This window comes from Salvia miltiorrhiza, chromosome 6 (assembly GCF_028751815.1).
Source record: "Salvia miltiorrhiza cultivar Shanhuang (shh) chromosome 6, IMPLAD_Smil_shh, whole genome shotgun sequence".
In the NCBI taxonomy this organism is placed as follows: domain Eukaryota; kingdom Viridiplantae; phylum Streptophyta; class Magnoliopsida; order Lamiales; family Lamiaceae; genus Salvia; species Salvia miltiorrhiza.
Window position 1 is genome coordinate 16855814 of NC_080392.1, and position 72089 is coordinate 16927902.

General features: G+C 37.6%; 3 protein-coding genes across 3 annotated transcripts; 2 read left to right on the forward strand and 1 right to left on the reverse strand.

Moving 5' to 3' along the window:
• Positions 1 to 19871: 19871 nt before the first annotated feature.
• LOC130990227 (tubulin beta-5 chain-like) lies at positions 19872 to 22990 on the reverse strand. The gene is made up of 4 exons (XM_057914457.1): positions 22725 to 22990; positions 21637 to 22034; positions 21251 to 21520; positions 19872 to 20805 (listed from the first exon to the last, which is right to left on the reverse strand). The coding sequence occupies exons 2-4, from the start codon at positions 22028 to 22030 to the stop codon at positions 20129 to 20131; spliced, it is 1341 nt and encodes a 446-aa protein (XP_057770440.1). The 5' UTR covers positions 22031 to 22034; positions 22725 to 22990; the 3' UTR covers positions 19872 to 20128.
• Positions 22991 to 43433: 20443 nt separating this feature from the next.
• On the forward strand, positions 43434 to 45967 carry LOC130990228 (G2/mitotic-specific cyclin S13-7-like). Its single transcript, XM_057914458.1, has 9 exons — positions 43434 to 43594; positions 43895 to 44045; positions 44152 to 44209; positions 44294 to 44536; positions 44627 to 44725; positions 44895 to 45143; positions 45226 to 45384; positions 45465 to 45643; positions 45715 to 45967. Exons 1-9 carry the CDS (start codon positions 43558 to 43560, stop codon positions 45851 to 45853), a joined length of 1314 nt encoding a protein of 437 aa, XP_057770441.1. The 5' UTR covers positions 43434 to 43557; the 3' UTR covers positions 45854 to 45967.
• Positions 45968 to 58569: 12602 nt separating this feature from the next.
• LOC130990580 (protein ALP1-like) lies at positions 58570 to 60143 on the forward strand. Its single transcript, XM_057914800.1, has 2 exons — positions 58570 to 59837; positions 60122 to 60143. The coding sequence occupies exons 1-2, from the start codon at positions 58570 to 58572 to the stop codon at positions 60141 to 60143; spliced, it is 1290 nt and encodes a 429-aa protein (XP_057770783.1).
• Positions 60144 to 72089: the final 11946 nt, after the last annotated feature.

A 72089-nucleotide genomic window follows, 5' to 3' on the forward strand; every position in this document is an offset into this window, starting at 1 on the left:
TTGAGTTTTTCTTTAAGACAAAGAAGTTCCAGCCCTCAACTTCTGCCTCCTCCCAGGCTTTCTTCACCACATCTTGGAATTCATGGTGGGAGATCCACGCATTAATGAACCTAAACGGTTTTGGGCCCCAATCTTTGGCAATAGTGTTGAGCAGGATTGGGCAATGGTCCGAGATTGTTCTTTGGAGGCCTATTCCCGTTGTTGACGGCCAACATCTAATCCACTCTTCATTCACCAAGAATCGGTCCAGTTTTCTTTTGCTCCCTCCATTAGCTTGATACCAAGTATACTTCCTCCCGTGCGTAGCAATATCAACCAAATCGTTTCCCCGAATGAATCCATCGAAAGTTCTTGCTTCCGCTACACCATAGCTTCCGCCACAACCCACCCTCTCTCCCTGCTCTCTGATTGCATTAAAGTCACCCGCAATACAGAGGCAAACCTCCTTAGATTGGTCTGCCACTGTACCTATGACTCCCCAAAGCCTCGCTTTCTCTCCACTGTCGATAGGTGCATAAATGTTGACAAAACAGCACTCCAAGTTTCCTTGTTTCCATTTCCCATTTACAACCACAGCTCCTTGGATATCCCAACAGCTCGACGCAACAAACACCTCCTTATTCCACATTGTGATAATTCCCCCGATCTTCCCTCGGCATTTCGAACCGTAAAATCTGCATTATCTTTACCCCACCAGCTGTATCCCACATTTGCAGAAAAAGACTCAAGTTTTGATTCTTGGATAAAGCATAAGTCAACCTTTTCTTTTCTAATGATGTCCCCGACATCTCGCTGCTTTGCAATACTCCCCAGCCCTCTCACATTATAGGATAAAAGGATCATAAATTACCTTCCCGTTCGACTCTAAGCTTCTGGCCTTCCTTCGATTGCCCACTTTTGTTTCGGAGTAAACTCGCCATCTCCGCATCCGTAAGAGTGCTTGAGAGGCCCATCTCTTTGCCGAAATTCCACATTTTCACACCATCATCCTCCCCTTCCTCCGGTAACACCTGTAGTTGTCCAGAGGGATTCCCTCTTGAATCTTCGAAAGAAGCCCTCTGCTCATCCACCCCTTCTCCGATCTGTGCGATGAAACTGCTCCAGCTTTCCTTAGCTCTCTTTTTGGCCATAGCCTTTGTCACTTTTTTGTTCCTTCTGGGTGAATTTGTGGTCTTGACTGTCCTTCCTTTGTCAACTACTCTCCTTTTCATCTGAACTACGGTTTCAATTGGGGAATTATGGATGGGAGAGTACTCTGTAGCCTCCCCTAACGTGTTTTGACCAAGGGAAATGGAGCAATTCGAGTCTTGGGCCTTATCTTCTGAGAGTTGAATGGGTTCTCCAGAAATAATAGGCCCAAGTTGGGCATCCCCACCGGTTGGGTTTAAAAGAGGTTGTGGGCTTGGCCCAAATTATGATGGCCCCGAGCATTGATCCGCGAGAGTGTGAAAAGGGCTAGTAATCCAGCAGTCAGGCCCCCCTTCAGTTTGACAACCACTATGGGCGTGATTTTTTGGTATCAGTGTCGCCGCTAAATCCTCCTTGTAAACTGTAAGGGCACCCCCGGAACTATGATTAGGTTCTTGGGGTTCGACACAGCCGTCTTGGGCATCTAAAACGTCATCATAGAGACTCTCACTGTTCCATTGTAGTTCGACCTGTGCCTCCGCCGGAGCCTCTGAGGAATCGTCCCACGTCCACTCTGAATTTGAAGAATCATCATCGTCGATCATCTCTCCCTGAGAGAACAGAGAAAACGGATTCTGAATCTCTTCAATTCGAACTTGGAAGGATGCTCCATCAATCCGGCACTGTAAGACTCTATTGATGGAGTTAAGTCCGGTGGAGATTTGCACATAAGCTTCGTCGAGTTTTCTCCGTAGCCTTGTGTTTTCATCAATCTTCAGGACCAACCTAATATCCATTTACATTTTATTTAAATTTCATATTTATTCTTTATAACTTAATATAAATTAATTTGATAGTTATTTTTATTATTATAAAAAAATATTTTATAAAATTGCATAACTAAATTAGTAATAAAAAAATTATTTAAAATAAAATTAGAACAAAACAAATTATATTTCTAAATCTTTTGAATTGACGAAAGTATATAAATGAAAAGGATAATTATAAGAAAATGAATGAGTAATATTAATACATTTGGATAAATAAAAAAAAGAAAAACAACGAAAAGGAACTGAAATGATATTGGTTGAAAATATTAAAAATAGGTCAAAAGTAGAATGAAATAATAGAAAGAATTAATAGAAAGAAAAAATTAAATAAAGAGAGAGAAATTCTACCAATTTCAGAGGAGGTGACATCACCTCTCCTCTCTTCTCAAACCACCTACCCACCATATACACCTCCATTGGTTATTCATGAGGATGCATCTCCAATACCTCCCTTTATTGGAGATGCTCTAAGAGTGATACTCCGTCTGTCTTATAACAAGTGTCCTAGTTTTTTAGAGGGAAGTTTAGGTGTGTATGATTAAAGAATAAAAAAAATAAAAAGTGGTGGAGTCCACTTTTATTTTGTGAGAGAAATAGAATTAAAGTGAAGATGATTAAAAGATAAAAAGGTAAAAAGTAATAGAGCCCACTTTCTTATTTTAGAAAAATGTCACTTGTTATGGGACAACTCAAAAAGAAAAGTATGCCACTTATTATGGGACATGGGAAGGTTTTTTTTTTTTTTTTGGGGGAGGGGGGGGATTAGGGGGTGGCGGAAAGTTGAACCCTTTATTCATGCAATATCCTCATAAATAATAAGGGGCGTGCATTCAGTTTGGACCGACACAAATCGGATCAACCCGCCATAATCAAGAATTGAGGAAGTTTTAAAACCCGAATTGACTCGGACTGAATTGACTACGAAAATCGATCCAAAATTGACCAAAATCGATGCTCGATTTTGTTCGATTTCAAATAGAATCGACCAGATCTAGACAGATGAAATCAGTGTCTAAAAATGGCCTATTTTAACCTTTTTCACCTGTTTAACAACAATAGTAATCAATGCATTCAAATACCCAAATACTCCATTTGTCCCACCAGAAGTGGTCTGTATTTCATTTTGGACCGTCCTACTATAAGTGGCATGTTTCCATAAATGGAAAAATTTAACCCTTAAAAAAATGTAGACCCTACCACTTCTAACCGATTTACATCTTCTCCTTAATTTTCGTGTTGAAAAGTTTTGAGCCACTTATAATGTGACGGAGAGAGTAATATTTATCATGCCAAATCTCCTTGAGTACAAATTCACCAAAACATAGTACTTAATCACAAATTCTTGAAAAACATTCAAATTAAAATATCCATAGACAAACTCCAAAAAAATTTAGACAAAAACCATAAAAACAAGATTTTAAAGTCTTCAATTCATCCTGCCAAAGTAATATCCATCATTTAAGTTGATGCTTCACTGCTCTTCTCTTGAGACACACTACCTTCACTCTTGTCATTGATGGAAAGATTCTTCATATAGCTACATTAATCAAACATTTCAAATTAATAAATAATCATACAAGCAACATATATGTATGTATATATATATTAAGAAGATTTAAAAAAGCTTTAAAAATTGACCTTCTTCATGCTTCATTATGTGTTCTATATCATCTTCATTGGTGATTGCATCTTTTGACCTCCTCGGCCAATTATGAGTATATATGAGTGAATAATTTTAGGAGTTAAAGAACTACGTAAAGCATTTAACACTTGCAGATTCTTAGACCAGGGTAGAAATGGGGACAACCATTACATCACGCGCGAGATGGCAAAGCACTGAAAACCTATGTTGGTTAAGTTTCCACCATATCAAAACGTCAAAGGTTTCATCTTTCGATGATACAACCATCTCGTTACAATAAACATCCAATTCATATATTGCAGAGATTGTTCCACTTTGAACTTTCTGCCTCTTGAAACGCTCAACCATCGCACGTTTCTTCAAACCTTGAGATGGTTCCTTTTTCTTTGATTGTTGAGATTGTGTGACAGCTAAGCTTGTCAATTGGTTCGGGTTTAGTTACCCGAAACCGAATTTGGCATAATTTCATTACACATTCCCGAACCAAATTGAGGGTTCGATTACCCAATAACCGACTCAGTTAATCAATTCGGTTATTTGGATATTCGAAAACCCATTTATAAAATTAAACGCACAAAAGTTGCTACTTGCTAATTAGATTCAAAGAAAATTAAGCTAAAAAGTGCGCTGCTTGATTGGCCTTCTTATGAACATGAAAATTTGGAGATAAAGCACACTTTAATTTTCTACATTCAATTCTATATTCTGATACATTTGGAGATAAAACACACTTGATCGTGAGTCAACATTTGAGCATCAAATCCTTTAAATGCTGATGGGAATCTGGGATATGAAAGGGATTGGAGCGCCCACAGGTCATGGGAAGAGACTTGTGTAAACCAATCACCGTGCTTAATTACCAAACCTTTCAACATTGTCGGGTGTGGGTGTTCGAACTTATAAGCTTATAAGTTTCTATAAAAATAACAATTGGCAGCGGTGGCGACGACTGGTGGTGTGGCTAGTGGACGTGCTAGAAGGCAACGACTGAGGGCGGCTTGGCACGCTGGAGCTGCTGTTATGGTGCGGCGGAAGACGGCAGATGATGCTGCGGGTGGCAGCACCGGAGAAAAGAGAGATGAGTGATGAGTACGCTGCAGGCGTTGCCGCGTGAGTGTCATTTGTGATTTGAATGTGAGTTTAGTTTTAGGGTTTTTTAATTTTATTTTATTTTTATTTAATTTACTGATTTAGATTAGAAATACTAAAATAAATAAATAATATTATAATTAAAATATATACTCCTTATGTCCCATAAGAAAGTATCACAATTTTCATTTTCATCCGTCCCATAAGAAAGTATCACTTTTATTTTGGGGCACGGCCTCACTTTCTCTTTTTAACCATAATCACTCATTTCTACATAACTTCACAATCAATTCAACCACAACCACTCATTCCCACTCAACACATTATCTACCAACTTTTTCTTAAAACTTGTGTCATCCCATATATGATACTCACTTACAGGACGGAGGGAGTACATTATATTATAAATTTAATAAAAAATTGATTATTCCATTAACCCGATTCAGTTATCGTGTTAACCAATAACTGAAATTTTCAAAATTTACTAACCGAAACTGAATCAATAACCAAAAAATAGGTTATCGGGTAACCAAATTTGAATAATTCGGTTCGGTTATTGAGTTAACCAATATCCGATATCCATTTAGACAGCCCTAGTGGCAGCTGTGTTGGAAGACTGGTGTATTTCTTTGTAAGCGTCATACAACTCGTGCAAGCTTTGCATAACACTTTTGACAACCATCTTTCCAACTTCTGCACCCCACTCTTGAACAAACACATACTCAAGGAATTCATACTTATATATAGGGTCATCAACAACACTCAGGAATATGGAGTGGTTCATTTTATTTGCATCTCCTCAATACTTGTCAAACTTTGCCCTCATTTTTGTCCCCATTTGAACTTACATCTTCATCCTCACTTCACATCCAATCATTCAATATCATACTAACATAAGTAATCTCATGCAAGAATTCATTACAAGTAACATAAAAAAAACCCCAAAATTCTAACTGTTAATTCAAAAAAATAGCAAGAAGCATACTCATCATCTTTCCATTATCCCAATGGAACGCCATCATCATGCCCAAGATCAATGCATGCCAAATGCATCAAACGCTTTCTCAAACTTGCAAGCTACACTCAACATCAAAATAGTCTAGTTTCACCGAGTAAGTACATCTAAGCATAATCAACTCTTAATTTCGATGTTCTTTCCTAACAATCCCTAAATTTAACCAACATTGTTGGAAAATGCCTAGTATTTTTAACTGCACCTCTAATCTTCTTAACTGAAGAGCCTATCTTTTTCAACCCATCACTAACCATCAATGCAATTATATGAGGAACACAACGCATGTGAAGGAATTTTTCCTTAGCTAGACAATAGCCCCTATAAGTTAACCGTGTTTTCAAAAAAAGTCAAGCAAGTACCATTGGAAGAAGCATTATCAACGGTCACAACAAATACCCTAGCAAACCCCCACGCACGTAAGCAAGTATCAAGCTGTATACCGAAATCCTCACCCATATGCCTTTTATTTGTCAAAAAATTGATTATTCTCTTGTTCAACTTCCAATCTTTATCAATATCATGAATAGAGATACACATATAATTCAACTGTTATAAAGAAGTCTAAGTGTATGTAGTAATGCAAACACTTTGACCATTTACTACAGACACTTTGACCACTTTCAACAAAAAAAATGTCGAAGTTTAACCTTTTCATCTAGATACATTTGATAGCAATCTCTTGATATTGTCCATCTTGAGATGAGTCTAAACTTAGGCTGCAAAGTCTTAACAAACTCCATAAAACCATCTCCATCAACCACCCTAAAAGAAAATTTATCCTTAATTATCATCCCAGCTGACTAATTATCAATTAATTATGTTTAGAACACAACTCTAAAAAGTAATGTAAAATTGTAATTGTGCATTCCCCTATCCTCATATACCACTGTGCACTCGCTCGGGACCAAGAATTGGTATCAGAGCAGAGGTTTGACGAAGCTATTATTTCGATTTTGTGCAAATAAATTTACATTCTCCTTGCCCTAGACAGACGTAGTGAGTGATAAGATATGGCCGATCCCACAGAGAGTTGGTGTAGTTGCGTCTCGATGTGATGAACCAAAAGGATAAAATATGGTGGTCGACACCTCGTCCTGATCACGAAAGGCTTTTCCTAAGCCTTAAGGGGCTAAACTAAACTTGACTCTGAACTGGAAATGAACTAAGATAAACTGAAAATACTAACAAGATAAAATCAGTAATAAAAGACAATCTGGGCAGGTTGTCGAATCCATGGATACTCACTCTATCACTCATTAGTCAATATATTTACTACAATGTGTGTCTACTTTTTCACATGTTACGTGCAGTTCCATTATATGATAAAATCTATCTTTATGTGTGTTTAAAGGTAAGAGACACTTTATACCAGAAAACCATCTTGATTAACCACGCACGAGGACACCTCAGTACATGCAATTAAATCAAAAAGTACCGAGCCCTAGATAGACCCAGTATTGACAAAGGCATACCATAGTCTACTTCAACCTCCCGTACCCGCGAATACTCTCAAGACGCAAAGTGATCATCCACACCCTATAACCTTGATTTGTCGGTGATCTAGTTCTACTTAATTAATTAACAGCATATTAACTAATCAAGTTGAATTCAATACTTTGGAATCTTGTCCAACACTTCGGGAACACACATGTAGTTATTTAAGTACACATTTCAACCTCATGATTTATAAGTTCATATCCATTATATCTTTGTCTAGCCCAGACTTGAGAACTTAGTCAGACATAAAGTAAATAACCAAAATGATTGATCAATAAAATATTAGCAATAAAATACCGCAACTAACACGGAGTAATCATAGTATAAATAGAAATCGAGTATCGTATTCACAAGGACTGATAAGCGAAAATACTCTCAGTAATCCCAATAATTCTCAGTGATTGGGGATTAAACATTTCCACCATGCTGGAAATTTTATCTTTCAATCCCCTTATGTAGCTCTGCACAAAATATTCCTCTTTCAAACTCCTATCTTCTCCAGCCATAAAAGCCTTTAACGGCTTTAACTCCTAAAATTTCAATGTATATGAAGCTACATCTGCACTCAGTTTCAACTGATTAAATTGGGCTACAATGTTTTTCCCACTCTCATTCGACAACCTATCCACCACCAATCTTCTAAACTGTTCCCAAGAAATTTCACCCATTCTTTCTACATACTCCAAATACCACAAAACGGCTCCATCCATATACATTGTCGCCGTGAATATCTTTTCCGATTCACTCATTGGATTAACAGCAAAATACTTATTACACTTCCTAATCCATTGCAATGGTGATCTTCTGAAAATTTAGGAAATTCTAATATAGGCATATGAGATTGAAAATTTCCAGAATTTTGAGAGTTACCTCGATTGCGTTTTGCCTGCTCTGGAATTGAATTGACTGCACTCTCATGGTGTTCCTCATCTGTTTATTTACCTTGGAATTCCTTGCGTAGCAGCTCGAATTGGCTCGCCATCAACGCCATCATCGATGCTAGATCGCCCTTCATCGATGTAATGTCTCCCTTCATAGCCCTGATCTGACCTTCTAGGCTATAAATACGGCTGTCCATTCTTAAACCGTTGTGCGGCATACGTGGATGAATCAATGGCTCTTAATACCAAATGTAATACTAGAACACTCATATTTTTCCATCAATCATAGATCCGAACTCAAGCTTGACGTAATCACGAAGAATTTAGTGAAGAACTTTACTGAACGCCTCACAATTGGGTGCTCGTGTGCAGATGAAACGAGACGACTGAAAGAAATGATTAGAAGAATTGTATTGTTAATTTGAGATATGATTTTTCATGCCTGTTACAATTGAATCTTTGGTACTCATACTATGCCAGCTCAATAATCGTTACTATCTAACAATTTTACTAACAAATCAACGCCACATGTCCTATCCTATTCCTCCACCTGTAGTGCATACAGTATATATGTTGTGGCTATCATGACAAGGTCAAGAAAATGACATATATATAGGCACAGGGGATAAATACATTATAAAACTTAAAAAATGCTGATAAAATTTAAAAATTGGCAAAATCCCGTAAATCCCGTCCTCTACTATTCACAATTGTGCATGAAGAGCACTTACGCATCGTACTCAAAACCCTGCACAATGAGAAATGGTTTACCAAATTCAACAAGTGTGAATTTTGGTTAAAGGAAGTTATGTTTCTCGGTCACATAGTGTCGATTGAAGGAATTAAAGTAGACCCTGCCAAGGTCGAAGCAGTCAAGGAATGGAAGGCACCATCAAATGTCAATAAGATCAGAAGTTTTCTCGGTCTAGCAGGTTACAACAAAAGGTTCATCGAAAGATTCTCGAAATTGGCTAGGCCAATGACTCGGGTTTTAAGATAAGGGACTAAGTATGTTTGGTTCGAAGCTTTTAAACAAAGTTTTAAGTAGCTCAAGACTAAGCTGACTACTGCACCAGTGTTAGCAATACCAGGGGAGAATGAAGAATTTGAGGTGTACACTGATGCCTCGAAACTAGGATTGGGTTGCGTGTTGATGCAAAATCAGAAAGTGATAGCATACGCGTCTCGCCAATTGAAGCCCCATGAGCTGAACTACCCAACTCATGATTTTAGAACTAGCAGCCGTTGTGCACGCGCTGAAGATTTGGAGACACTACCTCTATGGAGTTAAGTGTGAGATCTTTACAGATCATAAGAGTTTGAAGTACTTCTACGAGCAAAAGGATTTGAACATGAGACAACGAAGATGGCTCGAATTAGTAAAGGATTACGATTGCACCATTAGTTACCATCCAGGAAAAGCGAACGTAGTAGCTGATGCTCGGAGTCGAAAGACGAAGGCTAAGCTAGAATATTTCATCACTCAGCAGAAGGAACTGATTCGTGACTTCGCCTCACTCAGTTTAGAGATTATTCATCCTCCGAACGCAGTATCGGGTTGTGTAACTGCGCTGACAGCTAAACCTGATACGAGAGAAAGAAATGTGCAAGCACAAAGAGAAGATTGATTCTTGGAGAAGATGCGTCTTGCTGCAAGAACGAGTGAAACGAAAGGATTCACAGAAGCAAATAATAATGCGCTTATGGTTGGTAAAAGATTGTGTGTGCCGCACAATGAAGAGTTAAAGAACAAGATTATGAGCGAGGCTCATGATACTCCATACATTGCACATCCAGGCAGTACAAAGATGCACCAGAATTTGAATTCTGGTGAACAAGAATGAAAAGAGATATAGCGTCATAGTAGACCGATTGTCAAAGTCAGCGCACTTTCTACCAATTCAAATGACTTCTGGATTGGGGAAACTTGCAAATTTAGATGTCAAGGAGATAGTACGCCTTCACGGTGTACCTGTATCTATCGCGACAGATCGTGACACCAGATTCACATCGCGTCTCTGGAAATGATTTACAAGAAGCAATGAGCACTCAGCTGAACTTCAGCATAGCGTGCCACCCTCAGACTGACGGACAGTCAGAAAGAACGATTCAGATTCTAGAAGATATGTTGCGAACGATTATCGCAGACAAATGTGGAAGTTGGGAGGATTTGTTACCTCTTATAGAATTTGCTTATAACAACAGTTATCAAGAAACAATTGGAATGACTCCATATGAGGCTTTGTACGGCCGAAAATGTCGATCACCACTTTACTGGGATGAAGTGGGTGAAAGAAAGCTGTTAGGTCCTGAACTGGTCCAACAGATGGTTGAAAAAGTCGACCACATCAAGCAAAGAATCAAAAAAGCTCAAGATAGACAAAAGTCTTACGCCGATAAACGCCGATCGGAGTTAGAATTTAATGTTGGGGATCGAATTTTTCCTCAAAGTCTCTCCCTCAAAGGGAGTTATACGTTTTGAAAAGAGGGGCAAGTTACGACCCCGTTATATAGGACCTTTTGAGATCCTAGATAAGTTAGGCCTTTGTAGCCTATAAGTTGGCTCTGCCACCAAGCATTGTGGATGTATACAATACGTATTGCATCTCGCAATTAAGAAAGTATGTGTTTAATCCAAAGCATTTGATTAAGCCAGATAAAGTAGTCCTAGCCAGGACCAAAGTTATGAAGAGAAATCAGTCCAGTTACTTGATCGCAAGGTTCAAGTTTTACGAGACAATAATTTTGTTCTCGTCATGAAGTGGAACCATCACAGGATGGAAAAGGCCACAAAAGAGATGAATGAAACGAACGACTAGTATCCCGAGCTAGATTATCAAGGTATGCAATTCCGAGGATGGAATTTTTTTTATAAGGAGGGGGGGATGTAATACCCCGTTTTCCTCGAGCTAAGTTTAGAATAATTTTTGAACTTAGATTTAAGATGATTCACGCCGGATTGAGAAAAAGAATTTATTTTAATTCCAACAAAAATGATTTACCCATCTTGATTCCTAGATATTTTCTCCATCTCCACCGCCTCACTATTCCCCCTCTTCAAATACACCTCCGCTGCACTCTCCCTCTCATTCACGCAATTCTCTCTCTCTTTCCAACCGAAGAGAACTTCAAGAACAGCAGCCAACGATTCACCCAGAAATTCAAGCCAAGGTTTCACCTTTAACTTTTGCTTCTTCACTTCACTTTTCGATCTTTAAACCCAAAAATTCATGTTCATGTTTTTGTGTGTTTATATGTATTTTGCTGCATAAGTTTTGAAAGAATAGATAAAGGTAGAGTCTTGTTTTCATGCTTGCATACTTTGGGTGTTTGTGTTAAGAAATGGAAGAAAGGTAGAATTTTGTGGACTTGGCTGTGTGGGTAAATCTGTCGTGAGGTGTTCAGAGGTTGGGGGTGAAGAGCAGAGCAGAGTAACGAGAATGCAGAGCTGAAAATCGAGATCTAAAAGTCAGAGCTGACCACCAGAGCTGACCGTCAGAGCTGACCACCAGAGCTGACCGTTAGAGCTGACCGTCAGAGCTGACCACCAGAGTTGAAGCCAGAGCTGGGAAAGCCAGGGCTGGAAAGGTCAGAGCTGGAATGACAGAGCAGAGCTGAAAGGCAGAGCTGAATGCCAGAGCTCAATGCCAGAGCTGAAATGCCAGAGCTGAAAGGCAGAGCTGAATACCAGAGCTGAAATGCCTGAGCTGAAAGGCAGAGCTGAATGCCAGAGCTGAAATGTCAGAGCTCGGAGGCCAGAGCTGAAATGTCAGAGCTCGGAGGCCAGAGCTGGAAGCCAGAGCTCGGAGGCCAGAGCTGGAAAGCCAGAGCTCGGAGGCCAGAGCTGGAATCCAGAGCTGGGAAGCCAGAGCTGGGAGCTAGAGCTGGGATAGCTAGAGCTGGTTAACGTAACAGAGCAGAACGAACTAGAATTTTATGTTTTTTTTTTTAAACACTTCTTATATGCTTAAGTATGAAATGAGCCATGCATTGCATCATGTTTTAATTGGTTTTATTTATAATTCCAATTACAAAAGAAGGATGAGTAAGAATATTGTTGGTGTTCTTAACTCAAGAGAAATGTTTTCAATTATTTATTCTATAAATTTTGAAAACCCGGCTAAGTGAATCATAGAATATTAAGTACTTTACTGTGACTTAAGATTAGATTCAAGGAGACCTATTAAGAATAGATTTCGTGTAGGCTTTGAACGTCAGGAGGATTAGCACTGTTATTCCGATTCAGAGATAAGGTTAAACGACAGGCTTTGCCTATACAGGTGGGCTTACTTTCCAAATGTATAAAGTATGATTGAGTTATTAAGCTCTAAATGTTTCAAGTAAATGCAAATTATTTATTCAATGAAATGAAAATTGTTTATCCAATAAAATATTTATGTGCACTCTGCTCTGTTTAAGGCTCGCCACAACGAATCAATTGAGGCTCTCTTATGGCCTAACACGTTATTTGAGAATTGTGTACACTCGTTAGCTGACTCGGTAGGTTGATCTCCATCGGGCACTAACTAAGAGGCGTTATAAGGGTGCTTGCTGGATGTGTTCCGAAGCATGTAATGTAAGGGCCTGTCTGGGTAGCGTCCCGAGGTCAAAAGTAAACTTGTCTGGGTTACGCCCTCAGTTCAAGTAAATGGGAGAAACGGATCCGTCGGTGGCTAAAAGGTCCGGGATCACAGCGAGTAACAGAAAGGGAGTGTGACATGTGCGCACAAATGAAAGAAATGTTTTAACATGCTTAGAAGTTCTTTCACTTTAAAACCTTCTAAGTCATGTCAAGTATGATTGGATAAACTGTCTTTATGAAAATATGAAATGTTTCAGAAAATGCATGCCCACTAAGTACATTAGTACTTAGCCCAAAACTACTTTCAAATGTTTTCAGGTTGGCTGATCGGTGCTGACGGGACGGAGCTGAGGCTAGGGTTAAATTCCTATGTTAGACTTCCGCTGTAGCAATTACTCATATCAGTCTTTTGTTTTTCCCAACTTAAGATCTTCATGTTGAATTCCAAATGATATACCTGACCGAGCTTAGACTCGTCACTACTAAATTTATGCTAATGAATGTCGGTTGTCAGAAGCATGAAACAAAACTTGTGATCCATAGGGGCATAGCCCGACTTTCTATCCTATTTCGGGTTTTAACAAGGTTTTTCTCTTGTTTATTTCTATGAATTATTCACACCTCGATTATATTTATTCCTTCAAGAATTGGGGTGTGACATTATACGATAAAGGGGAGTGAGCAGTTTTCAAATGAGTGGGCGGCGGTTATGAAGATCATGGGTGAAAACTATCGAACGAAGTTATCTCCACTTGGGCAGCTGGAGTTCCACAAAGACCATGACCAGTGGGATACTTATAAATACCAGAAAAGACCTCTTACACAAGGTTATGCATTTAGAGATTCAAAAGCTTATTACAAACTCAAGAGCTCCTACATGTGCTAGCAACTTCGTCTTCTGACAGAGGTGATGTGAGTTCAGAACAGACTGTGGAACCTGTGAAGTAGGGAAAACAATTAGAGTAGGTAGTGTCATTTTATTATTCTAAGAGTAATCAAGTTTAGATAGAGAATGTCTTAGGCAGATTCTTGACTGTAAAGTTGTTCTCATCTTGTTTAGTTGATTAATCTAGATTTAGATTAATTATAGATATTTATTCAACATTGGATAGATTTGAGATCTATAAGGGTTGAATATAGAAGTAGTCTATGTTGTAATGGGTTATATTTTTCATTATAGTGATTTATCATCGTTAAGGCAACCGCAAATTTATCATGTTTGATAAATCTGCATAAAGTATTTCAGGTGTTACTTTATATTCCGTTGTTATTAGTAACATACTTATCGACACATGAAACTTTAACTTATTTTATAAGTTTGTCTTTTATACAATCTGTATCTTTGTCAAGAACACATGTCTGTAGTAAATTTAGGCACTAAATTTCTTTCATGATATGTTCAAAAGAGACATCATTTTTAATAATAAATTCGACGTGCCCATTCAACTCTCCACGCGTCTCCAACATCAATTACTTGAAAGTGTTAAATAAGGGGTGAGCATAGAAAGTATACTCATTGTGAGATATCCTGCAATAATTGTCCAAGTTAATAAAATGGTAATGCATATGTTCTGTTGTAACATTCATAACTGAAATTCGTATGGTGGTATAATAAGGACCTTTCCATCCTGGACCCCATTGAGCGGGCCCTTGGCAAATATGGTTGCACCTTTAGCTTTAATATGTAATCGCATTGTGGCCTACCAAGAACTATGACGTTCTAGACCTATTGAGCGGCCTCTAGTGATACATATAATTCATAGCCTCAAATCACATTGTGGCATACCAAGGACTATGATGTCCTGGACCCATTGAACGGTCAAACAAAGATATATAATTCATGAGGCATATGGTAAACACGTAACATTAGAATGGATAATAAATAACCACGACATGTTGTTAGAGTCGATGTTGACTTCGACAATGTTGGGTTGAATGCTGATAACATTATGTTGTCAACATTTCTAGGAACCAGCCAACATTTTGAACTTTGTAGTGGGCAATTTGTTCCTATTTTTCACGACTCATGATCTTTTCAACCAACATTCACGGCTGGTCGACTGACAGTTTTTGAAGGTGCATTGCAGCAGTTGTATGAAGCTTATGGAAGTGGGAAGTGGTGCAAACTGACCAAGACATGGCAACCTATAAAATCTACAAGATGGTCCTCTCATTCGTATGTTTTGAAAATGCATTTTCACCAACCTAACATTCACCCATAACCAACTCATCAGTTATCCTGCTGCAAACGTGACATCAATTCTTCAAGTCGTGCTTTGACGGATGAGGCTTAGGCAACCAATCTGTAAAGTTTCACTCTGTATTGACGGGAGGTCAAGGTTAAGGGTTGAAGTTGAAAGACATTGGATATGAGCAGGTTGTTTATTTTTCCGATGAACATTAGGTTTTTCGGCAGTTAGTTTTCTGTGTTGAGTCAATATTCTAGGTTCACTTAATAGATAGGTGTATTAATCTGAGGTAATCAATCTATAAAGGTTGATCACCAAGAGATCTTATAATGTACTACGTAATGTTGATGATCATAGTGGATTTGGCCATGAGGCATTCACAGGTTGAAATTATTTAACCTTTGAAAAGGTATCATGTGTGTAATTTAATTTCTGTTGTATTTAGCTTGAATGTTATCAACATTCCTGCTAACATTACTCTTACGAATTTCTCAATATTAATTTAGGGCATAAAACTCTTAAAAATTACTTGTGGTAATTTGATGCATTAAACTCTTTAACATGTATTTAAATAAATCTAAAACTTGAAACTTGAATTTGAACGCTAACTTAAATAATTTAGATTAAAAGTTACGTCATAATTGTGTCGCACCTAATCAAATAAAATTCAAATAGTAAAATACTTACTCCGTCCCAATATTTATGCTTCTTTCTTTTAATTGGGCACGAATATTTAGGAGAGTTAAAGTAGATGTAAAAGTAGTAGGCCCCACATTATTAGTGTATTATTTTTTTGATGTTATTATTAGTGTATTATTTAATGTTATTTATTCCTTAATTAACTTGAGTAATAAAATGCCTTTTTAAAATAACAAACTTAAGTTGGAAAAAATTTCGAGACATTTGGGTGGCAGATTTAACAAATTATTTAGTCATTTCCCTGATTTTTTTTAGGCGGCAGATTTGATAACAGTATAAATTGCATCAAAAAAACTAAAAGTGGCAGAACACAATTTAGTTAAAAAAAAAAAGACGGCAAAATATTTTCATTGCATTCCCAAAATTCAAAATTCCCACTGAATTCGTACAAACTAATCTATAAGAGGGAGCCATTGTTTGCTCAACATTCAGACACTAAAACACCAAAAAAAAAAAAACTTGTCCACTGAAGAAAGGTCTTCCATCCTTCAATTCTTGTTGGTTGAAAGCAAAAATGGAAAGCCACCAAGAGGCAAAATGAAAGCTGTCGAGGAAAAGTTCAATGTTTCTCGGCGGACTATTTCTCGTCTTTGGGCAGAGGCAAAGCAACAACAAAGTCAAGGTCAGTGTATAAGCTCCACAAGTAAGAAGATATGTAGACCAAGGAGAAGAAGAGTGCAAATAGACCTAGAGCTAATTGCAAGCTTAGAGTTAACAAATAGATCAACAATAAGAAGACTAGCAAGTGGCAAATCAAGGGTTGATCAATGCACATACCATACCAGTACTATAAAACTTGATCTTACAGCCCCAAATAAGCTGCTAAGGTTGAGGTTTTGCTTAGAGGCAATAGAGTATGACAGGCTGCTACAGATATTGAGGTTCAAGAGCATGCAAAACACTATACACATTGATGAAAATGGTTCCATATAACCAAAAGTTCTCACAGGTTCTATTTAACTCCAACAGAGGCTGAACCACATAGAACTTGCAAGAGCAAGAAGTTCATAAGAAAGGTCATGTTTATGTGCGCAGTGTGCCGGCCATTGTTTACTCAAGATGGCAGTGTGCTATTTGATGGGAAGATATGCATCTTCCGATTTACAGAGATGGTGCCAGCACAGAGATCAAGTAAAAACAGAGTGGCTGAGACTCTAGAGCATAAGCCAATAGAAAGCATCACAAAGTAAGTGATTAAAGAGTGCCTCATCAGTAAGGTATGGATAGGGCATGATTTACGTATGAATTGTAATGCTAGAATGATAGGAGTTGAAGTAGTGAATGTTTTAGATTAATCTAGATCAATTTATTGCACTGAAAAAAGGTTTTCATGCATGTATCAATGATTGTGGGAAATTGTACATGCCATTAAGGCCCAGTGGCCCTCATTTTCAAGTAAAGATGTGTACATTCAACAAGATAATGCAAGACCACACATCAACAATGGTGACTTGGAGTTTAGAGAGGCTGCATCAAGTGATGGTTTTAATATCAACATTGTGCATCAATCTCCAAACTCACCCGACACCAATATCAATGACCTTGGGTGGTTTAGGCCCATTCAAAGCCTACAAACTGAAATGGCATGTTATAATGTTGATTCTTTAGTAAATGCAGTGGTCTCGTCATATGAAGAACTATCTCCTATAACCTCGAATTTTGTTTTTTTAAGCTTACAAGGTTGCATGCTAGAGACTATAAAGGTGAAGGGGCGGAATTGCTACAAACTACCCCATATGAAGAAAGGCTTGTTGCTTAGATAAGAGATGTTGCCATTCTGTTTGGAAGTTCCCCAAGAACTTGTCAAAGAATGCGTAGCATATTTAAGAGAAAAAAGTGAAGTGGAAGGGTATTCATCAAGCAACAATGGATGGCATTAAGTCACTTCTCAATGCCTTAATGTTGCTTGACTAAAGCCAATGATGAGAGGATTTTTTTTTTCTTTCGAAAATGCCTACATCAAGAGATACAATGGCTCATAGTTTTTGTTTTTGAAAATATACACAGAAAATGAATGGCACTTTAGATGATTTTAATGATTAAATTATGTATTTCAATTGCCCTCATGACTAGCCACCAACACTACAACTTGAGTAGTTGGCAACTAAACAAGTTGCAAAAGTGCAGGCTACAACTATCACCACAAAGAAATAGAGCACACAACATCCATCACACCAAATACAAAGCACACAACAGCATCAACCCAAATTCAGAGCACACAACAAGCTACATCACCACAAATACAGAGCACCAACAACCATCACCACTATGTAAACATCACACAACAGTCTAATGCACACATAAACACATATCACAACAGCACACTTTCATACCCACACATCTCATATAAAAAACAAATCATATGGCCTTCACACTATAGGTATGAGTAAGATTTTATCATTTTAGTACCCATTTGACCAATTAGCCCTAGTACTCTCGCATGCAACCACTTACCACAAAGAAACCATACACATAATACTGATTAAATAAATAAGCAAGGCAAACATGGAAGATCTCACCCAAAACATCGCAGGAAGAAGTATGGCGAGTAGTCGAAGGTGGGCTTTGGATGCAGTGCTCCACCACTCGTTCGAGTTCCCTTCCGATTCCTCCAATTTCGCCTCCAATTCGGTAGTTTTCGCCACGGATCTAGGGTTTTCCTCGCTCAAAAAATCGTTTCCCCATGATTCATAACAGAGAAGGTCAAATCTCTCTCGATTTCAGAGGATTTAGTAAAACACGGAGGTAAAGGGGGATTTTCTTATATTTTCATCCTTGCGGGGCAAGGGCGGCAGTAGACCGGAGGTTGAAACGGAGGGGTCGGACTCCGATCTGCCACGTACTCTCTGTGCTCTTCAATCTCCGATGCGCCGAGCCCGTACTCCTCGGGAGACGCCGGCATCGTCTCTGACATGGAGAAAGGGAAGTACACCGGTGGCGAATCACCGAAGAAGGAGAGAGAATCTTCGGTAATGGAAACGACCTCGTCGCTCAGATACTCCTTCCAACTGAAGGAAGGTTTCATCACGGCAGAGTCAAGAATGGAGAAAGACAGTGGGAATTAGGGTTTTCCCCTTTAGGAGGGCGGCGCATATGAGAGAGAACAGACCAGAGAGAGAGAGTGACAGAATCGGGTGAGAGAGTAATAGACTTTAGAGTTTGTTGTTAGGTTTAAAAGGGAAAAAGTAATACACTTAATTACAGAATCGGGTGAGAGAGTAGTAGACATAATTAGAGATTACTAATTGTACCCTAATTATAACTAAAAACGGAAAGGAGCCAAATTACATGAGATTGCTCAAAAAGAAATATGAACCATGAATATTGGAACAGAGGGAGGGAGTATAAGGGTCTAATTAAACTTTAGCAATAATTTAAATCTTTGAAATTTATTCTTAAGACCATTAGAATTCTTGATCTAATTAATAAAGTAAATTAAATAATGTCTTTTCTTATAAAAATTTAACTCAATATTAGAGCCTGTTATCTTAAATTAATATGTTCATCATAAAGTATAAGCAAGCCCATTAGATGTGTTAATATAAGGTCCAAATTTAAGCCTAAATTAATTAAAATTAAATTAATAGGCAGAAGCCCAATAGGAAAATTTAAATCAAGCTCAAGCCTCTTATTTAATTGCTAAGCCCATGATTAAAGGCTTAAGCCCACATGCCTCGCTGAATTAATGTCGATAATATAAGTGGTTCTGGGTTTAAATTCCTTCGTTTTCAGGCATCCATGAGCCTTAAACGATTTCTTCGTGTCCAAAAGAGCTTTCTGTGGTCATGGCAGGTCACCCGAATCATCTTAATTGGAGCTTTCTTTCGATTTTAATTTTAAAATTCAAATAATTCACTTCAGTTCCAACTTCTTAAAAATACATATATATACAAATTCATTTGGCTCAATTTTAACAAAAAAACCAAATCGAAAACCAAATGTTTGCCCCTAATGAAACAATAGCTAAAAATTGGGATAATTCATAATTATATATCAAATATTGGGATAAAAATGATTAGATCTCTAAAGAACTATGTAGATTCCATCATTAACCCTATATTTTATTTTAATTGACATTGGGTTTTAAAGAGAAAAGATTGGATTAAAAGCCCAACCATAATAGCTAGCCATGTTTGGGGGAATATTTTTTAAAGTATATACGAAACTTCTGTATCCCCTTCGAACACACACACGCATGAAGGAGATGCATGCGACAAGATGGATAGAGTATTATTGCTGAAATCACATGTAATTATGCAAATTCAAGCAGTCGTTTTCAGCCATACGCAGAAATCGCACAATGGAGAAGATAATAGCTCTAGTAATCAAACATACAACACAATGATATTTAACTCCACAATGGTAATAACAAACTCTCCCCAGACTTTTTCATATGGCTAATACTAAGGCATTGGGATGAAGAAAACCAGCTAGTTTTCAGACCTCTCTCACAGCAGAAACACAGACCAACAGAAAAACCGAGATATATAAGTATTTCCAAATACATACGTAACGAAACAAAGGAAACACGTACGAGGTAGGTAGGGGGGAGTCGAGTGGGGTGGGTCCGCTTTCTTCACATGTCATCCTCGGCCTCTTCATCCTGCTCATATTCATCTTCATCGTCTGCCGTGGCATCCTGGTACTGCTGGTACTCGGAGACGAGGTCATTCATGTTGCTCTCAGCCTCGGTGAACTCCATCTCGTCCATGCCTTCACCGGTGTACCAATGCAAGAAAGCCTTCCTCCTGAACATGGCCGTAAACTGCTCGCTCACCCTTCTGAACATCTCTTGAATGGAGGTCGAGTTCCCAATGAAGGTTGATGCCATCGAAAGACCTCTTGGAGGAATGTCACACACACTAGACTTGACGTTGTTGGGGATCCACTCCACGAAGTAGGAAGAGTTCTTGTTCTGGACATTGATCATCTGCTCATCAACTTCCTTGGTGCTCATCTTGCCCCTGAACATAGCTGAGGCAGTGAGGTAACGTCCATGGCGCGGGTCAGCAGCGCACATCATGTTCTTGGAATCCCACATTTGTTGGGTGAGCTCTGGCACAGTCAGAGCACGGTATTGCTGAGAGCCACGAGATGTCAGTGGAGCAAACCCCACCATAAAAAAGTGCAGACGGGGGAACGGGATGAGGTTAACAGCAAGCTTTCGCAGATCAGAGTTGAGTTGACCGGGGAATCGAAGGCAGCAAGTGACTCCACTCATTGTTGCAGAAATCAAGTGGTTTAGATCACCAACTGAATAAAGAAGTGAAAATATGTAAGCAAGTGCATACAAACTTTTGAGTAGTAAAATACCAGACAACTTAAAGATAAAACACCATTAACAAACTTTCATCAATTTATAGCAAGGAATAGAAAGGTAAAATGCATGTTACTATTTGAAAAAGACAAGAAGCAGTTTTTTCCCACATCATTTACTATTTAAAAGAATATAGCATTTCATTAAAATCAACCCAACAACAAAAAACCAAGAATACATGAATTACAATCACAACTTTTCCTATAACAAGGAAGCAAATAGGTACTGCCACGAAGTTTCAGGAATCCTTTCAGATATAAATGCATTCTGAAAACAACTGTATTTATGATAAAAATGATTAGAGTGCAGACGTGCAGGAATAAAGACATATAGGCAACACTAAATTAAGCAAATGCATGAAGTATAATGAACTATACTCACAGCTCGGAGTGGTAAGTTTGAGGGTCCTAAAGCAAATATCATATAAAGCTTCATTGTCGAGGACCATGCATTCATCAGCATTCTCAACAAGTTGGTGCACTGAGAGGGTGGCATTGTAAGGCTCAACCACTGTATCCGAGACCTTCGGGGAAGGGAACACGGAAAATGTAAGCATCATCCTATCAGGGTATTCTTCCCTGATCTTCGAGATCAGCAGGGTGCCCATGCCAGAACCAGTTCCTCCACCAAGTGAGTGGCACACCTGGAAACCTAAGGAAACGAAGCAGAGAAATCCAAGCAATAGTCAGAACATATCAAAATGACAATCAAGAAAGTAAAATCAACTCTTATACAGAGCACGGATTAATTATATCTGTGCAGGTTACCTTGAAGGCAATCACAATTCTCAGCCTCCTTTCTCACTACGTCTAGAACAGAGTCAATCAGCTCAGCTCCCTCGGTGTAGTGCCCTTTGGCCCAATTGTTTCCAGCACCAGATTGACCAAACACGAAATTGTCGGGCCTGAAGATCTGACCATATGGTCCAGTACGGACACTATCCATGGTTCCTGGCTCAAGATCCATAAGCACTGCTCTAGGCACAAACCTGCCACATGATGCCTCATTGTAGTACACATTGACACGCTCCAGTTGCAAATCGGAAGTACCAGCATATCGTCCAGTTGGATCTATGCCATGCTCTTCACAAACAACCTCCCAAAACTTGGAACCAATCTGGTTCCCGCACTGGCCTCCCTGAACATGAAGGATTTCTCTCATTTTCCTGTAATTTCAAAAGAAAATGTATGAAGTTGAGGATTTATCATGAATAGTTATTAGAAAATGACGAAGCTAAATCACTAATAATTTATCACCAGAGTCATCTGTATCAGCCGAATCAACCAAATGTATTCACGAATAAGAAACAGAACAATCAATAAAATCAAATTCAAAAAATTTTACTTCGGAAATATTTCACCACATTGTCTAACTAAATGGCTGAACTAAATCTTCATTTGTCTAGATCTCATAGCAGATCGAAAAAGCCAACGACAGCGAGTACATTCACAGCTACAAATCTTACAGATCTCAGTCAGATCTGCAGGTTTGCAATAGAAACTTTTCGAACTTATAAGATCCTGCTTCAACTGAAGGCGATCCCCCGCTATATCATTCTAGAATTCATCGACAGTCTTCAGATTTATAAAAAAAAAATAGAGTAAATACATACAAATCTCTTAATCTGACACGCAATTAGCTCATTCAATGAACACGATCTACCAGCATTTAAAAAAAAAAAAAAAAAAAAAAAGAGCAACAACAACAGGAGAAATCGAGACCTCAATTGCACGAAGTTTGAAACCAAAATCTATAAATGCAAGCCAAAAACAGCGCACCAAAAAAAAGAAAATTAAATTCATGCAAATGCAGCACAGATCTGAACTCCAGTAACACAAAATCGAAAGAAAATCACCTGTAAGTTGGCGAGAGGAACCAGGAAAATCAACAGGTGATCGAGTAAGAAGTATCTCTACTCGATCGAAGATAGAGTGAGAGTGGAGTGAGAGAGAGCGTGTGAGGAAATTGTCAGACCTAAAGAGTGATTTTATATCAGTGGACACAGTCATCGACGGCTCTCATCATTTCCCTCCTATTTCTAATGAGCTATTTGATCTATGTAATGGACGGCTGAGATGGGATCGGCCGATTAAGAAAGTGAAGTTTCGATTTCTCCATTATAAAATGGGAATCTATTTACACCTTTTTATTTTTTTAATGAGAAAAAAGATCCATTTTTTACTCTAACTAGTAGTATAACTTAGCATCCGAAGCACGTTAGTGATTCATGATAATAGTATTTCTTTTTTAGTAGACTAATAGTAAGTTGGAGATTTAAGAAAGAAAAATGAAAACATAATTATATGATAAAAAGTCCTAGAAAGTGATAAATATGGTTTAGAATGAGTACTTTAGCAAATTTGATGTTTTGTTGAAACTTATACTTTGTTGTGCTTTTCTGAAAATGTGCAGAAAAATTAAAATCATTTTGGAATGAAAGGATTGCATATATTGATGAAGGGTATGATACGAAGACGTAGGAAAAATACGGAGCAATTCGATGTATGTACAACAGAGAAGAGACAAAATGAGTGAAGCGCACATGAGGCAGTGGGTGAGTCAGCGCCTGCTATGTTAACTGCTATCGAGGATGGTTGTTTTCGTCTTTGTGCGTAGTGGGTGAGTCAAAGGTCGTTGGTCGGACTGCTGGCGACGCCTTTATTTCACCAAAACATATTTTTTATTTTTTTATTTTGTTCTAATTCACTCTTTGAGCCCCTCTCACCTAATTTATTATCCAACACTTATTTATGAGTGTTTTTATTATCTCTCGAAAACCTTGGCCTCCATTTTCACATTTCACTCTTCCATTTGCCTCATCCATCTAACATTTCCATCTCATCCACCATTTGAAGAAGAAGTAATCAAGGAAGTAAGGAAGTAAGATTGGAGGCCAAAGTTTATAGGATTTGTCCCCTACAGTCTTGTATCTTGGTGAAACAAGGAATCAACACCTAAACTAGACAACAGTAAACGACGCGGATTATACCTAGTTTGATCGATCGGAGAAAAACAAAGACGTAATTGGAATGCTAGAACACAAGAGAAAACTGTTGATGTATTGAGAATTAGAGATAACGTAGGTTACAAAGCACGAGCTCATGGCTTATTTATAGATTACATAGGAGGGCAAAATAGTAAAATCAGCGTCCGAGCATGCGCCTTGCGTGGTCGAGGGTATGATAGTAAAATCGCCTTTACGCGGGAGATTTCCCTGCGTCTTGGTGATCCCGCTGGTGAAAACCATTCCTTTGGCGAGAGCGGCCCCTCTGACAAAGGCGATTCTTCTGGGGAATGTGATTCCTCTGGCGAGAACGATTCCTCTGGCAAGTGTGATTCCTCTGGCGAGTGTGATTCCTCTGGTGAGGATGATTCCTCTGACGAAAGTTATCTCGCTGCTCCCCGTGATTCCACTAGTAGAGACATTCCTCGGTTCCGCATATATTACTCCTCATCAGCTACTTCCCCCTAGTCTGGTTGAACCGGGTATTCTTCGTGTTCAACCAGCGAAGTATTGTTGAAGCCAGTGCTGTGCTATTTTCCTTGATCCCTGCAAATCATGAAGACCTAAAAGTTCTAGTATTGTAAGAAAGCAAAGATAAACAGTTTCCCCTTGACTTTGGAATTGTGATTCCAAGTTGGATTTCCTTCTCGTGAAATGGCGTGTTTATCACTTTAATCAAAGTGCTGAAATGTTTCTTTGGAATTTTTGCTACTCCCCCCTCTGGTCTGACTAGTTCGCTCTGGAACGGTGCAACTAGTCAGGTGCAACTAGTCAGAGGATTCGCCCGCGTGGATGACGTCATCAGCATTAAATGCCCGCCTTTGATACAGTGTTTTTTCCGTATCCCGAGGTTACTTTTTCAGCCTTCGCGTCCTTTCGCCTCCCCGTAGAAATCCTCGACCGTCGATTGCTTTTTTAGGGCCACGTGTCATTCATCCCGTATAATGACAGCTACCCGCGTACGTTACTTAGTCAGTTTTGAATTTTTATCCCTTCATCTTCTTCCTTCTGTTTCCGCACTTGCTCGTTTTTTCTCTCAATTTCGGTAATTTCCCTCTTACTGTTTCGGCGGTTTTTCTGCGACCCCACCGTTCGAGTCCCTTCCGTCGACCTTAAAGAACTCCTGACTTTAGGTAAATCGCGTGCTCCCTTTCCTGGTATCTGTAATTAGTTGTAGCGTAGTTGTGTAATTGTTGGTGCTCTGATTGAGCGTGTTAGAAACCCTAGGCTTAAAAATTCCGGCAATGGCTTCCACTTCCGTTCCCCAACCCTCGCGGTCGCCTTCTCCCTCTCCCCGAGGTTCTTCGTCTTCCTCCCCCCAGCCCCAGGATCTTGTAAACCTTCCTTCCCCCTCCGCCTCACATGATTCTCAGGCTACCCCAAGTCCCTCCAAGCCTACAAAGAGGACTAAGAGAACACCCCAATCCCCTAAGCCTATTCCCGAATCTCGCCTTGGTGTCGCGGCGATGGAAAAGATGAGGGACAAATGTCGTCGTCCCGAAGACCTAAAATTCATACCCTTCTCCAAAGCCTCGTCGCCCCCAGAAAAACTTCGTGATCATAAAACAGTGGCCATTTGGAAGGCCCAGATAGATGCTGGCCTAAGGCTTTCTCCCCATGCTCTCCTGGTTGCAGTCTGCAACCATTACCGCATTCCCTTTTATCAAGTCACCCCCTCCGCCATCCGAAGGTTATATTCCTTCCACATTCTATGCCGAGCCCACGGTGTTGGGGACACCGCCAAATTATTCTTTCAGACCCAGTCTCTTCGCATGCAGGGCAGCCCTCTGTATAGCTTTGCTGGTCTTAAGAAATATCCCACCACCTTCCTTTCTTCCTTAAATTCTTTTGACAAAGATTTTTTATTTCATTACTGTTATGTGCGCACCCTTGTTGGTTCCTGGCGCGATCATGGCGCTCTGGAGCTGGAATGGCATAGCCCGTGGACCACCTATAAACCAGCCTCTCCAGATGCCCCTTCCGCATTTGACCTGGGGGTCATAACCCATCTTAACGCCGTGAACAGCGCCCAGACCTTAGACTGTAGGTACCTTGCCGAAAATAATTCGGCTTTGGCAGCTAATGGTCTATTTCCCTTGTATCTAAAGACATCAATAGGTAAAAATATGTGTTAGAAAATATATTGACTTTTGTTACCCTGATTCTAACAGCGTAGAATTTTTTATTTGCAGACATGGCTTGGAGGGCCAAGTGCGGGCTTGATCTGGCTGCCGCTGCTTCTCTCACTCGCAGCGGGGGACGTGGGTCGGGAGGCTCTGACTCCCGTATAGGCCCTATAGAGCAACTAGCTGGGCCCGAGACGGACACCTCTCATCCGGTGTCAGATATCCCTGAAATGGCCGCCCCCCCTCAGGGCTTTCGCCCTGGTAAGGGGAAGAATATGAACGTCTTGCTTTCGCTCAGCCCGAAAGCTCTGGAGGTTGATGTCGGCGGCTTTACTCACAGGCGCAGACGTTCCGGAGCCGGTGAGGGATCCGGTGCTGGTGGAGAGGATGTCCCTATTGTGGACATTACTGATGAAGTCCCCTCTCCCGACTCAGCCCGAGACATCGCCACTCCCGAGTTCACGAAGAAGAGGAAGAGGAGCCTGATCTCCTTGGGCGAAAAAGAGAAACAGGAGGGCCTGAAGAAGGCCAGCAAGACTGTGGGTCCAGCAAGGAAGTCTGCTGGTGGTGCGGGGGCTCTCTCCTCTGCTGCCCAAAAGGGCAAAGGCAAAGTTTCAGTCCCTCCCGCCGAGGAGTCGGAGGTGGCTGTTCCTGGTCCGATTGCACGCCTATCGGGGCAGGAGTTTGTTGAAGCCCTATCTTCCCGTGTTCACCCGAAGGACAAGGAGGTGGCACGGAAATTGAAACAAGAGGTTCTGACCAGCCATCTGGGCCAGTTGGCTCTTCAGGTACACTGCACTTTGTATTTTTATTTAAAGATTAAATTACTAACCTCTTGATTTGTCTGGCGAAACCCATTTCTCTGGCGAAAATTATTTCTTTGCTCTGACATTACCCATTTTATTTCTTTGCAGATGGAATCCCGACTTTGGGCGGCCATCCAGTGCATTCATAATTATGATGCATTGGAGAAGAAGAGAGAAAAGGAGCAGGAAGAGGTGGCCAAGCGGGACGACGATGTTGCCAGCGTAGTGGAGCGTCTCAGCAAAGCTGAGGCGGAGGCTGCGGCTTCTCTGGCTCGCGTCGCTGAGCTAGAAGTGGAAAAGGCGTCCCTGGTCTCTGAGCTGGCCAGGGCTAAAAAGGAGGGTTATGACAACCTTACCCGATTCCGGGAGACGTACCAGCGGGAGCATAAGGACACTTGCCGCCAGTGGAAAAAGGCGTGTGAAGATGCCCAGGTGCGGGGTTATGCATTGGGGGCCAGGGACCAACGCCTAGAATTCTTTGTCTCTCCCAAGGGCCAGCGGTTCCTGGATTTCATGTTGGAGGGCACTCTGGCAGCTTTCCAGAAGCATCCCGACTACCTGGAGAGGTTTGCACCCATTTTCGCCCACATTATACGAGAGATATCCACGAAAGCGGCGGAGATGGTAGGAGCGTCAGAGGAACAGATCGCGACTCTGAACATGAGGGCCTTGATGGATCATATCAAGGACGAGGACCTCAACAGGATATTGGGGATTGATGCTAAGGCCCCAGCAAAGCCCGCGTGGTGGTACCCGGTCTTGAATAAAGCCATCCCCCAATTCGCCTTTGGGGTTTATCCTGGTTCGGCGTTTTCCTCCCCGAAGTACCAGCCCTCCTTTTGCGCAACTCTGGCCAAATTTGTGGAAAAACTGAGAAGTGGATCTGGTGCTGGCCCTCACAGCCTTGCTCAGTTCCGCATGGAGCCCCCGCTGCCCTCTGGCTTGAAGACCTCCGCCTTCGAGGACACTGCCTCCTCAGCAGACGCCGTGGGACAACTTTATGCCTTGTACCAAAACAAGGATGCGTATATTTTTGAGGCAATAAAGTTGTTGAACATGGAGCAACGTCTGCCCCCGGTGCAATTCTCCGAGACATTGCCGGTGCTTGAAGTAGGTGGTTCCTCTGGTGGAGCTTCCACCGCTCCCAAGTCCTCTGCTATCTCTGCCCTTGTCCCGGATCCCTCTGCTACTGCTGCCTCCAAGCCCCCTGATACTGCTCCAGACTCCTCCGTTCCTCCTCCCTGATGGCCCTAATCTCCCTTTTTGACTTGATGGATATTTTTGTAACTTTTTGATTTTGTAAAAACTTAGTACCCATCTGTGGCTTTTGATGTATAGTCCGCTTCTTTGGCATTTGTAAATGAAATTTCTTCACCGCTTGTTTCGCCTTTAGATTTCTGTGTTGGTCCTGCTTTCTTTCGTGCTTTATGTTATTTTTGTTGCTTGTTGATGTTGAGCTTGCCTTCCCGGATCTCCAACTATGATGTATGTTTTTGTAAAGTAGGGTATGATCTCTGTTCTTGTTGAAGTCTTTGTGATTCTTCTGCTGGGAACGTCCTTGGTTTGGCCCGTGATGCTTGCTCCAAGCGTTTTTCTGATCTTCCTCTCTAGGATTCCTCTGACTCCTGTTTTGGGGATTTCGTTGACTCCTCTGGCAAGGATTTTGCTGAATCCTCTGGCGAGGATTTCGTTGACTCCTCTGGCGAGGATTTCGCTGACTCCTCTGGCGAGGATTTCGCTGCTGCTTCCCATCCAAGCATTCCTTTGCTGCTTCCCATCCAAGCTTGAACACTCTGCGCGGAGCATGGAGGGCCCGGACGGCGCAACCAACTTTCGCAGCTTACGATAAGATAGTAACCCTCTGCGCGGAGCATGGAAGACCCGGGGGGTGCAACCAACTTTTGCGGCTTACGATTAAATAGTAACCCTCTGCGCAGAGTTTGGATCATCCGGGAGATGCATCCGACTTTCGCGGCTTACGATTGAATAGTAACCCTCTGCGCGGAGTTTGGATCATCCGGGGGATGCATCCGACTTTCGCGGCTTACGATTGAATGGTAACCCTCTGCGCGGAGTTTAGATCATCCGGGGGATGCATCCGACTTTCGCGGCTTACGATTGAATAGTAACCCTCTGCGCGGAGTTTGGATCATCCGGGGGATGCATCCGACTTTCGCGGCTTACGATTGAATGGTAACCCTCTGCGCGGAGTTTGGATCATCCGGGGGATGCATCCGACTTTTGCGGCTTACGATTGAATCGTAACCCTCTGCGCGGAGTTTGGATCATCCGGGGGATGCATCCGACTTTTGCGGCTTACGATTGAATAGTAACCCTCTGGGCGGAGTTTGGATCATCCGGGGGATGCATCCGACTTTCGCGGCTTACGATTGAATAGTAACCCTCTGCGCGGAGTTTGGATCATCCGGGGCATGCATCCGACTTTCGCGGCTTACGATTGAATAGTAACCCTCTGCGCGGAGTTTGGATCATCCGGGGGATGCATCCGACTTTCGCGGCTTACGATTGAATGGTAACCCTCTGCGCGGAGTTTGGATCATCCGGGGGATGCATCCAACTTTCGCGGCTTACGATTGAATAGTAACCCTCTGCGCGGAGTTGGTGAAATAAGGTATTAATCAACATATCATCGGTGCAAAACCCGTAAATCAACAGCAAAAACTCAACACAACCAAAAACAGAGTACTATCCCACCATCCACCGGTATAAACATCAGATCTGTAAGGAAAACCCCAGTTCTACGAAGAAACCCTTCGTTCGCATACAATTAAACCGATCAATCGGTAAATAAACACAAATCCTCCCAATTCACGATTTACGACTTTCACCACCTTTCCCCATGCACCCGAAAATCATAAATAAACACAGATCGCAGAAGCTTAAAGGCAAATTGATGCAGGTAGAAGCGTGAAATATATTTGATATTGATAAATATACGAACTCCGTTGATAACCATTGTATACCGGAATACGTACAATAAGGGTTAATCCGTTGATTCACTCATGAATACCGGAAGAACACCGCGAGAAGGGAACAATCCCACCCTCTACATTTTAACTCTCAATTGGACTCTCCTAAAACATAAATAAAACTCCTATTTATAATAAAACCCTAAACATCTAAAAGGAAACAAACTAACTTGACCAACAAGACAAATCAATAATTAAAGATATAATATATGATATGATTCTATCTTCATCATTCTCTCCATCCTTGAAACGATTCGTCCTCGAATCGGAAACGTCCTTGATGATGTTCTGCATCACAAATCAACCCGAAAAACGTGATAATCGACTCGAATTCATTTGGGTGACCGAATTATCGGCCCGATCAGTGCCTGCGCACGTAAATCTGAACATAATTTCGGATCTGCATGCGCCGGCGAACGGAGACTCACATCCTAGCTCAGTTACTTTCCCACAGACAGCGCCAGTTGGTGAAACAAGGAATCAACACCTAAACTAGACAACAGTAAACGACGCGGATTATACCTAGTTTGATCGATCGGAGAAGAACAAAGACGTAATTGGAATGCTAGAACACAAGAGAAAACTGTTGCTGTATTGAGAATTAGAGATAACGTAGGTTACAAAGCACGAGCTCATGGCTTATTTGTAGATTACATAGGAGGGCAAAATAGTAAAATCAGCGTCCGAGCATGCGCCTTGCGTGGTCGAGGGTATGATAGTAAAATCGCCTTTACGCGGGAGATTTCCCTGCGTCTTGGTGATCCCGCTGGTGAAAACCATTCCTCTGGCGAGAGCGGCCCCTCTGACAAAGGCGATTCTTCTGGGGAATGTGATTCCTCTGGCGAGTGTGATTCCTCTGGCGAGAACGATTCCTCTGGCAAGTGTGATTCCTCTGGCGAGTGTGATTCCTCTGGTGAGGATGATTCCTCTGGTGAGGATGATTCCTCTGACAAAAGCTATCTCGCTGCTCCCCGTGATTCCACTAGTAGAGACATTCCTCTGTTCCGCATATATTACTCCTCATCATATCTCTAATTAATTATTTAGGTATTTTATTTTAAGTGGACTTAATTTGAAAATGGCCACTTTGTAATAGTAAAAATAAAAATTATCCACTAAGATAATATATATATATATATATATATATATATATATATATATATATAGGGGAGGGCTACAGTGAAAACACTTCTTAAAATATAAATATAAACGTTTTTTAATGTACGAATTTTATCCAACATGGTTACGAATTGTGAAAAATAAATTTTTGCTACCTTTGGGATTCGAACCCAGGACCACGAATTCATCCAAAAGAGTTACGAATCAACCGTAGATTTTGATGATCTAAGGGCTGAAAATTGTTTATATTTTATATTTTAAGAAGTGTTTTTATTTTAGCCCTCCCCTATATATATATATATATATATATATATATATATAAACTTAAAAATTGGTCACACTTACCATTTTACCCTTTACATAAAAAACTAAAAAATTATCCACTAACTTTTTAGTTGTGAATTTGGGTTTTTTATGAATTATCCATACTTACCATTTGAACTCGAATTCACAGCCAAGACTATTTTTAGTTGTGAATTCTAACCTTAAAAACTCGAATTCACAACTAGCACTTATTTTAGTTATGAATCCAAACTTTAAAACTCGAATTCACAGCCAACACTAGCTATTTAGCTGTGAATTCTAGTTTAAAAGTTTGAGTTCACAACTAGAAATAGTGCTAGTCGTGAATTCGAGTTTTAAAGCTAGAATTCACAACTATAAATAGTGTTAATCGTGAATTTGAGTTTTAAAACTTGAATTCTCAACTAGAAATAGTGTTGATTGTGAATTCAAGGTTTAAAATTCGAATTCACAACCAACACTACGTGAATTCAAATTTTAAAACTTGAATTCACAACTGAATAGCTAGTGTTGGTTGTGAATTCGAGTTTTAAAGCTTGAATTCATAAATAAAAATAATGTTTATTGTGAATTCAAACTTTGTTGTGAATTCAAGCTTTAAAACTCGAATTCACAACTCAAACTTACATCAATATCCGTGGCTTCATAATTTGATATTTCCTTGCCAAAAAATTACAAAAGAAAAAAACAAAAACTTACAAATCTACAAAAACATAAAAAATGACAACAAAATCTACAAATTTACACAAACGCACAAATCTACTCATTTCCCCAATCTTTATACACTATAAAATTCATGAAATTAAAATACAAATTAATTCAAAATATTTACAAGCTTCAAAACTTTCGCGAAATCAACTCTCACCATCAATTTCCTCTCAAAATCTCCAAATCAAGGTTTACAATTGGAACAGTGGTGTGTGGTATGATATGAGTTGCTTAGAACTTGATTCTGTTTTATGTAGTCGTGATCGCCCAATCTATGTCAATAGGGCTTCACATTGGATGGCTCGACTTGAATTTGCATGATGTGTTTGATATCTCTCTTGAGAATTTTAGGACTATAATGTTGTCAGCTCTTCGTGAGAGCGATAATGAGTTGAGAAGTCGTGATCAGGCCGAGAAGAAGACGGTGGAGAGAGAGAGGTCATTTTTCAGTTTTTTATGTTAGGGGTAAATTTGTATTTTTGCACAAAAAATGATCAATTTTTAAGTTTTTTTATGTGAGTGAACAATTTTTATTTTTACAATAGCAAAGTGACCATTTTCATGTATTGACTCTTTTGTTTGTCATGAGAATGATTGGCTAAATTCATTTGTTCTAGGGATTAGACTTGATGAGTTTGTAATGGATTGGAGTTTATTTTAATATAACTCTTGTTTGAAAGTCAATCACTCAAATTTGAGTGGTTGGTCATCATTTGAGCATTTTTATTGTGTTGATTTGAACTTGGGAGTGAAGATTATTCACTACAATAGGAGCTCAAGGCACGTCATCTCAATAAATTGAGAGGTTGAGAGTTTGGGTGAGGTTGTTTGGTGCTTTTTCGAGTTATAAGTTAGCAATTGGTCGGGGACGACAATAATGACTGTAATATATTGTTTTAGTCATTCGGGAGATGGTTAAGGCTAGTTTCAAGATCACCCTAGATGGCTAAGTTCATTCAAAAGTTAGTTAATTTAGATTAAAGTCCAATTATTGTTCATTGATGTCTAGTCTTTAAAATAGTTTTCACTTCTTTAATTTCCAATTTCACCTTTGCTTTTATTTGATTTTATTGAAGTTTATTGTCTAGGTAGTTGTCAATTAAACAACTATCTAAGTAGTTATTAGTTGAACAATTACTCATTGTTTGTGCCTGTGCTCTCAAGGTTTTTTCAAACTTCTTTTTTTTCAATAAAATTTCCATTTCAGCAGTTGAACAATCACTATTTATAAATTATAATGATTAATCTAGATACATTTAGTACAACAAATTAATCAGTAGTAATTATAAATTTAAATCACTAATCCTCATGGGGTACGACCTTACTCACCATTAATACAATTACATTGTGCACTTGCGACCTAGTGAAAATAGAAAGTGAACATAAACTGCACCACATGATTCATTTTAGGCATTTGAACGTGTAATAAAAAGGTATTGAGGTTAAAACACACTAATTTTGGTTGATTTTTTGTTTTGCATGCCAATTGGTATAAAAATATATGAATTTAACAATTATTATCGATCACGATTGAGATTTTCGCAAAAAATAATACTCGTTTTAATTGGAGCAGTGTCTCATCGAAATCAATTCAAGTAATTTATGTCACCTAGTTGTCACATTGACTTTAATTTGGACAAAAATTTCAATCATTATAAAGCTACAATTGTTTAGTTCGTGTATTTTCGTACGAAAGTTTAAATTAGTGTGCACAACCAAAATTCGAGCGAAATTGGTGTATTTTATTGCCAATGACCCTATAATGAAAAGAATTATTTTTTTATTAAATATAATTACATAACATTTGTATGAAATTAAGTCACTAGCTGATCATTCATATTACTCACTATTTAAAAAAAATATACATTAATTTATCAATAAAATTTTGACGTATTCTTATATGATAAAACATGTTTAAAAGTGCATTAGCAAATGTTCTTCAAGTGTTTAAAAGTGATTTTACTTTTCCTAGTTTATAGGGTGTATTAGGAATAGATGGCATTCATATACTAAATCATCAAGTTATGTATTATGTATAGTATTAGAGGGTATTTGACTGAGTTTATAAGCTATTTAAAACAGTTTATAAGTTTTTAGAGCATCTCCAGCGCGTGATCTGGAGAGCCGGCACGGGCCGATTTTGGAGACGCACCGCGGGCTGGAGAGCCGCGGCGGTGCGTACTCAGTGTTGTGGGGAGAACTGGGTGTTTGGGCGAAAATGGAGTGTGCGTCTGTGGGACGCGCGAATTTAAAAAACAAAAGAATTGAAAATCTTTTTCTTCCCTCAAAGAATAGGAGTTGCAGGCGGTGGGTGGGAGAAGAAAAGAGGGGAAGAAAGAGGAAAATGGGAAGAAAGTTGGGGAGAAAATGGGCGGGGGGAGTGGTGGGGGTTAAAAGTAGGATTTTTTTTTTTGTTCTTTATTTTAATTTTTTATTTTTTAAATTTTAAAATTCTAATTTTTTTTAATTTTTTACCTAATTTTTAATTATTGTAATATTTTTAATTTAAAGTTCCTATATTTTATTTTAATTAATGTAATATTAAAAATAGAATTTTAAAATAGAAGTGTAGAAATGAGATTAAATGTAAATGGGAATTTAAGAACCTCCTATAGAACTTTTGCACTGGAGATGGGAGGTGCTAAGGTGGGGACCACCTTATAGAGCCCCTTTATAGCACATCCATCTGGAGATGCTCTTAGGAGCTTATATGCTTCTTCAAAGTGTTTGACAAAATAAGCTGCTAAACAGTTTATAAACCTTACAAATAAGCTCCAAGAGCTTATAAGTTATCCAAAATACAAGTTCCATTATTCCAATTTATTTTTTCATAATATTATGTACAACAATCATTTTACAAATATTATTCAATTATAATTTGTTATTTTATAAACTCTTAAGAAAAAATATTACTATAAATTATTTGAGCTTATAAGCTCTTTAAAATTAATTTAGCCAAACACGCTTTTAGAGTCAGCTGGCCTGACCCTGTCAGAGGCGACTACAATGCCTTGTGACCAACTGGCATGCCAGAGGCATACTACCACCTCCCACATTTGCCGCACTGCGTGGAGCCGAATTTCTCCTAACTTGAGCCTACATTCTGCTTGTAACTTGACCGTGCCCAGAAAAGTGCCGGCCGAAATAAAGTGCTGGGTTTGCCCAAGTAGTATTGGTATCGGGCCAAATGCTTCGGGAACACACATGCACAACTGCTTTGCCCAGATACAACCTCACAATTTCTCATGCTCATAACTTAACTCGATATGCCCAAACCAGGAAGGAAAAATTAACTAGGCATAATAAAGTAAATAAAGGCAAAGGAAATAACATAAAATAACATACTTGGATTTATCATTGAAGCTCAATACAAAAAGCATCTCTGCCCAAAACCAACCTTGGGCAGAGCAAATAAAAACAAGACAAAAATAACAAACTAAACTAAGCCATGGCCGAAGCCATGGCTACCAAAACTGCTCTAATGGCTACATAGTGATAAAGTAAAGTGAACAAAATGATAAAGATGATTTAAAGTTGCAGCTCTTGAAAATTCGTGTTCTGGGCGTAGGGGTGTACATCCTTATATAGAGAATTCAGTGGGCCTTTGGGCCACGTCCATGTAGATTAGGGCTTCTGGGCGGAACAGCTAGGGTTTCTAGGCACGGCGGCTAGGGCGCAACCAAGTTGCTAAGATTTCTTTCCATAAATGCTTAGCACAATTAGATATGCATCCCATAACTATGGCAAGTAAAGCAGGTCAGATCCTCCTATATATGGAAAATGGATATCCGCCTTCTTCTTTCCTTATGTTGATGGGTGCGCGCTGTGCCCTTGTACGCCAGATTGTGCCCCAAAGTCAGCATCATATTTCTGCTTAGTTTTTGCTCGACCTCCAACTTGCGGCTTTGCCCCTTGAACACCAGTTTTTTCCGCTTTGCCCTGGAATGCCAGATTTTACTCCTGTCTCGCTGTTGTGCCTTTGAACGCAACTGGATCTGGCATGGTACTTGGTCTGGGCACAGGAGTACAACTATTGTGCCTATGAATGATCTCAAATCTTTGCCCCTTTTGCGGAATGCAATCTGCTTTGCCCAAGATCCTGTCCACCTGTCCTTATGCCTAAAATGTGTCCTCCCAAACACAAAAGACACAAAACAAACAAGAAGAATAGTCGATTTAGACCTAAACGACACACAAAAAAAGCACGAAAAATGGGCTCGTCAGAAGGCCACTCATTCTATACCAGTTCATACAAGAAGATATACAAGTAATGAAGAGCAGAACTATCAATCTGTATTGTTCCAACATACACTTCGACATCTAGCTTAACTTATCTTGAAAGGGAGACTCGTGAGTCTAGAACTAGTTGATAGGTTTTATATGTTCGTGATACATATATTAACTTTAGTATAATCTAGTTGTTGCTAACATAAACGATAGGATTATAAGAGATTTTTTTCTTGTTGAATCTACTTCATAAGAGGAATTATATTAAGTAGATCGCGTACTTCATTGTAAAATGAATTTTTATAATAGATTCACAACTATATTCATAGAGGAACTTCTAATGCTTTCTTCTTCGCCTCGAAAACCTTTCTCGATGTTGTGTTGTCGGGCAGATGTGAGGGAGGAGAATGAGATGTTGTTTACAATTTATTCAATGAAAATGAAAATTACTACTACAATAACCTTATTTTCCCTTTACATGGATAAATTAAAATTATTTTTATTGGAACATTTTTTTTCTTATTTTCTACTTACATTTTTAAAAAATTTAATCATTAACCCTTCTTTTAATAACAACCGACAAGTGATAATTAAATTATTTAATTTGTATATATGGATGTAGATACAGCTTATAAGGTATCATATCCAAAATTACCAATAGAACTTTATATTAATTGGATATCGAATTCAGATTAAAACCGACAAGTGATAATTAGATTATTTAATTTGTATGGATGTAGATACAGCTTATAAGGTATCATATCCAAAATTACCAATAGAACTTTATATTAATTGGATATTGAATTCAAATCTCAACACAATTTCCCATGTCCACAATTTAAAAAGCAATAAATGGTTCATACAAGCAATCACCACTCAACCTTCGATTCACGTAGTCTAATTCAATATGACAGTTACAAATCGAACAACACAAATAATTTAAAATAATTATTATTATGATAAAAAAAAAGTAATAATCGATATGAAGAAAAATAATATTTATCAAAAGATAATTTTTTTTACGATAATTGTTATTTTTACTCACGAGAATGTTGGAAATATGGTTTTTAGACCATTTCAGAAATTAATTATTTAATTAAATATTTATTATTTAATTGAAATAATTATTGGATGTTAATCTACGTCTCGAGTAGATGAACGTGGTATACTTGAAGTCTCCAAACCGATTTCCGGTGAGTGAGATATTGTATATCAAAGTTTGGATGTTGAGAAGGGAAATAACACTTGTGAAGTGCTATTGTCCCACATTGGAAAACAAGGGAATAATACTCTTGTATAAGAATAGCAATGCTCATGGAGCTAATAACTTATGGGCTTGGATGAAGGCCTTGGCCTCGCGCGCACACACACACGCGCGCCGCCGACGATCGATCGGACGGACGAAGACGTTCAGCCCAACTAAAGCCCATCCGTTCAGCCCGCCCATAGCATTGTTGCTTTACAGAAAAATCTGCATACTCCACTACTCTCTAAAATCATTCTTGTGCTCAGTTCTCGATCCCATTACGTTCGCCGAAGCTCGCCGGATTGTGGTGCTACATCCAACGAGACGTCGTCGTTTTACCTTTGGGGAAGATTCGCCAACACCGTGAGCACTACCGGGGCGATAATCTTCTTGCGGGAAGAGTTCCATCTCGACTCAACGCTTTCTCGCGTGTGTTTTATTTCCATTGTAATTTCATTCTAGTTTCCTTGTTACTTCTAATTTGTTCATTTTCTTAGTTCAGTTTTCTAGCTTCGATTGTTTTAGTTTGAGTTGTAAAAGTTCTCTCGATCGTGTACCCCGTTGTAACACAGAATTTGTACTTTTAATTTAGAAATAATATATGCGCATGGCCATTTTGAAGAAAGAAACACAATATTTGGCCACTAATTGCAAAAACACAAAATCTAGCCATTTTTTTATGTTTTATTACTGCTTTGCCCTTAATTAGGGCGGACCAGATTCGGATCGGATTCGGGTTTGCGCGCGGGTTAGACACACATGACACTATTAGTGCCATATACTCAGTGCTGCACGAATGGTACTTATGGCCATATTAGTGTCATTAGTGTCATATACATGTGTGCTTAAGGTTTAAATTATCATTTAGGGTTTAGATTCTCCATTTAGGGTGTTACATGGTACTTATGGCCATATTAGTGTCATATACTCTCTTATGTAGTGTTGCATGAATGGTACTTATGGCAATATTAGTGCCATTAGTGCAATATACTTAGATTTTTTTTATTTTTTTTTGCCAACCTAACTCACGCGCAAACCCGAATCCGACCCGAATCCAGTCTGTCCCAATTAAGGGCAAAACAGTCTTAACACGTAATAAATGACCAAATTTTGTGTTTTTTCAATTAGTGGCCAAATATTGTATTTCATTCTTCAAAATGACTATTTCAAAAGCGCTTTCTTTAATTTATTTGGTTAAGTAGTTGTTGACGTAAAAAAGAGTAATCATTAAAATAAAGAAAATTAATGTTTCAAAATAGATATCATAATACTAACAAAAAAACTAATCAAATAATTATTATCGTATAAAAGAGTAATAATTGATATGAAGAAGATTAATGTTGTCACACCCCAATTCTTGAAATAATAACTATAATCTGGGGTACGACTAATCATTAAAATGAACAAGGGACAAACCTTGTGAAATTCGAATTGAAGGGATAACAATTGGGCATCACCCCTTTAGATGAAGAAAGACAAGTATCCAATTGATACAAATCAATCAACAAACATGACAAACGTCTGGATCACAAGTTTAGTTTCATGCTTCAGATAACCAACATTCCTTAATCAAAATACTTGAGAGTCAAAAGTCTAGGCTCAACATAAGATATCGTTTAGAGTCATAACATAAAGGTCTTAAGTCAAGAGAACGAAAGACTGATAAAGGCTAGTACTACAGCGGAAGTCAAAACACGGAGTTGAACCCTAGCCTCAGCTCTCCCCGTCAACACCAGCCATCAACCTGAAAAATATTTAAAAATATTTGGGCTAAGTACTAATGTGCTTAGTGGGCTGCAACTTTTAAAACATTTCACAATTCGTAAGAGCAGTTTATCCAATTATTCATGACATAACTTAGAAGGTTTTAAAGTAAAGAACTTCTAAGCATGTTAAAACATTTCATTTTATTAGCGCGCTGTTGTCACACTCTGTTCTGTTACCCGCTGTGATCCCGGACCTTTTAGCCACCGACGGATCCCTCATTCCCATGATACTTGCCCTGAGGATGTAACTCAGACAAGTTGAATTGACCTCGGGACGCTAACCAGGCAGGCCTTACATGATACATGCTCCGGAACACATCCAGCCGAGCACCCTTATAACGCCTCTCGCATGAATTAGTGCCCGATGGAGATCAACCCACCGAAACAACTAACAAGTGTACACAATTCTCAAATAACGTGTTAGGCCATAAGAGAACCTCGATCGATCCATGAATTGCGAGCCTTAAACATAATAGAGCGCACAAAAATATTTATTGGATAAACAATTTTCATTTCATGAAATATTTAGAGCTTAATAACTCAAGCATACATTTGAAAAATAAGCCCACCTGGTCTTCGGTGCGGAAGATAGAGATGATCTTAAGACGTGACACCGTCCTGCGGACCAATTCCTACAAGACGAGTTCTCAACACTTAGCACATATCATGGATAACGAAAACCGTTGTCTACTTAAGGTCTCTAGGTCAACCTATTCCCGGACTTACAACGCAAAATCGAACTAGGGATTATGCATTTTACATACATTAGCTTATCTTGATGCCTTATCTAGGTTAACTCACTCATTTTCATGAAAACTTTGCACAAAATATATCCCAAACTCGTCATGCACATATACATAATGTTTCATGAAACATCCTTTAAAACCAACTTTCAAACTTAGAAAATAATCCAACAACTTGAGCTCTTAAGGGGTTGTTTTGCAACAGACACCAAATCTGCCTCGGATCTCTAAACAAGGCTCCAAAGGATATTATGGAAACTAGGCATTTCAAGGATCATTCTCCAATTTGAATCGAATGAAACGGAGTTCAAACGAGCAATATATGCCCACTCAAAGATGGGTACTTAACAAGCAAAAATCTGGAAATTTCAGATTTCCAGATTAGAACCAAGTCAATGGGCCTTCTTTAAAAATTCATATCTCCCATTACAAAAGGCCACTGGGAACTCCAAGGGTCAATCCGAAAACTAGGGAGAGAGTATAACACTCTCCAGTTGAATTTACCCCAAGAAGATTCATGGTTTAGGAGATATTAACATCCAAAGTTCAGTGCACAAAAGAGTTCAAGTTCGGCAGATTCAAAGTTTAAATCAGAAAAACCACTTTATGCTTCACCAAAAATTCTACAAATGAACAAATAAGTTCCTAACATGTCAATGAATATTCAGTAGAAAAATGGGCTTGAGAATCAAAGATTTAGGTTGGCCTTTGCCACCTCAAAGTCGTAGGTTTGTAAAACCTACTGGATGGTACAAAGAATAAGAACTAGATTTCAAGAATTTATACCGGTTGCTTTCCTTACTCCAAAATGGTGAGGCCGATACCAAAAGAAAGATACGGGAGTCTAGAGTGACATATTCAAGTTTCAAAGGTTTTCACCGATTGAAACATGACTTATGGCCTCCCAAAGATTGTTTACCAGAAATGCATTCCAGACAGGCAGTGATGTTCAAAAATTCATAAATACAACATACGAGCTCCAAATATTCTGAAATTTTACCATAGTATAGAAAACATATTAAAAACGATATAAAATTAATTTGGGAATTTTTGGGAACCGTTTGGATGGCTGGAATCGCCTTACAAAACACTGCCGGAGCAGTGTGCTTATGGCAGATTCGCTGCCTTACCTCATGCACGGTTTTTCACCCAATAAACTCTACCAAAATGAACATCCAAAATCATAAAACATATCCTCACATAATATATCACACATATGTGTAAAAATCCATAGCCATAAAGCTTTTTCAGTTGAGAAAATCAAAGGAAAAACTCACCCTCGAAGCACAACCTTCACTCTAACTTTACGCCCTAGTTTTTCCACGCTCTCCCTTGCTTTGATACTTCTCTTGGGGCTTCAAGGGCTTCTATGGAGTGTGATAATGGTGGGAGAAAAGTTGTGAGAGTGGGGGAAAAGAGGAGGGACGAAAATGAAGAGAGGTGGAGAGAGTGAGAGCTTTTCTTGCCTTGGTATTTTTCTTGGAGTGAAATTGAGTGAGTGGGAAGAGTTATCAGCCAACTCTTGGCTTTAGGAAGGGGTGGGGCACGAAATTTAGGGTAGGGTAGAGGGGGGTGGCTTCCACCAATGCATGGATGCATTGGAGGTCACATTCTACTAGTTCCCATGCACTTTTAATCATTATGTTGGCAAAAATAGTAAAATAAGGGTGGTTGATCACATGTGGGCTTGGGCTTGAAAATTGGGCTGATATTTAACTAAATAATGGGGCCTAAAATAGGCTCAAGGCTTGTCCAAAAATCGGCCCACCCTTCGGCCCTTTCTATGAGCCCGTTCTCGCTCAAACCCGTTTTAAAAACAAACACGTATTAAACTAAATATGCACTTTGCTTTTCATACCTTGAAATAAAATGTATGCATGTATATACATAATGATTTAAATCAACATCACACGGAAATATAAAATAATCATCTTCTTATTTATCGTCTTTCTTAAGAGAAAACCTAGGCATCAAGACTCTAGGCATCAAGACTTATTAAATCGTCTTTCTTAAGAGAAAACCTAGGCATCAAGACTTATTAAATCATCGCTAGGATAATTATTCTTTTTAATCGGGAATTAGGGATCTATCATATCCTAGCAATATCAATAGGATCATGTGAAAACTAGGATCGAAAATCCGGAGTATTACAAATGTTTCAACAGATATCATAATGCTAAAAAAATATTATTGCTCCTAAGAATCGAACCAACGATCTTAGAGATGGTAGGGGAAGAAGCATACCACTAAACTACCAAGTCTTATTAATAAAAGATCGGATAATTTTTATTTATACACTTACAATAGGAATCGAAAATCAAATAAAAAAATGGTAGGCGAAGAAGATTAATATTGAGCTAGCATAGGTTGTTCGTAGAATAGCTATTTACACGCTCCTGTGTGAATTGGTGTCATGGATGAGATCGGTGTCATAGATCGACCATTTTGTCATTAAATCTAATTTTATCACTATCATGCTAAAAGACATAATTATAAATTGAAACCCCTACAAAATACAATTAATTTGGGGTCCATATCACTAAAAAATCTATCAATATAGGCTAAAAAGATCGCATATCTCGATTCTTTTAAGTTATTCTTCAATGAAATCACACCAATAGTTATTCATTCTATTTTAATAAAAATACTCTCTGAAACGATACGAAATAAAAGAAGAATAAAAAATATGCATCTTTAAGCCTTGGATTAATATTATTAAATCATTCATGATGATACTACGTTTGTTTCAAATTGTATAATTTGTTATTGATATTATTATCACGACAACATGACCTCAAACCCTAAGAAATTTTAGGATTAATGATTTGTAAAATCACGTATCATATTCTGATTTTAAACTATAACAAAAAAAATTATATGTAAAATCACGAATTTTGAACATATTTTGATTTTAATCTCTAACAAAAGATTATGTCTGTGAAACCCCAAATTTTTAGTAGTTTCTGATTTTAAGTATAGGAACAATATACAATCACATACGTAGTTAGGTATCTTCTACGTGATTATAATTAGGATAGATTTAATTTATTCATTTTTTTTTTAAATATGAAACAACATTATTTAATATTTATTAATCAAATCAACTAGTTATAAGCCACGTAAGATTAAAATGCCATGTCTGCCTAAAAAAAAGATTAAAATGCCATGTATATGACCGGCTATTATTCACGTAGTTAAAATCAGAAACAATTAAAATCTCGTTATTTACGGACATAATCTTATGTTAAAGCAGAATATGCCAAAAAAAAATTGATTTTACAGGCAGAATATTTTGTTAGAGATTAAAACCAAATATTCCCAAAGTTCGTGGTTTTACTGACCATTAATCCTAATCTTTACCACTATAAACAGCTAAAACTACGTGGTATTAGGCTTAATACTGTAAAAATACTAAAAATGATCTAAACCGTTCGATGCGTTCCATCCAACGGTTGGGAAATTCAAAAACAATAAGACCGTTGAAGATTATGAAAGAAAGAAATCGCCACGCTCTGTTGCTTTAAAACCCCATTTGCTCTGTTCCTCTCTTCTCTATTTTCCCTTGCTTTCCTATAGAGAGAGAGAGTGAAAGAAGAAGGCAAGTTGCAGAAGACGACGGTTTTAGATTTTTTTTTACCAAGATTTTGATCATGGCTTCAAAGCAAGTGGTTGAACAACGTAACGCTGGTAATTAAAAAAAATGATTTTTGATCGTCATAATTTTTTCTTTTCTTTTCTTTTCTTTTTATTTGTATGATCTTTCACTGTTTCTTGTTAAAGATGGGAAATAATTATAAAGCCCAGATCATGAATTCCTTTCTCTTGATTCTTGATTTTACCCTTTTGATCCTTGAAACAAAAGTCCCTTTTTTCGGGATTTGATCAATGTGTTGATAGTCAAGATGACTTTTTTTACTTCTCCATTTATTGGATTGTTCTCTTTTCCTTTCCGATGAAATCTATAACATGCTTCCGTAAATTTCACAGAAGAGGCGGTGGCCGCAGCGGCGAATAAACAGAACAGAGTGGCAGCGGAGAGGAAGAGCCGCCGGGTACTAGGCGACATTGGGAATCTCATCCCTGCTAATGGGGTTGTTGAAGGCAAGCAGATTCCTCGGATTTCTCGACCTATTACGAGGTATATCATCAATCCTCAAACACCCTTTTGTCCTATTTCTCACAAAAAATCAGCAAAAGATGAAAACTTTGGACAGCCCTTGATCATATATGTGTGTGTGTTTTAGGAGTCTTGGTGCTCGATTACTCGCTAATGCACAGGCTGCACAAGCTCAAACCAACATGGTTCATTTCTTGAAGCCAATTTCTTCTCTGGTTTTGATTTTACTTCCATTAATCCATCTTATCCATGTTGTCTGAATCTTGCAGAATTCATTGGAGGCTAATGCAAACGAGGCTTATGCCAATGCAGCTGTGCCCCAAAAGAGGGTCGTGGCGCGTAGGCCAGCGCAAAAGAGAGTTGTTAGCACCAAACTTAAGCCAGAGGAGATCATTGAGATTAGCCCAGATTCAAATGAGGTTACAGTGAAGGAGAAGAAGCTTCTTAGCAAGGAAACCGAGTCAAAGAAGAAGCTTCCTACGCTTACTTCAGCCCTCACAGCTAGAAGCAAGGTCACATATGTTGATCCGTAGTGATTTTTAATTGGAGGGCTATTGCAGTTTCCCTCCATTCTCATGTGTGGTTTGCGGGCTATTTTGCAGGCTGCAACGATAGTTGATATCGATGCTCAGGATTTGGGGAATGACTTGGCTGTTGTTGAGTATGTTGAGGAGATTTACAACTTTTATAAGTCAGTTGAGGTATTTATAATACTATATGTTTTGTGGGTAAATAGTGATTAGTTAGATTATATGTCTATAAGTCAGTTGAGGTATATATATATTTATATATGTGTGTGTGTTGTGTGGGCTAAAGAGAGATTACTTAGATTATATGTTATTATTGGTGATGTTATTTTTCATGATGCAGAATGAGGGAAGGGCTCATGACTATATGGATTCACAGCCTGAGCTAAATGAGAGAATGAGAGCAATTCTGATTGATTGGTTGATTCAAGTTCACTACAAATTTGAGCTCTCTCTCGAAACCCTTTACCTCACTATCAACATCATTGATAGATTTCTAGCATCCAAGACTATTTCAAGAAGGGAGCTGCAGTTGGTAGGCATGGGTGCAATGCTCATAGCCTCCAAATATGAGGAGATATGGGCACCTGAGGTTGCTAGAAGAGTCCATTTGGATCGAACAAACGTGGTGGTTTTTGAGATTCGTTTGACAACATTTCTTGTTTTTGTTTTAGGTCAATGACTTGGTGTGCATCTCGGATAGAAGCTTCACTAATGAGCAAGTCTTGTTGATGGAGAAAAGAATCCTAGGCCAACTCGAGTGGAACTTGACTGTCCCAACGCCTTACGTGTTCCTTGCTCGCTTCATCAAGGCATCAATGACTGGTCCTGATGTAAGTAAATGCATCCCCCTCACAAATTTCCAAGAAATACTAAACCGAAGTGTGATGATGATCATGTGTTTGTGTTGTAGGTGGAGAATATGGTGTACTTTCTTGCTGAGCTAGGGATGATGGACTACGAGATTCTTGTGCATTGTCCATCCATGATTGCTGCCTCGGCAGTCTATGCAGCAAGATGCGCGCTGCACAAAGCTCCAGCGTGGAACGAGACACTCCAAATGCACTCAGGTTTCTCAGAACAAGAGCTTATGTAAGAATCTTGAACTATGCTACTAGTTGAAGAAAATGGATGTTTTTATGATCTGTGGTTGGTGTGATTAGGGTTTGTGTTAAGAAGCTGGTCGTGCTGCATGCTTTGGCCGGAGATCAGAAACTGAAGGGGATATATAGAAAATACAGCAGCTCTGAGAGAGGGGGAGTTGCACTCTTGTCACCACCCAAATTTCTTTTGGCTGATTGATGATGAATGTGATATGTTGTTGCCTTTATTTTGGAATTGAGACTGTGAAGATCTTGGCAATCTCTGATTGTTCTGTGTAGCGCTCAACAGAGATTATGAAAAACTTTAGAAGCTCGTCTTGGTCATGTAGATAAATGCGCTTTTCATGGCTTCTCTTTGTTTGTTGTGTTACCCAAATCTATAAAAGCTAAGTGCAACCAAATTCCCGCCAAATGAGTCCAACCATTTATCTACTGGCCAAGAATCTGATGGATAAATGTATATAAATCAATACCCAAGAAATAAATCAATATAAATATATCACTTCATCTTTTGAAACTGTCACCAAATTCGACAGTACACGAGTAGGGGTGGTGATTGACAGATCGGCAAGAAAGGGAGGAACAACGGCAACGGTTGCTGCTGTTCATGCACCACAAATACAACAGCGAGTATGTACTTTCTCTCTCTAAAACAACATATCCAATTAATAATTATTGTATTTTCTACTACTTTTTTCATGACTTGTTAATTGTATATTTAGTTATTCACTTTGCACTTAATTGAGTTTATATTGATTTTATTTTTGAACTAAGAGTACAAACAAACTTTATATGCGCAATAAAATGTGTAACTTCAAAACAGTATGTGGAAGCAAAAAAGAAACAAATGTTCATCAATATGTGAAACAAAATGTATGATGATACCGATCTTCTTTAATTTAATTTTTTATCCTCACAGATTTATCGTTTAACTGATTTATTTATTTTTATTTTATTCTTGTCGTGAGCTAAACCTAGCATTTGAGATCTCGTACGTTGTAGAGAGAAATGAATTTTGTTTTTATCGTTTGAGCTGGAATCATGAAGCTCAAATTGGGCGATCCACATATATTTATATTTATTTATTATCAGTATCACTATCCACACTTCTAGAGAGAACTACATTATTTATGAGAACGTGAGAACCATCAAATCTAATGCATCCACGGTAAAAATTAATGCATTCGCTGTTAAAATTAATGCACTCAAAAAAATAAAAAAAAATTGTTTCCTCCAGGATTCGAACCCAGGATCTGCATTCATCCAACAAGATGATGCATCCACCGTAGATCTTGATGATTGAATGGCTGTAAATGGTTCTCCGGTCTTCTTTTATTTAGTGGTTCTTTCTTGAACCTCTCCATATATATATATATATATATATATATATATATATATATATATAATTTTTTCCCACAGACAGTGTCATAAGACATTTATCAACACCTAAACTAAAACAATAAACGACGCGAAGATTTACTTGGTTCGATCGTGAGATCTACGCCCACAGGTGGATTTTGGAAGTTTTTCACTATGATTGAGAGTTTACATAATACATGGTGAGCTAAGAAAATGAAAGAGCCTCCCTAATCTAATAACCAAACTTCTATTTATATGCATATAAGAGTAAATCTAAGGTATTTAGGCCCATTTGACCCTAAAGCCTAATAATTCAAATAGTTGGGCCTTAAGCGCCTATTACATTAGTCTTTGTCTTTATGCTTGAGTCGTCAGCGTTGGGAGCCAAAGCTGGAATACCAGAGTCGAAACATAGTCGAATTGTCGAGGCTGGGAGCCAAGGCTGGGTTGCGAAGGCAAGAACAAGGTCAAGCTGCTAAGATACTTCTCGATTGATAAAGTCGGTCATGTCAAGTCAGCACAGTACCAAATATTCTAAATAACAGTAATAATAATAATAATAATAATAATAATAATAATAATAATAATAATAATAATAATAATAATAATAATAATAATAATAATAATAATAATAATTGAAGAAAATACTCCATCACTATTAGCACAGTGTTAGTGCACAATTTAGTCTTCATCACTGTCGATGATAACAATATAAGAAAAATATACTTTGAATTACATGTTTGAATAGTAGAATTTTGAATTTATTGAGTAATATTTTTTCTAGAAGCGAAATGTCTTTATATTAGTTTTTGTGGGTTAAGCTATGATATTAGTATGATATAACACATGTATTAAATATATATGGATTTCATTATTTTGTTGTATGACATTATTTCAAATAAGATGTGCATTAACCTGATAATAGCAACATACGTTTTTATAAAAAAAGATTGATAGAGATATATGAATGTGAGGGGCGAGGATGATACTTAGAAAGTAAGAAGAGAGACAAAGACTTGAAATTGAGGTGAATGAGTGAGGGTGAGATAGAGTTTACCTTACAACACCTATTAAATTAAATTGAAATGTATTGTGTAATTTTAATATATATATTTTTTTGTATTATAGAATATTTGTCACTAAATTTTCTTTCCATATATTATTTTTGTACGAGATTTTGGAAATTAGTTTTATTATATTTTTATGAAGTTACATGTTTTTTCTAAAATTAAATGGTTAAAAAAAGTTTTTGACCAATAAATTTGTCTCTTTTTCAAATTTATAATATAAATTTTGTTGTATATCAATTTATAATATTTTAATATTATAGTTGCAAAGTTTATTATTATTTGTTAATTTTATAATTGTGTTTTCTGTTATGATAAATCGTACAAATTAATCTCTACATATATTTTGCATTTTAGTGCATATAAAGTAAGGGAGTCCATCAATCGTGTTATGGTCGTAATTTAAATCCGACATCTTCAATTCCAGGTATAAATTAAGATAATATACTTATTTATTATATTCTTTTTCTATAGAACTTTTAGTTGAAATAGTTAGTTTTATTATATTTTTATTAAGTTGATAATGAGATTTTTCTCACGTTCATTTTTTTTGTATTTTTTCCTTATGTTAGGCCTCCGTAACCATGCGGACCGGGTCAATCCATGCTTGCCCCGCCTCGCTTTGCAAATGTTACTTTTTATCAAAGCAAATAATATTTAGTATAAAAATAAATGATACATTATAAATTGTATTTTAATAACAAAAAATGATATTTTGTTGGATGGACCGGGGTGAATTAGAGCGAGGCAGGCGTGGGTTGACTCATACTGCATAATATGATCACCTTGATCAATGAATATACATTTAAGTATTAATTATTCTTACATATAAAATATTAGATATTCATAAACAAGTTTAATTATAAAGATTTCAAATGCTTCTTTGAATGGGAAAACAAGTTTGTGAGTTTTTGTGTTACCCCCAAATATTTTTTTCATTTTTGTGTAAACTGACAAATTTCATCAACATTAAAGCTATTCGAATAAAGTCGATCCCGACAAGATACGAGGACTTCACCGTAAAGTCGCCCTTTTGGTTGAAGCTTCAATACACACTGTCATCAGGACCTCTCTCTCTAATGGGAGTGTGATGATGGCAAAAATCATGGCGATCATTTAAAGGATCGTATTGTGTGTAGAGCATGAGATTACACCGATGAAGATCTTTACCGATTCAATTCTTGCTACGAGAGTTATGGTGAGTGAAGATGAGAATTCACGCTGTCTTCCGGATGACTTGAAGGAGATTGTTCACATGACTAGACAAAATTTCCTTATCAATGTAAAACATGTGTATCGTGAGGCAAATATAGCACCTCATAGCTTAGCCAATTTCATTAGTCGTTGTTTTGAGTCCGTTTGTTGGACTAGGGATTTCTCTAGATGGCTAAGGAATATTGTTGTTGATGATGTTTCGTTATATAATTTTTCTTCTTCAGTCTAAAGAAAAAGCTATTCGAATACACTCTTATGCTCTATTTAATTCTTTTAATTGTTATTTAACATTGACGTTATATTTTATCTAACTGATTCATTTTAATGTTGTTGTACAACATTAAAATATCCCTAACAACACTATAAAAATAGATAATAAGAATCTATTAAATGGGCGTACCTAACAATCTACAAACTTTGTACTTGGTTCAATTTAATGTAAAATCATGCTAGAAAAAGAATGGCATTGATCGTACATTTTATTTTTATTATTTCATTAATTTAGGGAACCACAAAAGTCAATTACATCTAAACAACCACAAATCACATCAAAGCACCCCAAAATAAATATCCCTTCTAAGACAGGATAAGACCACCTAACTACTACCACAAAAGTACGTTATGATCTAAATTTAATTTACTTTTAATTTAATCACGGCATACTAATATATTTATTGAAATACACCTTAGAATTTATTTATAGTAAAACGATAGTTCTATACTATTTTAGTATAGTATTTAGTTGTATGGGTTTTTATACTAGTTTCTAGTGAAACGTTAAGTAGACACAGTATTGAAAATAGACACATAATTCTTTCACTACAAGAAAATGCGGCTCAAAATTCGGTCGTTAATAATTCGTTTTCGGTGGTCGTTGTTTGCATCGTCGTTCCAAGTCTTAAACGACCATTTTTTCGGTCGTTAAAAATAAAAAAATATATTTATTATTTAATTTTTTTTATTAACGACTGAATTAACGATCGGTTTTTTATTTTTTAACGACCGAATTTTTGGTCGTTAAAAATAAAAAAAATATTTATTATTTAATTTTTTTTATTAACGACTGATTTTTTTTATTTTTTAAAATAAATAAAAAATAAAATAAAAAATCCAATATATATATATATAATCTCTGTATCCCACAAGTATTTTAGCATTTCTAATGTATTTTGACCATAAATGCATACGATTTGATTAAATTCCCAGTGGGTCACCCATCTTAGTTATGCTCTAAGTCAAAAACGCTTAACCTTGAAGTTCCTTTCAAGTGGTCACCGGTACAAAACACTCATATTATTGATATATTTAGTACCTATTAATTCATTAAAACTCTATTTCAATATACAATATCATTAATCATTCATAACCTTATAATATGTCGAGATGATATCTAAGACTTGTGGTGCCGGCGAAAGATTGATGGTAATATACGATCGAATTTAAAATAATAAAAAATTAATATTATCGTAATTTTAAAAAAAATATGAGTATGAAAAATAACAATCAAATAATAATCGCAATATACAATATTATCATAATAAATAATTAAATTATTAGATTTATTAATTTATTAGATTTATTATAATTCAATATACAATATCATTCATTTATTAAATAAAATAACTGATTATTTTAAAATAATAAAATATTTGAAAATAAATAAAACAGATGATATCAAATAATTTATTATTTTAAAATAATAAAATTATTAATGTTTTGAAAATAATGAATCTAATAATCTATACTATATTAAAACAGCAGTTTTCAATTAGAAATTGATTTCAAATTGATTTGAAATTGATTTGAGTGGCAATTTTGAAAATATATGTAATATAAATGTTATAAATAAATTCACACTCACGCATGAACTAATTCACACTCACATTCACGCACTAATTCACACCCCACTATTTAATGTGTGGGCTGGTAGTTATGGTGGACTATTATAAATTTACAATAAAATCGTTAACCTCAATATTTAATGGAGGTGGAGAATAAAAAGAAAACATAAATTGAAGTGGTAATACATGAAAGGAAAAAAAATTGAACAAAAAAATATAAACTAGACCGAGAAAACACAAAAATGAAAAAGGTCAATGTGCCCATATATGTTGCTTAAAATTTAAATTTTTCTTATCGTGATTAGACTTGAATTAAGAAAATATAAAAATGTAGCATTGTTCTTAAAATTTGCTTATCGTGATTAGTGCATGAATTATCATGATTAGTTCTTAAAATGTGAATTAGTTCATCTATACTATATTAAAACAGCAGTTTTCAATTAAAAATTGATTTCAAATTGATTTAGATGGCAATTTTGTGATTTCTTACAAAAATAATGACTTATTGTATATATTCAAAAATTAAGTAACTAACTCAATTAAAATTGCATAACCCATAATTTTTAAAAAAATGCACACCACCCCACGTTTAAAAAGAAAAATTGCATAACCCACGTTTATAATTCCATAATGAATTATATGTTTATATGTGTATATATACACAATTTATAAGGCATTGGTTATAAATAATTTATAAATTTATATTTATACAATAATTTATAATATATTAAGAAGATAATTTTCAATTTCAAATTGATTTCAAAATTAATAAGTGACAATTTTGTAGTTATAAAAAATTGAAGTTTTATTTGTACAATATAATTTTTTCTTCGTGTTCTTATTTTTTTAATATTATTTCTTTCTAAAATTGTGAAATTAAAATTGTTTATAAAATATATCAAATTAAATATCATGATAAGAGCATTAATTTGATATATTTTATGTAAATATTTGATTTAAAACGGAGAGTTATATTTATTTAAAGATTAATGATTTTTAAAAATTCTCTCTCATCTCTCCTCTTTTTTTGAATAAATCAATTTTTTCTATTTTATTCTTTTTACTTATTATTTATGCCTTTTTCACAATATCAATTTTTATTATTGTGAACTTTTCTTTATTTTTTTATTTTTTTAAATATTCAACTCAAATATATTAAGTGAAAATTATTTTTTTTTCTTATATTTATAAATATGATTATTGAGTTGGTATTAATTTATATATATAAAAATATAAAAACGTTTTCCGTGCATCGCACGGGTTGCAAATGCTAGTTTAATAAAACTATAAATCTAATAAATCTAATTATATTCTCAATAATTTAAAAATAAGAATTAAATAGAAAATTAATTAAAAATAATTAAAAATTTATTTATATATATAAATATAATCAATAAATAAAAATAAATAAATATTAAAAAAACTAAATTAAAAAAATTAAGTCGTTTTATGGCAAGATATATCATAATTTAGAGTATGATTGCAGTTGCATAGAAGTTCTCAATACGATAGCGGTCTTGATTTTCATATACCATTTACGATACGTCGAAAGGTTCTATATATGCTTTATCGGTATAAAAATTTTCATACCAAAAGTTCCAATACAATATACAATATGACGATTTCGATTTGATATCCCCTACTGATCCACCCAGCTGAGAAGAAAGCATGCGACTTTATAATCAAATATCATAAACCCATGTATTATTTTACAATTATATGATTTTATTTGAAAATTACAAAAGGTATTTATTATATAATTAAATAAGTAATTTACATACAGGCGAGATGTTTCCATTACACAACGGTAAAAACAACTACTTGCACACAAACGAGACTATTATCCAAAAAATTATTTATATATAGACGAAATTGAACCTAAAATTTCTCCTACAAAGGAGAATTTTTTAAGCACTTTTTTGGGTGCTCAGCCTTTATAAAAGTACAAGCTCTTGGAAAGAATCTAAAGACATATACTTTTCCGTCAAAAAATAAAATAAGCAAAATGCACATTTGATTATTTCGAGAAAAAAAAAGGGGGAAAGAATTAGACAACAACAACACTAATGCGATAAGCCGATAAGATCGAAAATACAAGAAGAAAAGGCCCACTTTAGCGTAGCTAGAGTTCACAAGAATCACGTTTTTATGAGAAAATGACAACTTTACTTTGTCACAGTGTCAACATCTTAACTAAAATCGCATCTAAACCTTCATTTGATTCCCACATCCAAAACAAACTCACAACAATTCCCCACAAAGGAACCTAAGTCACCACTTTCTCTCTCCAACCCCACAAAAAGATTTTTTTTATTTATTTTTTATTGCCCTTTCGAAAAGCCTTGTGTGATAATACCATATGATGGGATTAATAAGAATTTTGTAGGAGAAAAATACTGCGTCTGCCTTTTCGATAACGACGGATGGTATCTCTACGTAAATCGAAACACAACCAAATAAAAATATCACAACGGCGGAATCAGACTTTGGACTCAAGGGAGTCCAAACTTTTTGCAACAAAATTAATAGTTAAACTAAAAAGTAAAAAATTAAAATAAATAATAATTAACACAATTATAACTGTGAATAGGCGAATCTACTCACTTTTATAAGTTGTCTTACAAAACTACCCACCCAAGCCAAAGTCAAAAAGTCAAAGCCTGACATGCTTGGTTTTTTGTAAAAGTAAGCCTGACATGCTTCGTTTTTTGTAAAATGTCTCACTCACGTCACTTTCAAAAGTTAAAAATCTGATGAAGAGACAATAATTGCCCAACTCACGTCACTTTCACAATCTAATGTATACTGTATGTTTGAAAAGTTATAAAAAAATTAGCTTACGTTTGCGTTATAAAAACATTAGTAAGATGACTAAAAATTTCACTATTATGTATATTATGCAACAAAAAAATATTCTGAAACCAATGGCATAATTAGCAGCCGGAAATTCATAGCCGTGAACAGTAGCCGCTGGTCCAAAATATACACGGCTACTGTGCAGCGGCTATGAAATTCCAGCGGCTAATTACGCCATTTGTTTCATAATATTTTTTTGTTGCATAATATACATAATATTGAATTTTTTAGCCCTCTTAGTAATGTTATATTATAACACGAATACCTTAATTTAGAGTTTTTATTTAAATTTTTAATTTTATTTTTTTTATATTACAAGAAGTATACATTGATGTGAAATATGAGAGATACTGAATCTGCAAAAAATTGGATTATAGTGGGGTAATAATACTAACTTTATGCATGATTTGATTGAACACAAAATAATACAGTAAATACATAAAATAATAGGCTATTTTTGAAGAAAACACTTGAAACTCCTGGAATTTGAACAAAAAAATATTTGAGCTCTAAAAAACGATTAGCCGCCAGAACTTCGTAGCCGGTCGTACTAGCCGTGTGAAAATTTTCACCCACGGCTAGTGACGCCGGCTACGATTTCGTGGCGGCTAAGATTTTTTTTGGGACAAAAAAATCATTTTGAAGTAATACATATGGTTGTAAAATATTTTACCTTGTTATGAATGTTTGAAAGTAACATATGTATCCCTTTTTGTGTATTTCTATTTTTTTATTAATGTTTTAGTCAAAAAAAGTACATGTCCACATGAAATAAGAGATAAGGTGACTGCACAAATTTGGATTGTAATGAGGCTTTAATGCTCACTTTCTGCATGCATTTGATTGCACATTGAATAATAGATTGAAATGTACTGAATGAATGAACAATACATTTCACGTGAATTTGTACAAAGGAATCTAATATTAGTCTATAATAGGGCTGCATTTGTGAATGAGAAAACATAAATCCAAATACTCATAGAAAGAGCATTCAGTTAAAAAATTGAGAAATTGAAACCCTCAAGATTTGAGAAGTGGTTTGTGCGATAGTAGGTGCAATTGGTGTTCAAATTCTACTTGAATAGGTGATTTTCTCATATATTGTTTGTGTAATTAATAGTTTGAATGTTTTATGTTATATTTATGAGAATTTTTAAAGCGTTTATACATATTTTAATACTACATTTTATGTGTTTTTATAGATGGAATTCGTTAGATACATATATGTGAGATACAACGGACTCGTCGATGGTATATACTATGTTGGTGGGGCTACAGAGGTCCTTCCCCTCGTCAACGAAACTATTGAGAGCCTGATGTGCAGCATCAACAATATTATGAGGACGCATTCGTTGAGCTCGAGCTACCAATTGTATTATTTGGCGACCAATCTATTTGGTAGGGAGACGAAATGTGGCTTGGCCACAGACGATGAAGTGGAAGCCTTGTTGGCAACTGCCGACTATCCCATGGTGTACGTTGAACACTACAACGGTCCGATTGAAGAAACCTACATCCATACTTTTGATTTTGCTGAACCTTCGGGACACGTAGATGAAGCACAATGCAGTCAGTATGAGACGCCGTATCATCATACGTCGTTTCATGGTGTCCAGAGCTCGCCTCCACGACAATATTTTACATGGGATGGACAACCGCTAGACGAATCTGCATGGAATCAAACCGAAATGCTTAATGAAGTATGTGGGAGATTGAACAATGTGTGAAAAATAACATCCTTATTCACGAATTTAAAATTAACGAAATATGATACTTACTTGATTTGAAGAAGAAGCCATGGTGTATGCCTTTGGACGTTGAAAAAATCGTGAATGCTCTCCTTCAAGTTCAAAAAAATTGATTCTCATTCAAACATGGACAAACAAGAAAACAAAGCAAAAAAAAAAAAATCATTCCAATTTACCTTCGGTTTGGAATGCTCTCCTCTCTCTCAAAAATTTTCCTGATACTCTTTCTCCTCTCTCTCTCTTTCTCGGCTGCCTCTCTCTCTCACTCTCTCTCAAAAAATAAACTGATGCCGTGAATTCAAATTGGAATGCGGCTAGGTTAAAAGTTCTAATTCTTATACATGTAAATGGGCCCCTAGTCGTATTTCTTGGTCAAACAAACCTTAAATTGCCTTGTGAATTTGAGATACAGCCGTGTATATCCCCCCAATAAAGCTTCCGCGATTCTCGCCTACCTGTATAGCCGTATGAATTGTCCAATCACCCTTTAAGCTTATAATTAAAAAAAATAGGTTTTCGTGTATAAATAGAAGAAATAGTAGTAAATTAAGGGTAAAAAATACGAATATTATATAAAATGATATGAAAAATTATTTTAAAAACATTTAATAACTTACCCGCCAGTAATGAGTAGCCGTCCGTTGTAGCCGTGAGTAGTTTCTTACCCACGGCTACGGCAGCCGGCTACATATTTCTGGCGGGTACTTGGTGGTAAGGTGTATTATGTTTCATTGATTCATAATATATGATTTTTTAATTTTTTTATCCACCATTTGCTATTATTTTATGTGTTACAATATTAATTCATATTCAATCAAATAAACTAAATAAATTTAGACTTATTAAGTTTATTTTGTCAATCTCCTTCTCGTGAATTTACTGCAAAGAGATTCCCACCCTATAAAGCTGCATTGTAGCCATATGAATTGTCCAATCACCCTTTAAGCTTATAATTAAAAAAAAAAATAGGTTTTCGTGTATAAATAGAAGAAATAGTAGTAAATTAAGGGTAAAAAATACGAATATTATATAAAATGATATGAAATATTATTTTAAAAACATTTAATAACTTACCCGCCAGTAATGAGTAGCCGTCCGCTGTAGCCGTGAGTAGTTTCTTACCCACGGCTACGGCAGCCGGCTACATATTTCTGGCGGGTACTTGGTGGTAAGGTGTATTATGTTTCATTGATTCATAATATATGATTTTGTAATTTTTTATCCACCATTTGCTATTATTTTATGTGTTACAATATTAATTCATATACAATCAAATAAACTAAATAAATTTAGACTTATTGAGTTTATTTTGTCAATCTCCTTCTCGTGAATTTACTGCAAAGAGATTCCCACCCTATAAAGCTGCATTGTACCCGTGAATTGTCCAATCACCCTTTAAGTTTATAATAATAATAAAAATTAGGTCTGTTTAAAAATTTAAAATCAAGAGTATTATGAAACTAGAAATTTTTTTAAAGCTAATGAAGTATTTACCCGCCTGTTAATCCTAGCCGGTCACAGTAGCCGTCGGGATCCATTTACAGCCGGCTACTGTTAACGGCTACGATTAACAGGCGGGTAATTGTTGTATTAGCTTAAAAAAAAAAACTTGTTTCATAATACTCTTCATTTAATTTTTTTTCAACTTTCTTATAGATGTTTAATAACATGAAAACATGTCCTTATTTTTTCGAACTTAAGGCATTTTAGGGTTACAAATAATGACGTAAGTTAACAAATAATGTCATTTCCTAAGATTTAGAGTCATATTTAACTACCTCTCTTACACATTTTCTTACACAAGTGTACTTGTGTAAGAAAAGTGTAAGAACTTTTACGAAAAACGATGCAAACCTATCACCATCAATTGCAAAGTGGGTAGTTTTATAAGACATCTTATATGAGTGGGTAATTTTGTAAGATAACTAACCAAAGTGGGTAGTTTAAATTCCGTCCCCAATTGTAATATCATTTAAATTACAAAAGGTACAGTTTAAATTGACTTTCAAGTTCATACAAAACAACTTCAAAAAATTAAGATGAATAAAATTCTGTAAAGTGAATTAGCGTTTAGTATTAAATTAAAATATCAATCTTTAGAATCCTAACATGACACGCATAAATTAATTATGTGTTTGATTTATCAAAACGTCAATTCAATTTTAAAACTTGCATGCCAATCATAGTGTAGATAACACAACTCGATAATAGTGAAGAATAAATTTAATTTTTCTATTTTTTATAATATATTTATAAATTATAAAAATATTCATATTCTTTTTAAAAATTCCAAAGGGTCCAATGACCCCCTTACGCACCCCTTTGCTCCGCCCTGACATCACACATATGTTATTCTACATGGGTTAGGATTTAGGAAATTATTGTGTCGTGCCATGTAACAGGATTAATAAGGTTTTATAAAAGTTTATAGGGATTAATAAGGTTTTATAAAAGTTTTTATTGGCAATTTTTATAAACGTTTTATAAAAATTGCCCTACCCACCCCTTAGAGCACCTCCAGCGCGCGAGGCGAAGCCCGCGTCGCTGGAGTGCCGCCCGCGCTGGAGACCCGGCTAGATGCGAAGCCGAGGCGAAGGCGCGAGATGTTTGGCGCGTCCGGCGGACGTGCCCATTCAAAAAAAAATCGAAATTTGTTTTTTTTTTTTTTAAATGACCGTTTGATAATTTTTTTTTAAATGACCGTTGGGGCCAACGGCTGAATTCAACATTTTTTATTTTTTATCCCCTTTATCTATATATATCACAACTTAATTCCATTCATTTCATTATCTAAAAATCATCTCCACATCAAAAAATTCTCTACAAAAAATGTCTTCCTCCTCATCAAGCCACGAGGACGAGCGACGTGCTGAAGAATTTTCCAATCTTGTGCAAGAATATAACCAAATTGTTCAAGATATTGGTGATCCAGATGAGCAACCTCGTCGTTGGCGACGAAGCGTGGCAAAGAAGGCCTACATTCGTCGGGACCGTGAAGCCAGCGCTCTACATTTGCACGCGGATTACTTTGATGAAAATCCGGTCTACCCCGACAACATTTTCCGCCTCCGATTTCGGATGCGGCGTGCGTTGTTTTTGCGTATCGTTACTGCCGTCGCATCCGATCCATACTTCCAACAACGCACGGATGCACTTGGGAGGCCCGGCTTCACGCCATTGCAAAAATACACTATTGCTGTTCGTATGCTAGCTAACGGTGGGGCAGCGGACCAATACGATGAGTATCTCCGGATTGCAGAGTCCACCTCGTTGGAGTGCTTGCGCAGATTCAGTCGAGCCATTATTCAACTCTTCGGCGCGGAATACTTGAGGAGGCCGACTTCCGCTGACTGCCAACGGCTTCTAGCAATGCACGAAGCGAAGCACGGCTTCCCGGGAATGCTAGGGAGCCTTGATTGCATGCATTGGTCGTTGAAGAATTGTCTAACGGCATGGCAAAGCGCATACACTCGCGGCGATCAGGGGGAACCGACCATCATCCTCGAAGCCGTCGCATCGCAAGATCTATGGATCTGGCATGCTTTTTTTGGGACTCCTGGTTCGAACAACGACATCAACGTGCTCAACAACTCGACGTTGTTCAACGATCGGCTGCAAGGAATGGGGGTGCCAGTCACATATCAAGTCAACAACGCCTACTACACAAGTGGGTACTACTTGACTGACGACATCTATCCCAATTGGCCTGTATTCGTGAAGAGTCCTACACATCCTACGGATCCGAAGGGGAAGAGGTTCAAAGTGATGCAGGAAGCGGCTCGCAAGGATATTGAACGAGCCTTCGACGTCCTTCAAGCTCGTTGGGCAATCGTCAAAGGCCCATCGCGTCTTTGGAGCAAGGAGGCGATGAGCGACATCATGTTCACGTGCATCATTTTGCACAACATGATCATCGAAGATGAAGGCGAGCACGCAACACAGTGGGAAGAAGACGCCGACGAAGCTTCAAGTAGTGCCGCATCTCAACCTCGTGCCGGTGCTCCGCCGGATTTTCGTGCATTTGTTGCACGACAAGCATCCATGCGAGACGCGGAGATGCATGCTCGCCTCACTTTGGACTTGAAGGAGCACATTTGGTCTCGTTTTGGTCCAATTGAGCCCTAGAAAATTATTGTAATTTTTTTATTGTATTTAAATTATGTCTTTAAATTATTGTAATGTAGAATTTTAATTTTAATAAAATATGAATTTTAAAAATAAAAGTGTAGAAATATGAATTTTGTGGAAATGAGGATCTAAGCACCCACCTAAGACACAATGCATTGGAGAGGGGTGTGTCTTAGGTGGGGACCACTTCTAAGACACCCCTCTAAGACACTTGCATTGGAGGTGCTCTTAGACATGTTTTATAAAATTGCAGGTTGGCCCTGCCCACCCCTTAGATCCACCCATGTGCAATGCATAGAGAAACGTTTCTATATGTAGAGAGTCTTATATAAAATGAATCACTTTTCAATACAGACAGTTCTGTTTGAAATGTCTCATTCTATTTTGAGACACTCAATGCATTATAGATAGCCAGATATTCTCAACATAACTTATATGCCGTGAAAAAGTTACTCTTTATAATTTTTTCTTACTTGGTTTGACAAAAATACCCCGAACAAACTACTTCCTTTTTTTCAACTTTATTATAAACAAGGGATAATTGCGTCTAAAATCACAACCTTTAATCAAAATCCAATTTGCCCATGACCTTTGAATTTTTCAAAATTTATCATAACCTTTCATTGTTGTTCAATTAGCCCATACCAAACTTTTTAACTTATTCAGATTTACCCCCAAATTTGCACAGGATTACACAGCAACCCCCATTTTCTTTTGAACTTTGAAAAATTAGAAAAAGGACCCTAAACATGAATCAATACCACCATAATACCCTTAAAAGTTTTCTAAATCAAAGAACAATAATAAAAAAGGCCCAACATGCTTCCGTAACACTTCAAAATAAATCTAAACATAAATCATCATTATACCTTTCGCCGAATGGTCACCTTCAGGAGTCAGTACTCGTCTCGTTTTTACGGACCTTCTGCCTCCTCGGCCTTCGTCCAACCACGCACTCGCAAGAGATGGTTGCAACCTTCCTCCGTCACTGTGTTTCGACGTTGAATACTTTGTTGATAAATGAAAAGAAAATATTTTTACTTAACCGAAAGTTGGGCAAAATAAGGTGTTAATAGAGGAATTATAACATAATTATTTTATTTCATAATAATCCCCTTAAGGGAGGAGACTAACTTGTTTAGCTACTCATTGGTAGCTGATACTTGTATACATAAAATAAAAGAAAACTAAAACTAGAATTGAAAAAACTTTGAAAACAAAATTTAAAATACAAAGATAATTTTCTAGAGAGAGTGTGTGTGTTGTGTGAGAAATGTGGAGAATTTTTCCGATTGCCTCTTCTCTCCAGAGCTTCGGATTATATAGAGGTTTGATCCCCTCTATAATGGCTTGGTAGTTGGCCTTGGATTCTTTCTTTGTGGCCAGCTCTCTTGAATGTGACATCCACCTTCTTTTGTCGGCCATGATTACCGACACTAGTTAGTGCCTTCACATGGAGTTGAACCTTCCTTTATCTTTTTGTGATAATTGGTTGGGGAGGTCCCTCCGCTTTTTCCTCCACTCAGCCTTGTCTTATGCTTTTGGTGAGTGGTGCTTTTCTGGTCCCATCCTCCATTATTCAGTTGATAATGCTGCGAGGGGCCAGCCTGCAACTTTTCCACCATCCTTTGTCTTCTTTTGATGAGTGGAGCTCCTATAGAATTACCCACTTTGGTCAGTGGGTAATTGGCCTGCATTATTATCCACCCACTTTCGTCGTTTCTCTTTTAGTGGGTGGTCCTCCTGTCTTGAGTCACATGACTCCCTTTTCTTTGTCGGGCCCTTTACTTTTTTGGTGCCCGAGGTGCTCGTCCCCGTGGAGTCTTGTGCTCCTCGTACTCGTCGGACCGGAATTTCTTCTTGTTAGGCTTCGGGAAGAAGCCTTTGCCAAACTCCGGTTCTTTCTGCGTCGGACACTCCGTGCAGATATGATCTACCCAATGGCCTAGATGAGCCATGTTGCAGAACTTGTGACGGGTTTCTTTGCTTTCCGCCACCTTGTTTCGCCAGAGTGTCTGCCTCTTTTCTTCAAAGGCCTTCTCTGCGAAGCTTGTAGTTTTCCCTGTCATAGAATTTAACAGGAAAGATCCAAGTCCTGCGTTATGAGAGAACTTGAACTGGTACTTTACTTTGTCCATCTCTGTGAGACAGACCCATAGTCCCCATGCACGTCTCGTGGAGATTTGATCCTCCGTGAATGTTGTGACAATGGAAACTTCATGATTGGGTGCCTTAATTCGGTTTAAGGCCTCCGTGTCGGGTTTCCGAAGCTTAATAAAATGGAAAGCTTCATGATTCCCTTTTCCTGCTGGTTCTGGAGCTGCGCTGAGGAAGTATAGCTCCAGGACATCTCCCCGGTTGAGGGACTGGTTGTTCGCCCAAGCATCATAGACTGTTTCTTGGATCCACCTGGGTAGACCCTTGATTTCGCTAAATGTTGGCGAAGTAGTATAGACTGAGGCTAATGCCCCGAATTCATACCACTCTTTGACCTCCTGAGGATTGGCTCCGGTGGTCATCCAAATGCGAGGATATTTTCCCGCAACATCAACCCGGCAATAGCTCGGATTGAGCCCTTTTCTGGTATTGAGTTTTTCCCATCTGGACTGGTATAGCTGCCAAACAGGAGAAATATCAATAATGTTAGTATCAATCTTAGATTTGCCTGTCAGTAGCCTAAGACTGATCTCTCCCTCTTTTACCCTAGAGATTGAGGGTTGACATGTTGGTTCGAGCGGTGAAGCCTTTACAACATCTTTTCCTTGAGGATCCGGTTTTGACATCTTAGCCTCAGAACTTGTGCTAGGGGTATTTGAATCCCCTGCTACAGGTAATCCGGCCTGTACGGTAATGCCTGCTTCGATCATGGGAGCCATGATCCCGCGCAGGAGCGGCTTGTGGGTTGCATCATTAAGATTTAACATCTTTTTGATACATTCTCGTATACGGTTGATTACTTTGAATTCATCATTCATTTGTATCCTTCCCGCTTGTTTGGCATGAAGTAAACACTCTTGTCATTCTTGTTGTAGCATCTCCAGGTTGTCCAGGAGCTGCCTCTGGTTCTCCATGATAGAGTCAACCTCAGTTGGCTCCATCCCTTGTTAAGAAATCTGCAAGAACATTTTGATCAGATTTCAAGATGACAATATCATAATCATAATATTGGCATTCTGCTTGCCATCTAAGCAATCTAGCATTTTCAGGTTTAGATTCTATCTTTTTTGTTAAGAAAGCTTTAACGTTAGTGTTATCAACTTTCAAAATGAATTTCTTAGCAAGTACGAATAGCGGCCATTTTTTGAATGCCTTTCTGACTGCATAGAATTCATTTTCATTGATGTGCCAGCGCACAGCTTCATTGTCGGAAAAGAGACCGCTACAGTATCTGCAAGGTTCTTCTCCATATGGGGTGATTTGATAAAACTCATGTTTCCATGGTTTTAGTGTTCATATGATGTCAATTTTATAGGAAATTGAGTGTTGGATGAATGTTTTGTGCTTAAATTGCTTTATCTTGTGAAATATGTTACTTGCTCGTACTTTGATGATTTTTACAGAAATATGGAGTTCTAATTTGGACCAATGCTCTTAATGAAAGTTGTAGATCGTCTCGATACGAGTTCGTAGGCGCAAACGGTTCGCAAATCCGAGTTCGAACGAGGAAGATATGGCCGAAACAAGAAAGTCGCGCGCAGCAGTGAATAGTTCCCGACGGGAATTTCCGAATTTTCGGGATTTTGCGGGATTTTCGGATTTTATCAGTATTTTCGAGTTCTATATTGTATTTATCCCTTGTGCCTATATATAGGTCATCTTTTGACCTATTCAGGGTTCCCTTTTCAGTTCCAAACTTTTATTTTTCAATTTCATAGCTTTAGAATTTATTGCTTTCCAGTTTTTACTGCTTGGATTGGATTTCCACAAGATTGAAGATTCGAGCTGCTACAATTCTTCTTTTTCAGTTTTTTATATAATTCAGTTCTTCCAATTGTTGTTCTTTTAATTATGTTTATGTTTTATTTTATCATGTCTGGCTAGTTTCCTTTAGCTGATTCTAGGATTTGTAAATAGTTGATTGAATTTATGTGATTTATTTGTTAATACCTTTGTGCCTTCCAGTTTATGATTCATAATTCCTGGTGCTTAATTTCTTGTGAATTATCTGATCAATAGTTTGCATGTTTAGCTATTCGGTTTGAGACCTAGCGGAGATAACTGTTTAGCGGATTCAGGAATGTATGATATGATTTTAACCTTGAGACCTAGCGGAGATATGTGGATCATAGGGAGCTATTCTTATGAGCTATTGGGAGTTAGTAGATTTTCTTGAGACCTAACGGAGATAGATAATTTACTAATCTACGATCGTTGCTGCTCTAGCGAGAGTGATTGATTAATTAAGTGATCTCTCATCATAACTGGATTAAACTGGTACATAGGATTAATAGATTTATTATGTGGATTTAGTTAATGAATTTACTACCCTAAGATCAGTTGTCTTTTAATATTCGAATTTTTCCAACGTGTTTTTAATTATTGTTATTTGCGTTTTAGTTTAAGTTAATTAAACCTTCCTGCTTTCGTTTACCTGCATACTGTGAGAGTCTGTTTAGGAGATAGATAAAGTAATTTCGTTTTACAGTCTCTGTGGATACGATACTCTGCTTGCTATTTCTGTGCTACGATTACACCGTGTTAGTTGCAGTATTTTTGTTGCTAATAAAATAGTGATCATGATTTTAGTGAGCACAGCTGCCCACCAGGAATCACTCGCGTCAGTGTAGAGGACCAAGTCATCCTCGTCTTGTGGTATCGAAAGCTTTGGGAGATTTTTGCAAATCTCTTTAAGCCTCTTCATTCCCTCCCGATGTTCCTCTTTCCACATGAATGTGACATCTTTCTTCAGTAAAGGACTGAAGACTTTTCGGTGCTCTGCAAGATTTTTGATAAACATTCCTGCAAAGTTAACAACTCCGAGAAAGCTTTGGAGCTGCTTCTTTTCCTTGAGATCCTCCGGGAAATTCTGGACTTTTTCCACAATATGGTCTTGTAGAATTATTCCAGATTCATCGATCTCAATTCCCATAAACTCCATCTTCTGGGTGGCTATGACTGCCTTCTTTTCAGACAGCACTAGTCCTTCTTGTTGACAAACATCCGCAAAGATCTCCAGATGCCTGACATGTTCATGAATGTTCTTTGATGCAATAAAAATGTCATCAATATAAACAAACATAAACGAAGAATAATCCTTGAAGAGATTATCCATCTTTCTTTGGAATATCTGAGGCGCGTTGGCTAACCCCATTGGCATGACATTCCAGACATAATGTCCTTGTGGAGTTGAGAAGGCTGTAAACTTCTTACTCCCTTCCTCCATGCGAATCTGGTAGAAACCTGATTTGCAATCGAACTTTGAGAATACCCTTGCACTTCTGATGCAGTTGATAAGGTGTTCTCTGCTTGGGATGAAATATTCATCAAACTCAAGAATGTCATTAATCCCTTTATAATTAATGACCAATCTTGGTTTTCCTCGCTTGATCTCCCCATGATTTCTCACCAGAAATCCAGGACTGCTGTAAGGCGACTTCCCTGGTTCGATCAGCTTCAAATCAAGGTGTTCCTTGATTATACTCCTCATATCCTGTTGATCTTGAGTGTTCATCAGGATAGGTCTAAACCTTACGAACTCATGCTCCTTTCCAGTTTTAACTTTTAAGGTAGCTTTGAGCTGGTTCTTGTCCCACCATGCCAAAGGATTCTCATGGTAACACTTCTGAATCCTCCTTTTGACGTCGGCTATGGACACCTGTTCTTCTTCCTTGATATCTTTGTGTGATATCAGGGAGACTTTAAGGATTTGAATTTCTTCGTCGGAGAGATCTGGGAATCCCTCAATTCTGCATTTGAGCAGAACATCTTTGAATCTCCGTTGATCCTTCATCTGTGGTCTTCGGAGTCTGCCATCATCACTACGCTTGCTGCGGAACTTGATTGGCATCGAACGATTAAAAGCTCCGTTGAGCCTTTGCACAATGATCTTGTGGTCACAATTGGTTGTGAACACCAGCCTTCTGGCCTCATTGTCCTGTGTGTACCGCTTGAAGGTTTGCAGAAAATTATTGCCGAATAATATATCTGCTCCGGTATCATGGAAATATATCGGTGGTGTCTTGACCTTGTACCAAGGTGTTTGACCAGCTCCGCCGATTAATATTTCTGTCTGTTTTACTCCCTTTGATAGGAGTAAAATCTTTTTGGAGAAATCCCTTCCCACAATTCGTGGCAGTTCTTCTTCAACTTCTGCTGGAAAGACTCCTCGTTTTGCTGTACAGATTCCTGCTCCTGAATCCACATAAGCAGCAAAATATTCTGCTTTGAATTTCTCGTATAACATTCCAACAGAGATGTATATTGAGAATGGACTTGTCATTGGATCATCAATCTTTGGCGTCCGATTGTGATCTCCATTCCTCCTGATTTCCATGACCATGGCTGATATTTGTCAAGGAAATCTCATCCTAAAATCAGGACGTCCGCTTCTTGTCCGGCTTGGCCTTCGGCCTGGATTTCAAAGCCTCCAACCTCCAGAGTTCCGATGTATCGGTTGCCTCCTAGATTCGCCAAATAAAACAACGAACTACAAGGAAACTTGTTTTCCCTGTTAGTTGTATCGAATCTTGTGGAAACCTGTCTCCATCCTTCGGAACATTTGAGCTTGATTCTCATGTCCGGAACTGGTGTTTCCTGGATTGCCCTTCTTTCATACGAATGAGAGAAGCTCCTTGTTATAGGCCCTGAAGTTAGCCTATTTCCCTGGAATGATAGCCTTGGTGCTCCCAATCTGAGACTCTGATTGTGGCTTAGCACCTGCTTGTCTCCTACGTCGATGTCGATTTCCCTGATCTAGGGAATCTCCACTCGGTTTGGATTGACTGCCTTGGCTACCTCTTTGAATATTTCTGGAATCTCGATAAATTCCTTTCCCAGAAATAGCTCCGTGTGATGGGAATTTGATAAGGCATACGAGACTTGATAAGTCAGTGAGTATGGCCTATTTCCTCCCGTCATAAGCTCCTTCCTCTTGTAGTCCTGATAAAGTGTCAGGGCTCGGCTGAAGGATGAATCCTGTAGATTATAAGCGATTTGTGGGTAGAATTCGGTTATAATCTTCTTGGCATAGAGATTGCCCGAAAAAGCTCCAAGAACTGCTTCTCTGGCATCCCTGATTCTCTTGTCGCAGAGTGCAACATCAATTGGTTGGTCTGTCCCTGGGAAGAGGGAAGATTTGATTACCAACTGAATTGCTCCAATATGAATCCATTTCATCGTATTCGCGACTTCTGGCTTCATTCTTTGAAGATCCCGCCGTATATCTTCGGCTGGAACAAGTTGGATCTCCACCTGGTTGCTTGTAATCTCAATTGGAAGCGCCAATTCCTGACTGGTAACGCCAAAATAGACATGGTGCTTCCGTTTGAATGGGCTCAAGTTGTGTAAGACTTGATTCAATCGCCCATTAGAAAACCCTTGGTATGTTTGTACCGCCTCGGTTTCCTTCTTGAGTTTTTTCACGAGCTTCTTCACCACCTCTTCTTGTGGAATCAGAAAATGGCTAGTGAATCCATTCTGATCCTCCTTCTGGGTGTGGTAGACCTCGTGTTCTTCTTTAGTCTGACTCGTCTCCGGTTGATCCATCGGTCATCTCCGAATCTTCAGAACTAAAGACTTCTTCTTGCTCATATATACTCTCATCAGAGGATATATCTTTAAACTGATACACGGGTATCAATTCCTGGTAGAAGAGAGCTTCTTTGATATCTGGTGTGGATTTAAATTTCCTTATTCCTCTCTTCTCGTTGTCCGGGCAATTTGTAGAGATATGCCCCTTTGCACCGCAAGTTCAGCAGTTGCAGTCTTTAAAACTTTCATTGGTTTTGGCTTGGGTACGCCTGAAAGTTTTCCTTGCCGAAATTCTCTTTTGAGATGAGAATCGGTTTCTGGATGGTCCGCTCCGTTGGCCTGATTTATAGGAGCGTGCCTTCTGTCTGGTCCACATAGTTCTTGGCTTCCAAGAACTTCTTCTGGACTTTCTTTCATAGGGTTGATACCTATGTTTCTTCCTGTTCTTCCGTTGATACAGCAACTCAGCACCAATCTCTGTGGGAAGATCAATGTTGTCGCACATCAATGGAGAGTCTTTATTGAGCTTCCTCAATTTCTTGAGGTTTCTCTGGTCCGCCGCCTTTTGGCACCATTCGGACAACTTCCTGTGAACGTAGGACATCCGTCTTGATGTACTATCCAGTGGATAATCCCCTGGTGACACGTACTCGTTGATGAGCATTTCTCTCCATGGACTCGGAAACTTTGTGAAAAAGAGGTCCCTGGCAATCCGTTCATCAACTAACCCCATATGAGAATATAGGGTACATAGACGCAGAAATTGATCAAGAGCTTTTGGCTCGAGCACCACCAATCTTAGATTGTAAAGTGCCTGTTGATATTTCTTGCGCTTCTCGTCTCCTGACGCTTCGAAGAAACCCATTCCAAGAAAATGGATTTTCACCTGGTTTGTTGCCACCTCGAGGATTTCAAGAGCTGATTCTCTTCTGAACAACTCGTTCTTTGCCTCGGCTGACGTTTTGTCCCAGTATTGTTTTACCATACCGGATAAACTTGCCTCGAAGGTTTTGAGAAAATCCTCTTTCTCATATTCTATCGTGGCTTTCACGATCCTCATTGCTGAAGCCCATTCGTCGATGAGATTTTCCCAATCTTTGAAACTGGCTTCATCGAGGTTAAGAATTAATCCATAGGGGTGGATTGGTTCTAGCGTGACCTTTCCTACAGGAGTATCCTGCAATTTGGGCCATCTCCTTTTTCTGGTCCGTGTCTGGTGGATTGTATCTTCACGAACCTCATTTCCTCTAGATGATCCTTCTGGTTGATGCTCTTGTTTGGGCATCTCCCCTCCTTGGTTCATCTTTAGATCTACCATGTTTAAATTAGCAAATGATTCTGCTAACTCTTGTAGATCCTCCAATCCGATTCGATCAAGGCTGTTCATGATGTTTGCCTTTCATGATTCGAATTATGTCCTCCGGGCTCAAGTCCTTGGGTTCTGACTTGACTGGTAGTGGATACGTCGGGTCTTTGGACCATCTGTTCCGAATTTTTACGGAACATGGTTTACGCCTTTCGATGTCCTCCACCTTCTTCTGGATATCACGCAAGAGGGTTAGTATTTCCTTTTGTTTGAGTGATATTCTGCTTATCTCCATCGGTAGTTCATACAGCTTGCCGCCATAATATTCCACCGTTCTTTGGATCTCCCGCAAGTTGACGTTGTCGGAAGAGTTTGGCTCGATCTTTGTGTAGCTAGGAAAAGCTACACCCGCCTTGTCCTTCTGCTCCATCAAATATGATATTGATGAAGATTGGCTCTGGCTCGTCTGTTTGCCGCTTTGGCCGCGGCATTCTCCAATAGGGCACCAAGATGCTCCTGGATGTTCGTAACAATCTCACGAACAGTCTCCTCGTCCTCGGTGATATTGAGCATAAGATAACGCCAATACCATCGTAATTCACCCATTAGGTGACAAGCTTCTCTTTCCAAAATTTGGAAAGATATCCTGTATACAAGACATCTCGGACATTCGTCCGGATCCATTCCAATTCTTATGGAGTCTCCTCCCACATAGGTTAATCCCCAAGGTAAATCATAAAATAAAATAATTATGAAATAATTCCTCAATTAAAACCCGCTCTGATACCATTTTTGGCGTGAGCGTTGGATCAATTTGATTTAATATGAAAGAAAACATTTTGAAGAGGTATTATGATAGTTTTGTCCTTTTCTAAATCATATGTTAAAAAATTGGGGCCTTTGTGCAATAATTACTGAAATGGGGTAGTTTCCAAATTTTCAAGAAATTGGGTAGTGGGGAGATTGAATAACTATCAAAGGTTGTGATAAAAATTGGATTTTTCAAACTTGGTGGGGAGAATGGATTTAAGTTAAAGGTGGTGATAATACATGCAATTACCCCTATAAACAACTCACTTTATACCTAAATCACCTTAGGGCTCATGCCCCAAAGAAACGGGACACTCGTAATGAGACAGTGGGAATAGATTTTAAGCGTTAATACTCCCTCCGTCTCCCATAAATATGCATAATTAATTACGACACGAGTTTTAATAAAAAGTTATTTGAAATATTAATAGTGGAGAAAGGTCCCACATTGAGGGTATTGATAAATAGATTGTGTGTAAATAGTGTAAGTTACAAGGATAAAATTGTTAAAATTATGTATGAGATAGTGTTCAAAAATAAAATGTGCATAAATTTGGGGGACATACTAAAATAAAAAATATGCATAAATATGGAGTACGAAGCAAATACATTATTTGGAATAAGCTTGAATACTAAATACTCCCTTTATTCCAACAAATGTGACTCACTTTCTTTTTTGAAATATTACATAAAAAGTGGAAAGGACTACAAATGTCTAAAATTAACATTTGAAAAAATACGAATGCTATTTTTCTTAATCAATTTATATATTTAAAAAGAAATATTACATAAAAAGTGGAAAGGACTACAAATGTCTAAAATTAACATTTGAAAAAATACGAGTGCTATTTTTCTTAATCAATTTATATATTTTTATTAATTCTCATGTCTAAAAAGTACGAGCCACATTTATTGAAATAGGGGAATATTATGATATTCTTTCCACCTCATCCGACTAGACCTAATTTATTTTAATAAAAATAAAGATTAAGTATGTACTATTATTTATATTATAAATAAGTCTTAAATAAGTGAATTACTATAACACTTTATATAATAAACATTTGCTCTTAAATAAATAGCGGTATCCAAAAAAAGAAGACCTAGTGACACATGACGAATGATGTATTTTTTAATTTTCTATAATTCCATATTTTTTTATTTTAAAACACTAGATGAAATGAAAGATGCCTAACCTACTCTAAGGTGACCCCACCCACCAATGTACCTTTTGCCTACTTAAATTTTTATTTTTTTCCCCCTTATCTCGTTCACTTTCTCCTGCAAGTACAAATTACGGCAATATTTTTGTCGCATTTTTCACTCAAACTCCATGGACGACCGTGCAGTCCACGCGCCAAATTTTGATACTAAAAAAATGAAAAATGAAAAATGAAAGGGACTATTATGTAATCCCTATCTATTTATGTTACACCAAATTATATAGTATTATACTATCAAATAATATACCACATAAATGGCTGTGTCTCTTTATAGTAACAATAATAATAAGTTCGAATAAGTAAGGTAGAGGCGCAAGTGTACTTCCATTACTCTAAATTCCTAATAATATAGATTACTCTATTGTAGTAAAAGTAAGTACAAAACCATCAATTTTTGAAATTATAATAGTAATATCACATATTCCATATCATATCATTTACGTTAGAAATTGTCATAGTAAAGTCACTTACTCCATGTCTTAGGGGGGTGTATTCGTTCATGATTATTGTAGATTTTAAAAGTCCGTAGATTTTAAAAGTCTATAGAATTCTCCCAGATTCTTCATGATTTTAAATGAATTCCTGCCCGGATTTTTAATGAATTATCAAGAATTTGATGTGATTTCTACGAATTTGAAATCCACAAATCCAGTGAGCGCTGGGATTCAACGGGTAGTAGAGAGGAACCCAGCGCCCGCTGGGAGACCATGATCGCTGGATACCCAGCGAGCGCTGGGTTCCATCATCTTCTAACCAGGTCAGATCAGTGAAACCATCAACTCTACCTAAATCAGCTCTATATACTTATATAGAGTGTGACGCGTGTTGCTTGGTAAGCAGTTCAACCCAAGTGGTAGCTATCTTCTAAATACGTTGAAAATCGTGTAGCTTTCACTCAAATATAATTCATCTAGAGCTTTACTTACAAGTTACAAGCTCTCTACATTATGAATAACAGACAACTTCTTCTTCAACTCAGACACGAGACTATCCATACGCACATATTCATGCTAATACATACCAGGAACCCAGCGAGCACTGGGTTCCAGTGAGCGCTGGACACCCAGCGCCCGCTAGGGTCCAACGGCCATTGTTGTAGCTCTTCCATCAGCGGCCGCTAGGTGCCAGCCGGCGCTGGCTTCTTCAGCCGCATCCGCTGTACCCAGCGAGCGCTGGAAACTCTCAAGATTTGA

Excerpts from the sequence above, each read along its gene's own strand:
- LOC130990227 (XM_057914457.1), bottom strand. The coding sequence starts at position 22,030 with ATGAGAGAAATCCTTCATGTTCAGGGAGGCCAGTGCGGGAACCAGATT. Across the intron at positions 21,521-21,636 it reads GAATTGTGATTGCCTTCAAG|GTTTCCAGGTGTGCCACTCA; the intron begins GTAACCTGCACA and ends TCGTTTCCTTAG. Across the intron at positions 20,806-21,250 it reads CAAACTTACCACTCCGAGCT|TTGGTGATCTAAACCACTTG; the intron begins GTGAGTATAGTT and ends TTCTTTATTCAG.
- LOC130990580 (XM_057914800.1), top strand. The coding sequence starts at position 58,570 with ATGTCTTCCTCCTCATCAAGCCACGAGGACGAGCGACGTGCTGAAGAA. Across the intron at positions 59,838-60,121 it reads GACTTGAAGGAGCACATTTG|GTTGGCCCTGCCCACCCCTT; the intron begins GTCTCGTTTTGG and ends ATAAAATTGCAG.
- LOC130990228 (XM_057914458.1), top strand. The coding sequence starts at position 43,558 with ATGGCTTCAAAGCAAGTGGTTGAACAACGTAACGCTG. Across the intron at positions 43,595-43,894 it reads GGTTGAACAACGTAACGCTG|AAGAGGCGGTGGCCGCAGCG; the intron begins GTAATTAAAAAA and ends TAAATTTCACAG. Across the intron at positions 44,537-44,626 it reads CCCTCACAGCTAGAAGCAAG|GCTGCAACGATAGTTGATAT; the intron begins GTCACATATGTT and ends GCTATTTTGCAG.